The sequence below is a fragment of the Carcharhinus amblyrhynchos genome, chromosome 1, assembly GCF_965287045.1.
Source record: "Carcharhinus amblyrhynchos chromosome 1, sCarAmb.v2.hapA, whole genome shotgun sequence".
Lineage (NCBI taxonomy): Eukaryota > Metazoa > Chordata > Chondrichthyes > Carcharhiniformes > Carcharhinidae > Carcharhinus > Carcharhinus amblyrhynchos.
This window is the reverse complement of record NC_137324.1, coordinates 85919231-85991319: the sequence shown is the minus strand read 5'-3', so window position 1 is coordinate 85991319 and position 72089 is coordinate 85919231.

The following is a 72089-nucleotide window of genomic DNA, read 5'->3' as shown; positions in this document are numbered from 1 at the left end:
AACACTGGAGAGTAAGAGACGGAACTCCTTGGGTGAGGTAGCTGATGATCTAGTTACCTATAGTAGTGTGTTAAAATTAAGGATGCACAAGATGCCAGGATTGGAGATATCTCAGAAGATAGCTGACAGAGTTCAGAATCCCTTAACCAATGGATCTGATCAAAGCTCTGAATTTCTGCCATTTGCATAATAGTGGACACTTAGGTGCCACAAACACCCCCATGCTCAATGAGGGGGTAGCCCAGCACGTCAGTGTAAAAGTCAAGGCTGAAATGTTTGCAAATATCTCCAGTCAGAAGTGCCAAGAATGGAGAACTCCACTATCGCAGATTTTAATCTTAAACCAAATCAATTCACTCCACGTGAAATCAAGAAATGACTGAGTTTACTGAATACAATGAAGGCTATGGATGCTGACAGCATCCTAGCTGTGGAATTCAAGACTCCACTCAAGAACTAGCAGTGTCCCTAGCCAAGCTGGTCTTGTAAAGCTAATGGTTAAATAGAAAATTCCCCAGGTATGCCTTATCCACAGAAAACAGGACAATTCCAATCCAGCCAAATATTTTCGCATCAGTCAACTCTCAATCATCAGTAAAATGAAGGAAGAGGTTGTCAACAGTACCATCAAGCTGCAAAAATCTAACAACAAACTGTTCACTGATGTGTAATCTGGGTTCTGCCAGGACCACTTAACTTCAGACATAATTGCAATCTTCGTCTAAGCATGGCAAAGGTGTTGAATGTGGTTTACTCTTAACTTCCCTCTGAAATAACTTTGCAAGCCATTCTATTCAAGAGCAATTAGATGGCATTGAGAAAGACAGAAACATAGAAAAAAGTAAAACAAAATTATTTGAAAGTTTTAAATAATTTTTTATGGAAAAGATATTGACTATCTAGCTGATCTATGCCCCTCATTGTTTTGTAGACCTCAATACTATCATCCCTAAGCCTCCTATGCTGCAGAGATCCAGCCTCCCCTTATAAATCAAACTACCAAAGCCCAGTAGCATCCTAGTAAATCTCTTCTGCACTCTTTCTAGTAAAATAATTTTTCAATTTTTTTTTACACCCAACAATAATTATATTCTGAAGGAATGAGACTCCAAACTGGTTAAACGGTGATTAAAACTAATTATGCCTTTAAAAAATACTTTTATCTGAATACAACAGCCCTTATTTCATTTGCCATGTTTAACGGGAATTTAATTGAGCGTGTACAGTGACTTCATGTCCTTATAGATTTCAAGTTGAATTTCTCAGTGAGGAACCAATATAGTGAAGCTCATGCAGATGCATGGTCAATCAAACAACAACTTAGGCATTTGCACATTTACCTGCATATGGAGTCATAGAGTCATAGAGGTTTACAGCATGGAAACAGGTCCTTTGGCCCAACTTGTCCTTGCCACCCTTTTTTTAAACCCCTAAGCTAGTCCCAATTGCCCACATTTGGCCCATATCTCTCTATACCCATCACACCCATTTAACTGTCTAAACGTTTGTTAAAAGACAGAATTGTACCCGCCTCTACTATTACCTCTGGCAGCTTGTTCCAGACACTTACCAACTTCTGTGTGAAAAAATTGCCCCTCTCGGCCTTTTTGTATCTCTCCCCTCTCAGCTAAAAACTATGCCCTCTAGTTTTAGACTCCCCTACCTTTGGGAAAAGATATTGACTATCTAGCTGATCTATGCCCCTCATTGTTTTATAGATCTCAATACTATCATCCCTAAGCCTCCTATGCTCCAGAGATCCAGCCTCCACTTATAAATCAAACCATCAAGGCCCAGTAGCATCCTAGTAAATCTCTTCTGCACTCTTTCTAGTTTAATAATATCCTTTCTATAATAGGGTGACCAGAACTGTACACAGCATTCCAAGTGTGGCCTTACCAATGTCCTGTACAACTTCAACAAGATATCCCAACTCCTGTATTCAGTGTTCTGACTGATGAAACCAAACACGCTGAATGCTGTCTTCACCGCTCTGTCAACCTGAGACTCCACTTTCAAGGAAATATGAACATGTACCCCAAGATATCTTTGTTCTGTAACTCTCCCCAACACCCTACTATTAACTGAATAAGTCCTGTCCTGGTTCAATCTACCAAAATGCATCACCTCACACTTATCTAAATTAAACTCCATCTGCCATTTGTCAGCCCACTGGCTCAATTGATCAAGATCCCGTTGCAATCCGAGATAACCTTTTTTCACTGTCCACTATGCCACCAATCTTGGCGTCATCTACAAACTTACTAACCTTGTCTCCTATATCTCATCCAAATCATTAATATAAATGACAAATAACAGTGGACCCAGCACCGATCCCTGAGGCACACTGATGGTCACAGGTCTCCCATTTGAAAAACAACCTTCTACAACCATCCTCTGGCTTCTGTCATCAACAGGGTAAAGTCCAACCAGTTTATTTGATAGTAAACACACAAGTTTTCAGAAACGGTGTTCCTTCGTTAGGTGTGTGGAAGGTTCTGATCAGAGAAGGACACACAGTTTACAGAATACTGATTAGAGTGCAAGTCTTTAGAGCTAACCTTCTATTCAAGTCTTAAAGATGCAGACAATGTGAGTGGAGATAGCATTAGCATAGGTTAAAGAGATGTGTATTGCCTCCAGGCAGGACAGTAAGTGAGATTTTACGAGCCCAGGCAAGTCACGGGGGTTACAGATAGTGCGACATGAACCCAAGATCCCTGTTTGAGACCGTCCTCATGTGTGTGGAACTTGGCTATCAGTCTCTGCTCAGCGACTCTGCGCTGTCATGTGTCATGAAGGCCACCTTGGAGAATGCTTACCTGAAGATCAGAGACCAAATGCCCGTGACCGCTGAAGTGTTCGCCAACAGAAAGGGAACAGTCTTGCCTGGTGATTGTCGAGCGATGTTCATTCATCCGTTGTCGTAGCGTCTGCATGGTCCCCCCAATGTACCATGCTTTGGGACATCCTTTCTTGCAGCGTATTAGGTAGACAATGTTGGCCAAGGTGCAAGAGTATGTGCCGTGTACCTGGTGGATGGTGTTCTCACGTGAGACCCTTCCACACACCTGACGAAGTAACACCATTTCCGAAAGCTTGTGTGATTACTAACAAATAAACTGGTTGGACTTTAACCTGGTGTTGTGAGACTTCTTACTGTGTTTACCTCAGTCCAACCAGCATCTCTACATTCTGTCATCAAGACCATTTTGTATCCATTTAGCTGCCTCACCCTGGATCCCCTGAGATTTAACCTTATGTAACAACCTATCATGCAGCACCTTGTCAAAGGCCTTGCTAAAGTCCATGTAGACAACATCAACTGCACTGCCCACATCTACCTTCTTGGTTACCCCTTCAACAAACTTAATTAAATTTGTGAGACATGATTTTCCATTCACAAAGCCATGCTGACTATCTCTATTCAGTTCTTGCATTTCTAAATGCCTGTAGATCCTGTCTCTCAAAATACCTTCCAACAACTTATCCACCACAGATGTGAGGTTCACTGGCCTTTAATTCCCAGGCTTTTCCCTGCAGCCCTTTTTAAACAAAGGCACAACATTTGCCACCCTCCAATCTTCAGGCATCTCACCTGTGACTATCGATGATTCAAATATCTCTGCCAGGGACCCGCAATTTCTTCCCTAGCCTTCCACAATGTTCTGGGATACACTTCATGTGTGGACACTAGAGATTGCCACCTGATTTATTCCACAATAACGTTGAAGTTAACCTCACCATTGCTATTCATGTGATGCCATGCTATAGCTGCCAGACTGGGTGCATGAAGCTGATGAAAGAACCAAAGCAGAGAAGTTACTTATTTCCAAGTTACCTACAGCACAATGGCACAGTGGTTAGCACTGCCGCTTCACAGTGCCAGGGATACGCGTTCGATCCCCAACTTGGGTCTCTGTTTAGAGTCTGTGCGTTCTCCCTGTGCCTGCGAGGGTTTCTTCTGGTTACTCCAGTTTCCTCCCACACTCCAAGGATGTGCAGGTTAGGTGGATTGGCCATGCTAAATTACCCTTTCGTGTCAAGGGGAAAACCTAGGAAAAATACATGGGGTTACGGGGATAGGGCCTGGGCTGGATTGTGGTCAATGCAGACGATGGGCCGAATGGCTTCCTTCTGCATTGTAGGGATTCTATTCTATCTGTCTTTACAAATCTACCTGCAGCAGACACATCTGCCATGATGCTGCTTTCAAAGATTTTTCCAATCCTACTTCCAGTCTGACCAGTTCCTCCAGGCATGAAGTTCTGGCAGAAACTTTTATTGCTGTAGAAGAGAGAAATGTGATGTTGCGGAGGAATATCACCAGTGTATCAAGATAGGCTGATAAGAGCAATAAGGACCAGATAGAAAGAAAAATGTTATTTTCATTCTTAAAGTTCTTTTTAAATCTCCAACAATAATCATATTCTGAGGTCATAAAGCCCAATATTTGTAAAATTAAACTTTCAGAGACAGAGAGGTTTCTTGATGGAGGAACACTGAGAGTTTTGGACATTTTAAGTAGAAAGGCATGAGACATAATTATTGGGCTATTTCTTGTAGAATGGCCACTACTAGAGCCTCTCTGAGCATGCAGTGAACTGTGGGCTTCCACTACTAGCCTGTTAGCCTTCTCCTGGAGCTAGCAAGCAGTGAACATAAGAACATAAGAACATAAGAAATAGGAGCAGGAGTAGGCCATCTAGCCCCTCGAGCCTGCCCCGCCATTCAATAAGATCATGGTTGATCTGTCGTGGCTCAGTTCCACTTTCCCGCCCTCTGTCCATAACCCTTAATCCCCTTGCCTATCAAAAACCTATCAACCCACGTCTTAAAAATATTGAGCGAGGCAGCCTCCACCACTTCAACAGGCAGAGAATTCCAGAGATTCACCACCCTTTGAGTGAAGAAGTTCCTCCTCAACTCCGTTCTAAACTGTCCCCCCTTTATCCTGAGGCTGTGCCCTCTAGTCCTACTGTCCTTTCTGAGCGGGAAGAGCCTCTCCACCTATATCCTATCCATCCCATTCAACATCTTATACGTCTCAATGAGATCTCCCCTCATTCTTCTAAACTCTAACGAGTACAAACCAAGTTTATTCAGCCTCTCCTCATAGTTCAACCCCCTCAACTCCGGAATCAGCCTAGTAAACCTCCTCCGCACTCCCTCCAAGGCCAAAATATCCTTGCATAAGTGCGGCGACCAAAGCTTCACACAGTGCTCCAGCTGCAGCCTCACCAGTGCCCTATACAGTGGGCAATGAAGGAGCAAGAATCCGAGTGGTGGTAAGGAAAGGAAACTTCAGTTTTGGGCAAAGATGCAGCAATAAGTTTTCATATCTCACTTTACCTTATTCCCATCTCTATCCTGCCTAATTCAGGATAAGAACCAGAAAGAAAAATTCAGCTTATGACGTTCCCAGCAATATGAATTTGTTAAAAGATTTTTGAATGTTCTACAGTGACCATTTAAGATTGTGCCTTGGAAAGTTATAATTTCTAACTCTGCTTCATTTAATTTCCCCAAATTCAATTGAATTGAATTGGAAGGTGACAAAAACTGAATGATGATATGCAAAAAGCTTATTGATACAGGCAAATATTGTAATTTAGAATTTCTGATTAACTGCGAAGCCTTATTTTTACATAACAATTAATAATGAAATCTATAATTTAACAAATACAATTGCCTATGTGTGACATAGATTTGTTAATTATTCTTTTATAAACATATTAAAGTCATCAATGTTTTACAAAATTACTTCAAAATGGAAACAATTAAAATTGTATATTTATTTCACGGACAAAATCATAAAAAGATGAAAAAATTGTTAATATAAAACATAATTGTTAGCTATATGTTTGAGAATGGAAATAGTAAATATATAATTAAGCAACAAACCAATATAAAATTAGTGTTAGGGATATCTTTCAAAAACTAAATAGTAAATAGATAATTTACCAACAAGCCACAAAATTGAACCATAGAATCCCTACAGTGCAAAAAGAGGCCATTTGGCTATTGAGTCTGCACCAACACTCCAAATGAGCATTCCACTCAAGCCCTCCCTATCCCGGCACATTTGCCACACATCTTTGGACCCTCAGGAATAATTCAGCATGGCCAATCCAACTAACCTGCACATCGCTGGACTGTGGGAGGAGACTTGAGCACCTGGAGGAAACCCTTATAGACACAGGGCGAATGTGCAAACTCCATACAGAAGCCAGAATTGAACTCGAGTCTCTGGCACTGTGAGGCAGCAGCCCTAACTATTGTGCTGCTGCGCCACCCACATACACATCATAAAATCATTAAAACAACAAAAATAGCTCAGCATTATTTGATTCATAGAGCCAAAGTTTGGAAAAGGCTAGGACAATATGTATTTATAAAATTAATAGGGCATGTTACTCCATCTTGTCTCATGGTTACAAGAAGCTGCAGATGCAGTCTTGTTAAAACTCTGATGAAAGTTATTAATTTGAATTGCTTCGCCAATATAGCCCTTTAAATCTTTCTGGATCAATAGAAATTGAGAAGCGAGCTCTGCAGCACTCACTGCAGAACGAGTGCCATTGGATTCAAGATTTAAATTAATTTCTATTATATTGCGCCAATGTGACTTACAGCACAGATGTCAAATCTACTAAACGGTTCACACATTCTCAGTCAAAGAACCAACACAGAAGGCGAGTGATGTGAACACTACACTCATTTTTCTCATTTTAATGCCGCTTTTTGAAAGCAGTACATTATAGTCAGCAGAGAACATCCGTCACAAATACGTGTTTCAAGATCACTTCCATTTTATAGAGGAAATCTGGTGTCAGTTTAAGAGATTTTTGATTCAAGCAGTAAACGAAAGGTAAGCTTTATTTTTATTGTGGAGTGAAGTGAGAGAGCAAATAGAAAATGGAGAAAAAAATGAGAAACCTGATGAAGATTGGGATCACATTACATTAAAAATGGAAACAAATATTTGAAAGATGTTTGTTTTTGATTTCAACAATATTGCAATAACATAGCCATCTTGGATTTTTAAAATTTGTTCGCATGTTGTACTCTATTTTGACATGTTGTACGGAAATTGTTACATATGGAGATTATACAAGAGCCTAATGAAGATATATTATGACTTGCATAATTGCAGGCATAATTTTCCAAGGGCTGTTTTTACTGATTGCTGAATTTTTGCAGCTATTTTCCTTCCATTATACGTGTTGCCATGCAGCAGGCTGATGTGTTGTGTCTGAGCACACACCAGCATTGACCTTTGCTGTAAGATCCACTATAGGCAGCACAAAGTCTCACATCAATTTACCAGGATTGGATGTGGCATCTTGTGCTTAATTTGATTTAGAAAAAGATGCACCTGGCCCTCCATTTCCCCAAGGGTTGGGGAGGGGGTCTGGGCCTTACAGACGTCATCCATCTGAGTGGCCCATGTGCCTTTCAAGTTCTGAACAGTTTATCTTCATTTTCCAACTTTTAACCCTTATTATACGGACGACACTCCCAATTCATGTGGGCCTTTCTTTTTTGCTTGACATTTCCTTATGCAATGTGGATAGATAAACACACAGGTTCACTTGAAACTTCTGCACACGCAATGCAAATAGATAAATATCTTCCCACATATAGTGAACCCATGAACACATATATTACCTTATAAGGAATTGAAATAAACATAGGAATGGTTGAATAGGGATGTGCTTTCTCTTTTTTTTCCCACTATATATAGAGGACGTAATGGATAGCCATAAGTGAATTACATGGCAGTAATCCAATCCAGGGGTTCAGGTGATGTCATAATCCCCTGAGAGTGATATTTGAGTGGTTTATTGTCATCTGAACCCCAAGATTGGATTAGTGCCTTAGTGGATTAGAGAGAATTATTATTATTGATAATAAAGTAAAATATAGATTCCCTTTTTTGAAAGACCAGTCTTTGTTAAATTTTATACAAAAAATTCCTGTTGCTATTTGAAAATATGAACTGTGCTGTGCAACACAGAACAACATTATTCTCAATTGAATGATGCAAACCATGACGACATTGCCCAATTTAACTTGAGGCCCAAACAAATGCCTCCAATAGGGTCAATGTCAACTGAAGACAGGATTGGTACATTGAGGGTGAAAGCCAACAAGCGAGGCCAGAGAGAGGCACGACCAATTTAAACCACCAGATCTCATTTTAATAATGGGCAAAGCTCGTGGGAATGAGGCCAAGAATGGAAGTTGGAAGCAGCAATTACAATAGTAGCTGGACACCACTGGGGACCAAGGTGGGGTAGTTTCCAGTATGAAGGAAGTTTTGAGGTGGGGAGAGATTGCAGGTTTTGCATTTGTGGAATGAAGAGGAAAGATCAAGGTAAAGGAGGCATAAGGATTCACTGGAAGGTACAGCTGAGGATAGTTGCAACTTCTATTCCCCGAGAAAATCTTCCAAATTTTAAAACTTAGCTGACCTTAGCCTGTCCATGTCACTCAGCTGCATCCTGTCAGATTTCTCTGGCAGGTTTTCCACTAGGTGGACTTCCTGTCAAGTTGCAGTAAAAGTATCATTGTGGCCCCACTGATATCATCGTACTGAACAATTTATATTTAAGTTAAGCTCCCATTATGAACCTCACTTGAATTGACATGACTTAGTGATCAAGCTATCAAGGAAAATAGCAATGGGAGAGAATTGAGTGGCCTTGGGCCAACAGACTTACTGATTTTAACTTCTCACACATTGGGCAAAATTCGTCCATCTGGGACTAAAAGTCCCATGGTGGGGCTGGGGACAGGGGCAGAGAATGTTTTCTATTGTGGAAGCCAACAGGTCATATCTTCCAGCCCCAAAATCATTAACTTTGCATCCAGGGGTTTTGTGCCATCTTCTGTGATGGTGGGGCAGGGGGGTGGGGGGCGGGGGGGTGCTTGATGGCATGTGTCCAGTGCCCAGCCATCATATCCAAGTGCCATATTTAAATGGTGCCCAGACATTCACAATGTCAGATTAAAACCAGAGAGATGTCTGGAAGGTCATCAATTGGCCCTGCTCTAGTGTTCAAGGATGTTTCCCTAGGCATCATTTTGGACCACATCATGTGCAGGAATGTGCTATACCCTCATGATGGGAGGAGGAGGCAAAACAGGGAAACTAACTCTGCATGGGCACAGGTGGCTGATGCCATTTGTGCCCATGGGGTTCACAAGAGGTCAGCAATATATGCTATATTTGCTTTGCCAAGGTAGGTCTCATCAAAGGCCACAAAATCCATAAAGACTCCAATACATCAGGGATTAGGGGCAATGGCATGTTCCACCTCTTAACCACACTTCAGTGCTTCCCTGCAGTACAATGGCCTCTGTGCTTTCTTTACCTTTTAGCAGGCATGGGACACTACATGGAATGGGATGGATAAGTGTGGGGACCCGACACAGATGCAGAGGAAAGCAGCTTCAAAACACATGCATGTACAAGCCTCCACCTTGTATTGTGAATGTGCTGAGTGCTCTGGAGGGAGCTGGGTCCACAACATTTCTGCCCAATCTGATATCCCAATCTGATGCCCTGTCATACAGGAGAAATGTTGTGATCCAGCTCCCTCCAGAGCTGGGGTTGCAGAGACAAATTATGTATGAACTAAATTCCAATACTCCAATTGATGTAATATGCAACTCCACTCAAGCGTGTCTCTTCTTTGAGCAGGAGGAGCTCCGTCACAATTGTGCCAAACATGGGAAGACTGGTGGGGATGGGGGGGCGGGGTGGGGCAACAATTCCTGAAGTTCTGACTGAGTTTGAGGAAAGGACAGCTGAGCTCACAAGAGTGGACGTGACAGAGCCATTAGTGATAGTGAGTTTGGCCTTGAGCTTCCACTGAGTAAAGATTCATCCATTCAATACAAATCTGATGTCTAATGCGCCTCCAAGTTGGAGGCAGCTGACACTGTGAACTGCGCTCTCCTCTCACTTACAGGTGCCTCCAGGAAGAGACAAGACCCGAGGAGAAGGGCTCCTTATAAAATCCCAGCCCCAGCCCCAGCCAAAGCCCCGAGATGAGCCAGGAAGGCGTGGAAGAGGAGATCTTTGCACCTGTAGTGGTGTCACAGCCCTCATTTGCACCCACCACTGGCTTAGGGACACACAACTTGGTGGGTATTAGTGCTAGTTTAGAAGAGTCTCACAGACACGTGAACGTAATAGGAGGAGACAAGTTCAGCTGAGCTCGTGGCTCTCGAAGGACATCTGGAGAAAAGGTATCTGTGAGCTCTGAGTCTAATGATCAGCCTCTGGAATCAGCTTTCTGATTCATGGGAGGAAGTCAGCAAGAGGCAGAGGAATATCAGACTGAGATGTTAGAAACCCTCAACAGAGTGGCGTGTGAGTCAGGTGAGCCTGTCCATCTGCTCTCTGGTGAAGTGGTGCCCACATGTGCACACCACGAGATCTCCATGGGGAGGATGGCGGATGTTAAGGAAACCCTGGTCCAGCAGAACCCCTAGTTGACGCTGGAGATGTGTACGGACCTGTGCTCCATCGCCGTTGCCATGGATGAGTTCATGTTGTAGCAACCTGAGAGCCTGAGGGGGGCATGGAGTACCTCCATGTCCCTCTAGGTGTCTCTTCCCCTTAGGGAGTTAGGCCAGGGCCCTCAAGCACCTGAAGAGAGGGGCAGCAGCAGCTGGACTCTCAGACATTGTCTTTCCCCCGAATCCCCTCGGCCTGTGGTCCCTTCAGCCTCATTTTCTGTCATTGCTGAGGGAGTGGCTGACCCACCAGTGGAAAGTCAAAGTCAGCCGGGTCCTCCGGGCATCTGCTCCCATTTAATTTTGAAGACATGGCAGTCATCAGGTTTTCATGAGCTCCCACCTCAGTACCCCTCCCCAAGTCACCCACATTCTTTACCCCTACTGCTGGGTGGATCTTCATGTCTATTGCACCGCCATGAAGCAGCTCTCAGAAGGTGGGAAGCTCCGGCTTAGCTAGTTATTCAGTCCGGTTTTGGAACTTGAAAGTCTTCACCATGGATAGGTAAGGATGCAGCAAGGTTAGTGTGGAGAGGAAGGTTTACATATCCCCATCACTATGGATTCCCTGGCATCACCTTTCACCTCCCCACTGTTACTCCACAGCCCAAACCCTTCTCTTTCAGAATGTCTGGGTGAATGTGCACATTTCTACCCGCCTGAAAACCCCACTGCCATCCACATTGATCTCCCATCCTCCTCCTTCCCCCCCTGAGCTTACCCCATGTCCCACTAACCACCCTCTCCACCTTCCTACCGATACTGCCACATCTTCACCTTCCCATCCTACCAACTCGCTCTGCCCCTCTCACACTCAGGACCACATCCGACCATTCCCACCCTCAGTTTGTTTCCCAGGAGGCAGTTTCCATAAACCCCTCCCTTCCATTTTCACCTGGACAAACCAATCCTCCCTTTACTCCTTTCTCCACCTTACTGCTTACCCCCTCTGAACTACTAGTTTCACCCCCACTGACAACATCGTTCCCCCCCTTCCTAGCTTCACCTCCCTGGCACCTTCTTCTCCTCCACCCAGCTTCACCATCTAAAATATTCCTCTTCCTCTCACACGTAAACCTTCCTCCCCACACTAACATTGCCGCATCCTTATCAGTCCACTGTGAAGACCTTCAAGCTCCAAAACAGGACTGAATAGTCAGCTAAGCCAGAGCTGCTGCCTAGAGACTTCCCATCTTCCGACAGCTGCTTCATGAAGATCCACCCAGCAGTAGGAGGCTTTTAAGGACTACTAATTGATCACATAAGGGCTTCAATTGGTGGGTGGACCACCTGAGGTCACCTATATCATTGGTAATACCGTGATGGGAGCAGGTAGGCACCAGCAACAGCTCCCAATTTTACTGCTCACTGTTGGTGACCTTGAGCAGGGACCAGCCTGTCCCCAGGATAGCCATTAGATTCAGTCCAGGATTCATGTCAAAGCCATGGCAGCAACACTAAATAAAGTTGAACAACCTCATCACGGAACCTTTACATATATGTTTATAAACCATGTGGTAAATGGCTAGTGTGAAGTTCTTTCTCGATTTGGAGTACTTGTATGGTACTGGCTTCTAAGTATATTCTGGCCATCAGCCACACCGTATTTTCTTATCTAGACACATTTATCATCTTGCTGCTGAGCATGTTTTATCTCCTATAACTTTTATGCAGTAGCTGGTAGGTGTTGAGGAATGAGAGAGGTACACAAGTCAACCTTCTCGAGGCCATCGGTAGATGTCAAATACCACTGATTAGTTGAGTTAAAGTGATGAAGATCCTAATTGAGTCATTTGACTTTGAGATGGTGACCATTCCTGACCTTTTGTTGACATGGTTACTGGTGAGATAACCTCTTGCTGAAGCACGTTCTCAATTTCAACTTTGACTTTGTCCAAGAGTGGGTGGGACTTTGCTTGATGTAACGAAACAAATTGGTTTTGCATCATCTTTTAGGGTAATGTGATCCTTGGGCTTCAGTCTTTCCCAACCTGTAAATAATCTTGGAAAGTCATTCCTTAATGTATTGCTATAAGGCTCATCAGCAAGTAGTCACGGCACAAATCAATACCTGCCTCCCAGACTGCCTGGATCCACTACAGTTTGCTTATCACCACAACAGGCCCACAGCAGATGCCATCTCCCTGGTCCTACACTCAACCTTAGAACACTTAGATAATAAAGACACTGATGTCAAACTCCAATTCATAGACTACAGCTCAGCCTTTAAAACCATTATTCCTATGAGACTCATCCCCAACCTTCATGGCTTGGGGCTCAGCTCCTTTGCAACTGGATCCTAAACTTCCTATCTCACAGAATGCAGTTAGTAAGGATAGGCAACAACACCTCCTCCATTATTATCCTCAACACTGCAATGCTGTGTCCTCAACTCGTTACTATACTCCTTATACATCTCTGACTGTATAGGCAAATCCCCCTCCAACTTGATTTTCAGGTTTGCTGATGACACCACTGTATAAGGCCTTATTGTGCCTTAGGTTGTACAATCTTCATGTCATTTTAGTTGAGTGATTAAAAAAAGCTTGGTGTATGAGGGTGTTTATAACTTGGATAAAGACTTGGAGAGAAATGTAGAGTTAAGAGTTAACCTCAGAAGCATATAATGCTGATGGAGCAATGACGTAACATCACGTGGTACAGTAACAGAGAACTGGAAGGAGCAGAAATTACAACCTCATGCAGAGCTCCTAACATGTTTATAATAGCTGTAACTATTATGCGTAGCATGGTGGCAGAGTGGATAACACTACCGCCTTATATCGCCAGGGACCTGGATTTGATTCCTGGCTTGGGTCATTGTCTGTGCAGAATCTGCACGTTCTCCTCATGTCTACGTGGGTTTCCTCCGGGTGCTCTGGTTTCCTCCCACAGTCTGAAAGACATGCTGGTTAGGTGCACTGGCCATGCTAAATTCTCCCTCAGTGTACCCAAACAGATGCCAGAGTGTGGCGATTAGGGGATTTATACAGTAACTTCATTGCCACGTTAATGTAAGCCTACTTGTGCTGGCTGCTTTTCTGAGGCAGCAGAAATTGTAGCTGGTGTCACTGGATGGGAAGCTGGTTTGAGTGATGGATTGGGCTTCGCTCACGACCCTTTGTAGTTTCTTGCGGTCTTGTATAGAGCAGGAATCACATCAAGCTTAACTTACGAGTCACCTATTAGGGAAGACAGGCCGAAGCAACAGAATTGGGACCTGTTGATGTTCAGGAAGTCACCCCATTTAAAGTGTGTCAGGAGATGGTGAGGCAGGTGACATATTCCCAAAGAGGATTTGTTGCATTCTTTCCTTCCCTCTTTGCCCTTAGCTGCAACTGTCAATCTTCAGAAGTATTCCATGTAAAAAAGAAGCTTTTTACCACATCTTTACCCAGGCATTATTCTATCTTTCTGCTTATCCCCTTTTATCTCTTTGCCAAAACAGCAATTGGTGACCAGACCCTCCAGCTCATGTGCAGTCAATTATAATTCATGTGTTTGGTGAATTCCTCACCACTGAAGGAGGGGCTAGAAAAAGGGAGTGTGAAAGAAGTACTAAGGTGGAACCACTGAGCATAGAAAGAAGAGGGGGAGGAAGAAGAGTTTTCAGGTCAGAGTGGGAGAGACCCTCCTCCAACTGATGTACAAATAGTGGAACAAACTCCCATGAACCTCCCTTCAAAGGAGAAATGATTTCACAGCAATGGTAGACCATTGCGTTCACTCTGACCTCAGGAGAAGGCTGGGAGGGAGAAGATGTATTGTCTGTCACCTTCCAGATTCCCTGCAATTCACTTGGGGCAGGGAAGGCCGAGGATGGCATTTAGGCCCAGAGGCCAATTGAGACCCTTAAGGGGCAAATTAATGATAGCCTCAGGGCTTTGTTGTGCGGTCACTGGCATTCTGCTAGCAGTGTGGTTAGGGGTTCCCTGCACCACTTGCGGAGATTGCCTTGTAAATGTTGGTGGCTTCCTTTCAGCTTCCTGGGTGGGAGACCTTGTGGTCCATGGAGACCCTCCCCTTTCCTGAACAATGACACTGCTTAGCCAGCCTTGGGGAGCTTCACATACATTCCTCTGTTCCAGGGTCTCGCCTCTGGTTGCTGCTCCAATCCAGGCAATGGCCACTACTCCCCAGTGTTGCTGGGACTGAGGTACTGATCACACTCTGCGATCAAGGATCTGAGAAAAGGATCTTGGCTGAAAGTCCTGGTGCCATAATACATAGAATCACGCGGGGATTTCTGAGTACGACTATAATGGGGTTGCCCTAACCTTCTAAGCCGTCTTCAGGACCACCACCATGGCCATTAAATTCAACCCATTTAATGCCCTGCAGATTTTAAACCATGGAAATAATTGTGGAGGTGCACAATTTCACATGTATAAGGTATTGATGAAGCTTATTGAAATTGTGCAGACAGGTGCCAGTTCCAGGTGTACCTGCTGCATAATGCCTCACAGTTGAGGCCTTTGTGCCAATGTTTTTTATACCTTCATGGGATGTGGGCATCACTGGCAAAGCTAGCATTTATTGCCCATCTTTAATTGTTTTTGAGAAGAACATGGTGAGCCATCTTCTTGTAGTGCTGAATTCTGAGTGCTGAAGGTATTCCCACAGTTAGTGCTGTTAAGAAGGCTGTTCCTCAGGATGAACGGCCTCCTTCAGCTCCTAAATTATATTTTGACCCAGCAATGATGAAGGAATGGCAATAAAGGTGTTCCCATATGTCTGCTGGTGTTAAAACCCTGGAATTGGGAGCTGCTATCAAAGGAGTCTTGGTGAGTTCTAGCAATGCATCTTATAGATGGTACACACTGCTACCACTGTGTACCACTGGTATAGGGAGTAAAAGTTTAAGGTGGGAGTAAGGTGTTTCCGAAACAGGCTGCTTTGTCCTGGATGGTGTTGCGATTCTTGAGTGTTGTTGGAGCTGTACTCATCCTGAAAGTGTAAAGTATTCCATTACACTCCTGACATGTGCCTTTCAGATGGGAAACTAGGAGGTGAATTATTTGCCACGGAATACTGACTTGGTCTTGTAGCCACAGCATTTATATGGCTGGTCCAGTTAAGTTTCTGATCAATGGTGATCCTAACAATGTTGATGGGTTCAGTGATAATACCATTGATTGTTAAAAGGAGTTGGTTAGAGTCTATCTTGTTGGAAATGGTCATTGCCTGAACTTGTGTGGTAGGAATTTTACTTCTCCTTAATAATCCAAGCCTGGACCTTGTCCAGCTCTTGTTCAATGCAGGCTCAGGCTTTTTTTTAACATCTGAGGAGATATGAATGGAGATAAAAACTGCAAACATCAGGAAATAGCCCAGGTTCTAACTTTATATTGAGAGGGAAGGTCATTGCTGAAGCAGCTGAAGAAGTTGGGCCTCAAACACTATCCTGAGGAACTCACTGTCAGCTGTTAGCGCTCACATGATCTTTGAACTTTGACCTTTGACCCAAAGTGCAAGAGTCAAGAAATAACATTTGGTTTGAGCATGCTGTACCCGGGAAAGAAATTAGCATAGGGAACTGCAGCTTATAGATTGCTTTTCCTGATAAAGATTAATGATCTAGATCTTGGTGTGCAGAGGACAATTTCAAAGTTTGCAGATAACATAAAGAGTCAAAGTATTACAAACTGTGAGGAAGATAGTGTAGAACTTCAAAAGGACATAGACAATTGAATAGAGTGGGCAGATAGGTGGCAGATAAAGTTTAATGAGGAGAAATGTGAGATGATTCATTTTGTTAAGAAAAATGTGGACTGACAATGTAACATAAGAAGTAAGAGCAGAAGGATGTGGGTATATCTCTGCATTGATCATTGAATGTGGCCAGACTGATAAAGAGAGCAGTTAATAAATATAGTATTCTGGGCCTTCTTAATGTAGATAGCAGAATCTCTGCTTCTGAATGACAATGGTGTTCTTAATGGCCACTGTAATGGAATCATTATATTGCTGCTCCATATCATTAGGTAGAAATCATACTAGTGCTATAAACCACAATAGATAGCTTAGTTTCTCCAACAACCAACCCCTCCATCTGTGGCCTACTACAATCAAGGACTGAGTGCCAAATGAGTGAGAATGAAGGCATCATGCAAGCTTCCAGTTGCATCATTATATGGCTCAATAACAGTAATTCACATCAGATGCTTTCCTCACCAACTCTCCAAATTGAGTTCCATAATGAATCTCACTATCACTGTCAGTGGGTTGGAGGCTCAGAACTGTTGTTTCACCTTCCAGGTAATCTTTTTAAGCTATAGTCTTAGGAGATGTTGATTCACAGCAAGATCCAAGAACATCCATCAGAGTTCATAAACTAGATATCTAAAATTTGGTATTGCCAAAAGAGCTTCACTCTTACCTTGCACCTCTTCCTTTTCTTCCATCCCCTTCCTCCTCCTCCTCCAGATAGAGATCAAACAGACAAATTCCAAATAGGAGTTCATCCTAAACCTTTGGCAATTGTCTTCACTGCATCCAAAAAATTTCTGTAATGCTATCAAGTTGAAATTGCACAGTGCTTCTCCACCATTATTTACCAGATATTGAGTGAAAACCCCATGAAAATGGTATCATTGGGAGAATTACCATGAAAATTCAATCTCTATCACTTGAACATCTAGTACAGCAACAATGCAATGACATTTTCTCAATGATTAAAGATCCTGTACCTCAGAATTTTTGTTGTCTCAGACTTTACTTTGCTCAGAAAGCTCTTTGTTATTTTCCAGTGGCCTCTATTTATGAGAGCAGCCAGGATATGACCTGTGACTGAAGTTGGGACAGGAAATCAGGTCGCAGGTCATTCTTACGTCGTAAATATTACAATGCTAATTGATCTGAATCCCTGCGCCTCCTTCAGGCACAAGGCTGCAAAGGCTTTTTCGGAGAAGGACAGGATGTTTGGAGGCAGTTAACTGGGAATACTGATCTAGCATTGCAAGTCTCCAACCATCTGATCAAGTACTCCTGGGCATTATTCCCGGGAAAATCAGTCCTATTTTGCAATGTAGCAGGAATGAAATCTTCAAACAATAAAATAGCAGCTATTTCTCTTACTGTCATAAGGTATGGTGTATAAACTGCAACAATATTGTCCCGTATGAAATAAATTAACATTCAAGGATACAATAAATCAAGCATCAGAGAAAGACTTGGGGTTATAAAGTATGTGACCTTGAGAGTGAAATAATGCCTCCAGCTATGGATGTGGAACACGATAACACACTCTGAGTCACTTCTGAAATACTTGAATTGTTAACCATTGCAGTGCAAGTATCCTTAGATTAAATTTACTTTTAAAATGGTAATCATTCTTATTCATTTTATGCAGACTCTATTCTAGGCTCTCTGATATTAATGTTCCTAGCTTATTTCTTATTCAAGTCACTGACTGTAAACTATGTCTGTGGGGACTTGATGGCACAGTAGGTCAGTCCAAAAGGAGGGCGTGTTACTTAAAATACTTGTAGATAGATTAGGAAAAAGAGAGGTAGCATACTGTTCTGTATGATCACCAGTGGATACGTTCATACACCAAAAGTACCACGTAGAAGAATTAGTAATAGATTGTTTTTTCACATTGCTGGTTTACTGCACTGAACCAGTTTGCATCAAGTATTATTCAGCAGGTTCATGAATGCATGGAATTACGCAAACAAAATATTATTTGGTAGGTTTGCTAATTGATTAACATTTGCAGAGGAAATGTTATTCAGAGAATCACAAATGGATTGGAGATTGCACATCCCACTCAGTTACTCACTAATTTTGCCGCATTATAGACTTACATTTTTCCTTCCTGTAACATGATTCTCCTTATTCCCACGTCAGAAATGACTTCCCTTCCCTGTCAGAATCAGAGAAATGAAATGCTCCCTCCAACAGCCCCCTACACTGCACCTAATTCATTTTAAATGTTCCTGAAAAAATGCACAAGGAGGGTCAAAAGAATTTGAATTCTACACTTCTGCAGATTTTGTCGCCATTGTTATAAAGACTGAACTCTTGGATCTGACATTAACTTGCAGACTTGTTCGGAGTAGTGGGAAGTACATGGGGCATTGGTGGGGTGTTCCAATGTCACCTTTTCATACAGCCAACTCATTATAATTTTACTTTGGGGTTTAACGTTGATAACTCAGCAGCTGGCATTATGAGGACGCCCCAAGATGCGAGTTCAACTCCAATATTTATGATCCAAAGATGGCATTTGGAGGGATTTGCAGTTGGAAGCAAGAACAGAAATATGAAAGTTGGTTCCAGATAGTGAAAAACTGAGTCCTACTTCAGTGATGGTTCTCTTGATATGCTGCTGAGGGCTGGGAGGACAGAACTGAGATACATTTTCACAGCAACAGAAGGAAGAAGCCTGCCAAAAGAATGCATCCAGGTCATCCAGGAGTGAACAGCAGAAGTATTGTGCCATGTTCTTGGATTCAGTGCAGGAGGCACTTCAATGACTTACTTTGGTTAGAAAAGTTGAGTAAAATTGCAAATCCACTTCCATCAAGCTGCGTGCATCATCCCAACCTTTCATTCTGCCTCATCAAGAATATGGCATCACATCTCCCTCATACAATATTACCTTTCTTGTTCATCTTTCCAAAAACATCTTTCTCTTTCCAAAAACATCCTTACTTCCTCATCTACCTATCCACCAGTGCCACTCACTCTGATCCTTAAGAAATTTGATACATCTCCCGAATAGTCATTCATGCCAATCACAATGCATCCATTGGCTCAACATATGTCTTTACAGTTACTCATAGGTTTGATCTCACTCCCATTGTAGAAGAAGCACAGAACATTAGTTGAAAGGAGAGAAATCGAATTGGAGGATGATACCAAAATGGGTGGGAAGCAGACAGTGAAGAGGATATAAAGATTTTGCAGACAGATATAGATAGGCCAGGAAAATAGGCCAAAATTTGTCAGATGGAGTCTAATGTGGCTAAGTGTGAGGTTGTCCATTTTGGCAGGAAAAATAGAAAGACAAATTATTACCAAAATGGAAAGCAGATTCAAAATGCATCCAGGCAGAGGGATCTGGGGTCTATGTTCATGAATTGCAAAAAATCGATATGTAAGAGCAGCATGTAATAAAAAAGACAAATGGGATGTTGGCATTTATTGCAAAAGAACTGGAGCATAAAAGTAGAGAAGTGTTTTTGCAATTGTATAGGATGTTGGTGAGACCACATCTGGAATAGTGTGTCCAGTTTTGGTCTCCTCATTTGGGGAAGGTTGTGGTGGCACTGGCGGCTGTTCACCAGTTTGATTCCGGGCGTGAAAGGGTTGATGTAAGGGGAGAGATGAAACAGTTTGGACTTATATTCATTGGAGTTTAGAAAGATGAGTTGGGATCTGATCGAAGAATATCAAATTTAAAAGGGATTGATAAAGTAAATGTAGACCAACTGTTTCTTCTTATGGGGCAATCTTGAACAAGAGCTCACAGCTTTAGGTTGAGAGACAGTGAATTTAAAACTGAGATGAGGAGGAACTATTTCTTGCAGGGGGTAGTGAATTTGTGGAGCTCGCTGTCCCATAGCGCAGTGGGGTTTGAATTGTTGAATGGTTTCAAGGAGGATATAGATATACTTGTAATTTTAAAAAGGGATATGGGGATATGGGGAATAGGTGGGAAGGTGGATTTGATACCAGGGAGAAGTCAGCTCATGATCTGATTGACGGAGTAGGCCCAAAGGGTTAAATTTGCCCACTTCTGTTCCTAATTTGAATGCTCCTATGTTCCTTCGTAGATATCTCAGCGAACAACAGTGGAGGAGGAAGCATTGATGGTCATTCAGCATTCCTGACCACTGGTGATTTCATGCTCCTAGCTTTCTGATGATGCAATTATGAGTGGCTCACATGTAATAAAAACCCACAAGAGCTCAAGAAATAGAAACAGGTGTTAGCTACCAGGCCCTGAAAGCCTGCCCCACCGTTCAAAACGGTGGCTGATCTGTGCCAGTCTCAACCCCTTTTTTGTCCCCATAGCCCTCGATTCCTTGAATATCAAGTATTTATCCACCTCTGTGTCCCTTGAATATGATGACTGTAGGTAGCTTAGGAGTGATCCTTGAGCAAGATTTTCCTGCTTCGTTCATCAGTATTCTTGTTGTTGATATGCGTCTTCTGTCATCTTCCTTGAATGCTCCTCTGCAGGACTCTTTCAGGAGCTTCCATTCAGAATGCATGCACAATCCTTTTGTAGATACAAATTGTCTGGGCGCATCATCATCTGTTGTTGGTTAGTGGATTCCCAAGTTGTCTTCCAAGGCTTCGCTCTATAAGGATTTCTACCTGTCCTATTGTGATTACCTGTCTGACTTTAAATAGTCTCTGCTGATTTTAACAGTTTGTTGAATTAACAGTTCTAGTCACTTTTACAGTATCACTTCAATTAACAAGTATTGCCCTATTGCTGAAGAAATAGAAATCCTCTCAAAGTTTTTTTCCTTGTATTCTTCAGGACAAAGGGAACAACAATTTATACTGCACATGATAAGGGAGTTTGAATCATTGAATGGTTTCAAAAAGGAGATAGATATATTTCTAGTTAAAAAAACGGTATAAGGAGATATGGGAAACAGGTGGAGAGGTGGATCTGAGACCAGGAAGAGATCAAGTGGACTTTGATTGATTGAGACATTATCATGGAAAATGCAACTGGGAGTTATTGTTACTTAAGCTTTTGTTTAATAAAAAATGGTTCAATGCCTGGACATAATCAGTTGACTTGCAGAGAACAAATCCCAGCAAATGAATACACGTAGCTTCTACTATAAGTGAACTGCATTGTGAGCCGGGACTGATCATCTTAAATTTGTTGTTACTTTAATTTTTAGCACACTTAGGATTTTTCAGCAAGTCCTGGCCCATCACAGAACCACATCACAATGTTAGACATTATGTTTTGAATTTTGCCAGCAGAGGATCATTGAGTACGATCAATCCTCTGCTTATGGTGCCCAGCAGATGATGTGATTGGTCAATTGTTGGGATGTATGGCTTTTATATTTGGCATCATAATTGCACTGAAACTCATATACAACATTACTCATTTATATTATAGGCAAACATCTTTTTGGAATGGACTGTACAGCAGTCTCAGACAAGACAAGTGGAGGCTGGATCTGCCTTCTAATCAAATCTCAGATGTAGCAATACTGGTGAGTTTCTGACGCTGAAATACTTCCCCTACTACCTTCAGCAGGTATTCACCTCTGTTATTCTGACAGCAGTTTACATCCCACCCCAGTGAAGATCACACTGGATGAAAAATATGCCATCACAAATAACCTTGAGACGAAACATCCCGAGGCCTTGTTCATTGTAGCCGGGAACTTCAATCAGGCCAAGCTCAAGAGTGCCCTACCAAGATACTACCAATGTGTTTCCTGTCTCACCAGAGGCCCAAGCATTCTCAGCCACTGCTACACAAATGTCAAACATGCCTACCGCTCTATCACCCACCCACAATTTGGCAAATCAGATTACAAGACTGTGCACCTGCTCCTGGCTTACAAGCAAACACTGAAGCGTGAGAGTCCGATAAAAGAAGTCATACAATGTTGGTCTGAAGAATTAGATGATCTCCTACGGGATTGCTTCGAGTCAGTGGATTGGTCAATATTTAAGAACTGAGTGACAAACCTGATCAAGTAACAGACTTCATTAGCAAGTGCAGAAAAGACTGTGTGCCAAAGAAGCAAGCCCATGTGTTTCCCAACCAGAAACCATGGATGAACAGGGATATCCACTGCTTGCTGAAGTCCAGGTCTGAGGTGTTCAAGTCGGGTGACCCTGACCTATACAAGAAATCCAGAAATGATCTATGGAGAACCATCAAAGATGCCAAGAGATAGTACCGGACCAACCTAAAGTCCCAGGCTAGCCACACGGACTCCCACCAACTATGCAAGTTCAGCAAGACATAACAGGCTACAAGATGAAAGCACCGATGCACCCCTTCCTGATGAGCCCAACGGATTCTATGCATGTTTTGAGTAACAGGGCAGTGAGAGCACGCCCTCCACCCTGGAAGCCATGGCTGAACCTATATTCAAGGTCACCTTCACAGATGTCAGACCAGCCTTCCTGAAATTCAACCATGGGACTGGCCCGGATGGGGTACCCAGACGAGAACTCAGATCTTGCGTGGACTAACTGACAGGCATATTTGCAGACATCTTTAACCTCTCCTTACACCAATCTGAGGTCCTTGCCTGCTTCAAGAAGACAATCATCACCCCTGTACCAAAGAAAAGCCAGAGTGTGCCTCAATGACGATCACCCATTGGCTCTGACATCCATCATTAGTGCTTCGAAAAGTTATTCATGGCACAGATCCACCCTCCAGATTGCCTTAATCTGCTACAGTTCACCGCAAGAGGTCCACAGAAGATGCCATCTCTCTGGTCCGACACTCAACTCCTGAAGCACCTGAATAACAAGGACACTTATTCAGATTTCTATTTATTGATTACAGGTCAGCATTCAACACCATTATTCCAACAAAACTCATCTCAACTCTGTGCCTAAGGCTTGGTTCCTCCCTCTGCGGCTGGATCCTAGACTTCCTAACTCACAGATTGCAATCAGTAAGCATAGGTAACAACACCTTCTCCATGATTATCCTCAACACCAGTGCTCCACAAGGTTGTGTCCTCAGCCCCTTACTATATTCCTTATACACCTATGTCTGTGTGGCCAAATTCTTCTCAACACTGGTGCTTGAAGTATAGAATGGCAAAGTGAATAGCAACAATTTACATTACTATATTACTTCTTATTCAAGTTAACCATTTTAGAGTGTACCACAAAGCAGCAACAAGTGTATATGATGTGATACATTACACAGGAGGGAAAGGATGAAAAGAGTTCAGCGGGCAAAAGTCTCCCTTGTGATGAGCGTTTATTTCATTGTGCTGTACTGCTTTCAAATCTTCCTCTTTATTAAACTTACTGCTCCTGGTTGAAGCTGGAATGAAACGTTCGTTCTTTGATTTGAATTTTGCAACTGTGGAACATCACATGAATTCATCATTATAACTTTAATGAGGCCTCAAGGAGCAAAAATTGTTTTTAATTCATTTCTTGCTAATGTTAGTTGATATATTTAGGAAGGTAAGTAAAGATGGAAAGTTTGGGTGAGTATTTTACCAGCATTAGATCATGTTTTGTTTTCCCCCTTGCATCTAGTCTTCAGTAAATTAATGACAATTGGTCCCGTACAGTTCATGCGATACAATTGCAAATCTTGGAACCATTCTAAGCATAGTGTCTAATAATATTCAAAACTTCATTCAAAATTATTACCACTGCACTTTTGTCTTCTTGTTTTTACTGACTATCATGAGAAAATGGGCAGATGATGCAGAAGTTAATCTTCAAACTGGTCGCAGTTTTGATTTCATGGAAAATGTTGCAAAATCAATTTTATTCAACATTACAACTGTATTTTAAAGTGTAATCTTATATCAATTTGAATGATCAGTAGCATGGTGCTGAGAATAATGGACCTATGAGAGGTTTTTTTTAACATACAGTTGGTGTTTTCATTAAATTACACTTGTCAGTCGCAACTTCCAACAATGCATAGAAATCATGGGAATGCACTAATTGTTACATTTTCAAATGAGATGCTTTGTTTGTGGTGCCCCCCCCACCCCGCTCCAATTGTGTTCAAATGATGTATTACTGCACAATTTATCAATAGCATATACCTAAATGAAAACCTGCTGACCAGCTTGTGATCATAAAACATTTTAAACTATTCCCAAACTGCAGGGAATTGCTGTATACTAAGGCAAAGGTGTACATGGCTAGAATTTTTTTTAGTTCTAAGTTTCATATGTCTCAGTGAGAAATATTTTCGTGGTCTGCTTAGCTTGCATTTAAAGTCTCCCCTCTTCAGCAGTCATTTTTAAAAGTCCCAGGCTCTCACAAACTCCACACAATGCCTCCTAAAACAGATTTGAATGCATTGATCTTTATGAGGAGACAGGTTACATACATTAAAAAAAATCGTAAGTTTAATTGTGCAAATTTTAAGTTTATTCTGTTCTTGCTGTTAATTGGGATGTCTTTTTAAATGCCAGTACATGATCTTCAGATCGTTTTTGCTGTAATATCCTGCAGCATGTCACTCAAACTCTAAAAAGGTTACCTTCATTTCAAATTTCTTGCAGTGATACATGGTTATCACATTCTCTCTAAACCAGACATCAGCAACGGGAGAATAACTTGTGTCCAATGTGAGATGTCCTTGATCTCACTATAATGGATGACCCTTATGTGCCCAGGAATCATAACTGAAAACAAACTATCAGAGTAACATCGGTGCATTTAGATATCAAGTGTATAGTTTGCCCCTGCTGCATCCTTAATTATAAAGAAGCCAAATAGCTTTTAGGACAAGTACGTTTGAAAAACAGATGACACAACATATGCAGGTGGTTGTTATCTCTCACTAATGTGTTGAGAGAAACAATAAAAGCCTAAAAATATAAAACATCATTGAAGGTTTTCAGGAATTTGAAGGCAAGTTGAAGTCAGGTACATTCAAGGTATGGGAGAGAAAGATTTTTTTAAATATCCCTAGGAATAAATGTTGTGCAAACTGTAATGACTCAAGGGCGGCACAGTGACACAATGGTTAGCATTGCTGCCTCACAGTGCATTCAATTCCAGTCTTGGGTTACTGTCACACTGTCCACACTGTCAGTGTGGAATTTGCATGTTCTTCCTGTCCTGCATGGGTTTCCTGCAGGTTCTCTGTTTTCCTCCCACAGTTCAAAGATGTGCGTTCGGTTGATTGGCTATTTTAAATTGCCCCTTAGTGTCAGAGGGGTTAGCAGGGTAAATATGTAGGGTTACAGGGATAGAGTGGGATTGTTGTTGGTGCGGGGCAATGGGCCAAATGGCCTCCTTGTGCACTGTAGAAATTCTATGATGATTCTATGATTATACATGAAGTTAACTCGAAAGTGGTGATATAATTGCAGATTTTCTTTTAACGTAGAAGGTTTAAAAATCTAAAGTATCTATTTTCTGAGCCCTCAGATTCTGCAAAAGCAGATCACAAATCATGGGCACAGCACTTGGGTCAGGAGGTTATGTTACTACATAATAATGAGGCACTGATGTGATGTTGAAGATGCCGTCTTTCAAATGAAATATTAAAAGTAGGCTTTCTGTCTGCATAGGTAGGTGTAAAAGTTTCCAAGATACTACTTCACACTCCTCATTTCTGAAATAATTTTCTTCCTTCAGCAAACATGAATTATCTATTAATTCACTCACTTATTATTTATGGAACATTGTTGTGCACACATTAATTTCTACATTTATCTGCAACATAAGAGTGTGTACATTTCATGGAATCACTGAATTCTTGCAACGCAGAAGGAGGTCATTCAGCACACTGAGCCTGCACCAACTCTTGGACAAAACATCGCACCCAGGCCACCACCGCTTCCCCCCCACTCCCCTCCATGCCCTATTCCCATAACCCCATGCATTTATCCCATAATCCCCCTAACCTACACATTTTGGGACATTAACAGGCAATTTAGCATGGCCAATCCTCCTAACCTGCACATTTTTGGACTGTGGGAGGAAACCAGAGCACCTGAAGGAAACCCACGCAGACATGGGGAGAAGATGCAAACTTCACACAGCCACTCAAGGCTAAAATTGAACCTGGTTCCCAGGTGTTGTGAGGCAGCAGTGCTATGTTTTGATTGTAAAGCATTTTTTGGCATCATGAGGTGTTGAAAAGGAACTATTCCCTTCTATCTAAGGGACTGGTGGAACAGTCCTCTTTGCACTGCCATGCGTGGAATAACTCCTCCGATGCTGGTATTCCTTCACCAAATTTAGATTTATTTACATAGTAAGCACCACTTAAACAGGGACTTCCTCACCCAGAGTATAAATGCAGAGTGCCAGTAATTCTGACATTCCATATCATGTATGGAGGCAGAGTCCCCTGATTGGTTAAGCCATTACTTTCTTAATCTGGGAGTTTGTATTCTAAGAGGTTCACATCATGGGCCTCATGATAATCATTACAACTGGTGCAACTTAAGCTGTGCTCATCCAGATAAAATACCTTTTTTTCATCTGTAAAAATATATACTTTCAATAAGCAGCAGATAATGAAAAAGATAGTGCATGATTCATGTGACCTCCTGGATTGGTTTTCATTGGCTGAGGAGCTCTTGGAGGAATTTTTCAGAGTATTCTTTTATTTTCCCTGGATTTTTCTTTGTTCCTTTGTCTGCCCCAGCTAGAGATTGTGTGGCTGAGGGCTGGAGGATCTTGGGGGAGTGAAAATATCTGGTCACGATGCTTCAGTCACCCTGAATATGGCAGACACAATTGTCCAATTGGTCTTTTTCTGCCATTCAATTTTCATTTGTTCAGCAAAATTCCGTGTTACTTTAGTGCTTGTGACAGTCATAAAGTGGGAAAAAGGAAATGCTTGAGGTAGAATTTTGGATGGCTGCATGCAATAACATTCTCCTGAATGGCAATTGCATATGCTTTTGCAGCGGATGCCTCAGGATTGGGTCTGTTGATCCAGAAAACATATTCCCACTTCACACCAAAAGTAGGTGTATTGGGGCCTGTGGAGACGGTTGATGGCACCTTTGTGGTTGTGACCAAACAGCCAGTGCAGGCTCTTGACCATTCTAACATGGCTTTTTTCATGCATTACCGTGTAAATCTTGCATCTGATGTTGGATTTCCTCAACTGACGTCTAATCAGACATAATCAGATAATTTACAGGCCAGTGAGCCTTACGTCTGTGGTAGGGAAATTATTGGGGAGGATACTTCGAGGCAGGATTTACTTCCTCTAGGAGGTAAGTGGATGTATTAGCGAGAGGCAACATTGCTTTGTGAAGGGGAGGTCATTTCTCATTAACTTGCTCAAGTTTTTCGGGAAAGTGATGAAGATGATTGATGAGGGTGGGGTAGTGGATGTTGCTCAAATGGACTTCAGTAAGGCCTCTGACAAGGGCAAACTGGTACAGAAGGTGAAGTCGCATGGGATCAGAGGTGAGCTGGCAAGATGGTTAGAGAACTGGCTCGGTCATATAAGACAGAAGATAGCATTGGAAGGTGCATTTCTGAATGGAGGGCTGTGACAAGTGGTGTTCCTCAGGGATCAGTGCTAGAACCTTTGCTATTTGTAATATATATAAATGATTTGGAGAAAATGTAACTGGTTTGATTAGTAAGTTTGTGGAATTCCACAAAGCTTGGTGGAATTGCAGGTAGCGGTGAGGACTATCAGAGGATACAACAGGATATGGATTGGTTGGAGACTTGAGCGGGGAGATGGCAGATGGAATTTAATCAGGAAAAATGTGAGGTAATGCATTTTGGAAGGTCTAATACAGATGGGAAATATACTGTAAATGGTAGAACCATTAAAAATATTGATAGGCAGAGGTGTGTGGATGTACAGGTACACAGGTTACTGAAAATGGCAATGCAGGTGGAGAAGATAGTCAAGAAGACATACGGCATGCTTGCCTTCAACGGCTGGGGAATTGAGTTTAAAATTTTGCAAGTCATGTTGCAGCTTTATAGAACCTTAGTTAGGCCATGCTTGGAATATTGTTTTCAATTCTGGTTGCCACACTACCAGAAGGATGTGGAGAGGGTACAGAAAAGATTTACCAGAACGTTGCCTGGTATGGACAGCATTAGATATGAGGAGAGGTTGGAGAAACTTGGTTTGTTCTCACTCGAATGTCGGAGGTTGAGGGACATTCTGATAGAAGCCTACGAGATTGAGAGGGGCATGGAAGGATAGAATTTTTTTCCCAAGGTGGAAGAGTCAGTTACTAGGGAGCACAGGTTTAAGGTGTGAGGGGCAAGGTTTAAAGGAAAGGCAAGTGTTTTACATAGAGGGTGGTGGGTGCCTGGAACTCGCTACTGGGGGAGGTAGTGGAAGCAGATATGATAGTGAGTTTTAAGGGTGTCTGGACAAATACATGAATAGGATGGGAATAGAGGGATATGGTCCTCTGAAGGGTAGAGGGTTTTAGTTCAGTCAGGCAGCCTGGTTGGTGCAGGTTTAGTGGGCCAAAGAGCCTGCCCTTGTACTGTAATTTTCTTTGTTCTTCGTTCAGAAATTCACAGCTGAGTGGAACACCAGAGAGCATCTACTAGAGAAGAGTCCAGCAACATAACATCAGTTAAAAGGACATTCTGTCCCTGCATGTCTGTGCAACTGCAAGTAAACAATTACTGATGGGAGGGCATGGAAAACCAGCCAGGCAGCCTGTCCTAAGTGGCAATGAGGTGTCAATCTGGTGCAGTTTACAATTTAGGACAATGGTCATGCTAAACAGTGGAAGCAACATGCAATAGACAGGGACAATGGGCAGAATTTTCCCACCCTGCCCACCATGGGAATCGTAGCAGGGACTGTGCAAAAGTCTGTTGACCTCGGACGGGATTTTCCAGCTTTGGGGCGAGCACTGGATCCCAATGGATCAAACCTAAACACTGCAATCCAGTTATATCCAGTTGTTACTGTTTTTTAAAATTAATTTCACATCCCTAATTGCCCTTGAATTGAATAGTTTGCTCAGCCATTCTAGAGGGTATTTAAGAGTCAACCACTTTGCAGTGGATCTGGAGTCACATGTAGGCCAGATGGCAGGCTTTCTTCCCTAGAGGACAGGCAGGTTTTTACAACAATCCACAATGGTTTTGTGGTTATCAGTAGACTTTTTGTTACAGATTTTTGTTGAATTCAAATATAAATCTTGGTCTCGAGATCATTACCCACTAGGTCTCTGGATTACTAGTTGAGTAACAGTATCACTACGCCACTGTCTCCCCTGGTGGTAGCCAATTAAACAACTAAAAGGAGAAAGAAGCTTCACAAATATCCCCATCCTCAATGATGAAGAGCCCAGCACATCAATGCAAAAGAAAAGGCCGAATCTCTAGCCAGAAGTGAGTGATGAGTGGATAATCCATCTCAGTCTTTATTTGTCCCAGGATCACAGATCTAGCTCTCAGCCAATTTGATTCAGTCCATGTGAAGTGGATGAAGGCACTGCATACAGCAATCGTTATAGCTTTGACATTGGGCTATGGATTGAAGACTTGTGCTCCATGTCCCTAGCCAAGCTGCCTCACCACAACTACAACTCTGAACTGGCAATATGGAAAATTGTCTTGAAAACTGTTCAGGAAGGACAAGACAAATCAAATCCAGTCAATTACTAACCGATTAGTCTATTCTCAATCATAAAAAAACTGATAGAAGTTGTTGTCTACAGTGCTATCAAGCAGCATTTTCATAGCAGTAACCTGCTCATTGATGCTGAGATTGGATTTCACCAGGGGTACTTGGTTCCAGACCTCATTACAGTCTTGGTCCAAATACGGTTCAAAGAGCTGAATTCTCAAGAGAGTGACTGCCTGTGACATCAGGACAGCATTTGACCAAATGTGGCATTAAGGAGCCCTAGCAAAACTGGACTCAATGGGAGTAAGGGGAAAAACTCACCATTGGCTGGAATCATGCTTGGCACAAAGGAAGGTGGTTATGGTTGTTGGTGTCCAATTATCTCAGTCCCAGGACATCACTGCAGGATTTTCTTGGGGCAGTGTCCTAAACTCAGTCATCTTCAACAACTTCATCAATGTCCTTCCTGCACAATAAGGTCAAAAGTGGGGATATTCTCTGATGATTGCATAACATTCAGCACTACCCTCAACTCCTCAGCTACAGAAGGAGTCCTTGTCCATTTATGGAAGGGTCTGTGCTAATATACAGCAAGCAGGATTTGCCCCACACAAGTGCCAGCCAATGAAAGATGCTAAACATCCCACCTTGACTTTCAATAGCATTATCTTTGCTGAATTTCCCCACAATCAACATCCTGGGGGATTACCATTGACCAAAAATGTATATCAACCAGCCACATAAATATTGTGGCTACCAGATCAGGTCAGAGGCAAGGAATTGTGTGGCCAATAACTCACCTCCTGACCCACCAAAGTCTGTCCACCATCTACAAGTCACAAGTCAGGAATGTGATGGAATACCCTTCGTTTGCCTGGATTAATGTAGCTCCAATAACACTCAAGAAGCTTGACCCATTCAGAATAACACAGCCTGCTTGATCAGCATCCTAGTAACTACCTTAAATATTCACTCCTTCCACAAACAGCAGCAGTGTGTGTCATCTGCAAGGTGCACTGCGTTAACTTGTCAAGGATCCTTCGTCAGTACCTTCCAAATCTCTAACCTCTACTACTCAGGAGGACAAGGGCAACAGGAGCACAATCACCTGCAATTTTCCCTGCAAGCTACACATCATCCTGACTTGGAATTATATCACCATTTCTTCACTGTCACTGTGCAAAATCCTGGATTTTCCATCCTACCACAACTATAAGGTTGCCCACACTGTAAGGATTACAGTGGTTCAAGGAGGCAAATAACCATTACCTTTGCAAGGATAGTCAGGGAAGAACAATAAATGCTGACAATTGCATCACATGAAAAATATTCACAAACTTTTCTAATCACCAAAAGTTGCTTCTCTCTTGTGTTACCAGTCTAGGGCTGGAAATTCCTATTACTCAGTGATTTTTTTCAGGGTAATGCCTTTTATTTTCCTTTTCTCCAGGGTGTACCATCAACCTCCTGGGAACCATGATCCCTACCCCGCTCCGTCACTCCAGAGTCTGCTCTGTACTCAGCTCTTTAACCATACTTTTGGTCACCCCTCCTAATATCTCCACCTTTTTTTCCCCTTAGACTCAGTAAAAGACCTTAGTATTTTTGTAAAGTTAAAAACACTAATAAAATGAAATTTGCTGTTCCTGCCATTCTTGAAAGCAGTGGTTCAATCTTAAGTTCAATCCCATAGGAGTGTTTAATCCTCTGGAGTGGTACTCTTTTTTCCACCATTCAACCACCCTGCCAAGTGACTACTCTTTATCTGTAACAGTGTATGGTGCAAGTTCATGTGACCGAACCCCTCATTACAACTGGGACAAGTATTTTCTGTCCTGATCAAAAATAAGCATATCAAATTGCAGCACAGATCAGGAGTAGATACCTTTGCTGATTGTTATTTTTCCTGGTGGATGATCCTGAAGCCAATTGCAATGCTCGATAATTCATTTGGCTGACAAAAAAACAACTTAGCACAATGCTGGGATGTCGCCTTATTATAACACATAGCACATTTATCAACAACAATAACTTGAATTTATTTATATATTATCTTTAATGTAATAAAATTTCCACAAACGCTTCACAGAACTGAAATGAAATTTGGCACCAAGCCACATAAAGAGGTATTAGGACAGTTGCTTGTACTCGTTAGCGTTTAGAAGAATGAGGGGCGATCTCATTGAGACGTATAAGATGATGAATGGGATGGATAGGATAGAGGTGGAGAGACTCTTCCCGCTCAAAAAAGACAGTAGGACTAGGGGGCACAGCCTCAAGATAAAGGGGGGGCGGTTTAGAACAGAGTTGAGGAGGAACTTCTTCACTCAAAGGGTGGTGAATCTCTGGAATTCTCTGCCCGTTGAAGTGGTGGAGGCTGCCTCGCTAAATATTTTTAAGACGCGGGTTGATGGGTTTTTGATAAGAGAGGGGATTAAGGGTTGTGGGGAGAGGGCGGGAAAGTGGAACTGAGCCACGATAGGTCAGCCATGATCTTATTGAATGGCGGGGCAGGCTCGAAGGGCTAGATGGCCTACTCCTGCTCCTATTTCTTATGTTCTTAATTACGCAGACAATGTCATCAGCACAGTTGGGGAGAATGTGTCCATACTGGCAAACAGACAGCGTTCCACCAATGGAGGCCTGGAATGTTAGGGAGGCTCCAGAAACAACTAACCTTTCCCTCAACCAAGTACCAAGCCTTTCAGAGGCATGGGTTCTGTTGAACTTGGTGGATGGCATTTTTTGGTAAGTGCTCCACTAGGTGATGGCCGAGTGGTATTATTTATTTAAGGTATAATGAACGGGTCATATGACCTGTGCTGATGTCTGCTTGACAGCAAACCTATATGGCTTGATTGTTAAAGATTAAAGGGGACCCAAAATCTTTTACTGGGAAGAAGATGCAAAGTTTTTACAGTTGGATACAATGGCAGCAGCCTATCTGCTAACAGTGGGGAGTCTCCCAAAAAAGTGTTGAGAATGCTGGGTTGTAAACAATAGTTTTAAACTGTCTGTTTAGTTCCAAGATGAAAGAGTTGGGCTCTCAAGTTTAGCCAATCAGCATTTCTGCTTGGATACAAGACCCATGTGATTTGTGTTGCCATAAAAATTGGCCTTGGAGAGGAATGGTTTCTAAGATATCCCTGAAAATATTTAGGCACAGGCAGTCTGCCAGGGTCTGGGAGTGAGAGCAGTTACAGTTTGAAGGTTCACAGAGCAGGAATGCTGGTCAGAGCTTGTGCTTGGATTGGAAAGACCAAATTCATGAGTTAAAACGAAGATTCATCTAGCGTGTTTGAGGGAGGATCTCTAGTAATAATCTCATTAAAGACAGTTCTAGATTAGAAGTTACCGGCTGAGAAAAGGAAAGAACAGAAGGAAAATTGGAACGGCAAATTGTGCAGAGGGTGTGGAGATTCTGCAGAAGGATCTAGATAGGCTGGGCGAATGGGCCAGGAAATGGCAAATGGAATTTAATGTTGGCAAGTGCGAGGTGGTCCACTTTGGTAGGAAGAATGGTAGGAAGGACTATTACTCACGGGGCGAAAAACTGCAGCAGGCGACGGTGCAGAGGGACCTTGGGGTCCTTGTGCATGAGTCGCAAAAACCCAGCCTGCAGGTGCAGCAGGTGGTCAGGAAGGTGAATAGGATGCTGGCCTTCATAGCGAGGGGGATTGAATATAAAAGTAGGGAGGTCTCGCTGCAGCTGTATAGGGCAATGGTGAGGCCGCAGCTGGAGTACTGTGTGCAGTTTTGGTCGCCACACTTACGCAAGGATATTTTGGCCTTGGAGGGAGTGCAGAGGAGGTTTACTAGGCTGATAGCGGAGTTGAGGGGGTTGAGCTATGAGGAGAGGCTGAATAAACTAGGCTTGTACTCGTTAGAGTTTAGAAGAATGAGGGGAGATCTCATTGAGACGTATAAGATGATGAATGGGTTGGATAGGATAGAGGTGGAGAGGCTCTTCCCGCTCAGAAAGGACAGTAGGACTAGGGGGCACAGCCTCAAGATAAAGGGGGGGTGGTTTAGAACGGAGTTGAGGAGGAACTTCTTCACTCAAAGGGTGGTGAATCTCTGGAATTCTCTGCCTGTTGAGGTGGTGGAGGCTGCCTTGCTAAATATTTTTAAGACGCGGATTGATGGGTTTTTGATAAGCGTGGGGATTAAGGGTTATGGGGAGAGGGCGGGAATGTGGAGCTGAGACACGACAGATCAGCCATGATCTTATTGAATGGCGGGGCAGGCTCGAAGGTCTGGATGGCCTACTCCTGCTCCTATTTCTTATGTTCTTATGTTCTTTAGTCAAGAGTTAGTCTTTAAGGGATATCTGAAAGGAGGAGAGAACTGGGAAATGCAGAGAGGTTTAGAGAGGGAATTCCAGAATGCAAAGCCTGGGAATTGAAGACAAGACCACCAATGGTAGAATAGAAATGAGGATTTGGAAGAAGCCAGAATTGGAGGAGTGCAGATATCTTAGAGGAGTGTATGGTTGGTAGAGGTTACAGAGATAGGGAGGGCTGAGGCCAGGCACCTTTTAAAGTTTATTTATTAGTCACAAGCACATTACATTAAAACTGCAATGAAGTTACTGTGAAAATCCCTTTGTTGCCATACTCTGGCGCCTCTTTGAGTACACTGGGAGAGTTAAGCATGTCCTTTGTACCTACCCAGCACATCTTTCGGACTGTGGGAGGAAACCAGAGCACCTGGAGAAACCCACGCAGATATGGGGAGAAGATGCAGACTCCACACAGACAGTGACCAAAGCCACAAATGAACTCAGCTCCCTGGCAACGTGAGGCAGCAGTGCTAACTTTGTGCAGAATCTCTCTCAATGTGAACCTAAGAATCGGTACTGGAGCTTTGAGATCTGCTTTTCTAATCATTGAAATTAATCGCTATAAAATCCTAGTTCCACCAGGAAAAGAATCATGTAAAATTTAACTCCTGGATCTATGTGCCTGCAGGAGGTTTTTTTCTGTAACCACAGGACCATTAGTGAAAGATACAAAACATTTCTCACTATCTGATGTTACAAACCTTTTGAATATAACGTTAGTCATTGTTTAGTTTTTACGAGTCTACTTAATAGAACACGATCATACTGTATGTCTATGTAACCTCTAAAGATTTCATTGCCTTTACTTTCGTTAATCTTTTAATATAGCTACTCAGTACAAAATCATCCATTTTCATTAAAATCACTAAAAATTGCATTAGATAAGGTAAGAAATTTGTGCTATGTAAAGCAGAACATTGTGCATTGAAATTCAGAAAGCATTGCCTTTAATTTTGTCTGAAAGAGAACCATTTGTCAACAAATGAGACATTCTTGCAACAATTCATAAAGTAAATCTATCCTGAATGTATTCTGCTTCCGCAAATAATATCCCTGACATATCTGAAGGGAAACGCGAGGATACTTCACAATTACTCTCATTTTTATTACTAATGTATTGCAGGTATTAGTTTGACAGCCACGTGACATTTTAATTAAATTAACAAAACAGTATGCTTTCCAGAACCTGACAGCTACTGAGAAACACTCAAAACTCATGACCTTCATAGGTGGTACTTAATTGTGATCCAAAAAAATCATTGAATCATACAACACAGGAGAAGGCCATTTGGCCCATCATGTCTGTACTGGCTCTTTGTAATTTTGCTTCCCTGCTCTTTCCCACCTGCTCTTTCCTCATACATCCCACAATGTTTTCCTTTTCAAATACTCACTCAGAGATTAAAAAGATCCTTTAAGTGAAAGTGATTCCCATAAACACTGAAGCATTTGGTCCTTTGGAGTCCAAACCTGAAGCTGTGGAATTATATTTCATTGCAGATTCCACAGCACCAGTGACAATCAAACAAACAGTATACACAACAGTCCCAGCCTGGCATGCAACTAGCCCCAGCTCTGATCTGTGACTGAGAAAGTGACAACCATGCCACTGATGGGAACATCTTTAAATGCTGCAAGTAGCAATGCTGTGCCTTAGTGGTGCCAAGGAAATCCAACCAGCACCTTCAAAAGGGCAATTTGAGATGGGCAAGAAATGCTGCCCTTATCAACGACATCCACATCACAATAATATCTAAAAGGTCAGTAGTACCTGAAATACTTGACATCACTAACACCAAAGTTACAGCTGTTATCAGCAGCAGTTTTGAAATGTACAAAAGCTATTGGATACAATATGGCTCTGAAATCTCTTGTCCTTTTGGGGATTTTGGGGCTTAAAATTAGGGCCAACTCATTTGACTGGGTGGCAAATTGAGGTGGAAAATATTTACCCCAGTTTTCTGCTTCAAAATGAAGTATAGAAGATGCCATTCAGCCCATTGTTTCTGTGCTAGTTCTTTGAGAGAACTGCATAATTAATCCCACACCACTGTTCTTTCCCCATAGGCCTGCAAATACTTTCACTCACATTCATTGTTTGAAGAATTTACTTACGGTACTTTACAGGTGATTTCGAGAACTTGGCAGGCAACTTTCACAGGCTGGGAAGCTTGTGTGTCTAATCTTCACTTTGTATCTATGATCCATCAGATCAATATGAATGCTGTTTATGCTGTCTTAGCTTGGCACTCAGGTGAGGACCCAGGTGGCCAGCAGCACCAAGAGTTGGAGCATCAGTAGTTGGAGCATCAGTAATAGGCCTTCCTCACAGATCTGTCAATCTGCTGGAGAGCTGGGGATAAGCAGAAAAGTGCAGCTTACAGGAGGCCATATGCATAACTCAGTGTATACATGCAGAGTTTGCACTGGCAGTAATCTTCCAAGACCCCTTAAATTCTGGAAAAGTCCCAGAGGATTGAAAAGCTGCCAATGTAACACCATTATTCAAAAAGGGAGGGAGACAAAAAATCATAACTATAGGTCAGTTAGCTTAACATCTATTGTTGGGAAATATTAGAGTCCATTACAAAGCATATAATAGCAGAGAATTTCGAAATACATATAATCAAGCCGAATCAGCATGGCTTCATCAAGGGGATTTCATGCTTGACAAGTTTATTAGAATTCTTTGAGGTGGGAATGATCAGTTTAGATAAACGAGAACCAGTAGATGTAATATACTTGGATTTCCGAAAAGCATTTGATAAGATACTGCATAAAAGGCTACATAATAAGATAAGAGCCCATGTTGTTGGGATAATATATTAGCATGGATAGAGGATTGGCTAACTGATAGAAGACAGAAAGTTGGAACAAGAGAGGCATTTTAAGAATGGCAATCTGTAATTAGTGGAGGGCCATAGTTACTTACAATATATATTAATAACTTGGATGAAGGAAGTGAATATATTATTGCCAGGTTTGCAGATGACACAAAAATAGCTGGGAAAATGAATGGTGAGGATGACACAAAAAGTCAACAGCGGGATATAGACAGTTTAAGTGAGTGGGCATAAACTTGGCAGATGGCAAAAAAGGAAAATGTGAAGTTATGCACATTGATAGGAAGAATAAAGGAGCTGAATATTATTTAAATGGAGAAAGACCACAGAAGTGGTGGAGTAGGTTGGGCCTGCACTCATTGGAGATCAGAAGACTGAAAGGAAACCTTACTGAGACATATAGGATTGTCAGTATGCCTAACAGGATGGATGCTGAGAGGTTGTTTCCCATTTTGATTTGATTTGATTTATTGTTGTCTCATGTGTTGGTATACTGTGAAAAGTAATGTTTATTGTGCACTATACAGACAAAGCGTACTGTAGATGGAAAAGAGAGAGTGCAAAAAGTTGTGTCACAGTCATAGCTAAGGTATAGAGAAAGATCAAGTTAAAGTGAGGGAGGTCCATTCAAAAGTCTGATGGCAGCAGGGAGGAAACTGCTTTGAGTCAGTTGGTATGTGTCTTCAGACTTTTGTATCTTTTTCCTGATAGAAGAAGTTGGAAGAGAATGTGTCTGGGATGGGTGGGTTCCTTGATTATGCTGGCTGCTTTTCTGAGGCAACAGGAAGTATAGACAGAGTCAATGAATGGGAGGCTGGTTTGTGTGATGGACTGGGCTTCGTTCACAACCCTTTGTAGTTTTTTGCAGTCCTGGAGGCCTACCAAGCTGTGATACAATCAGAAAGAATGTTTTCTATGGTGCATCAGTAAAAGTTGGTGAGAATCGTAATGGACATGCCAAATTTTCTTAGCTTCCTGAGAAAGTAGAGGTTTTGGTGAGCTTACTTAGCTTGTGGGAGAATCTAGAACCGGGAGCATAATCTGAAAATAAGAGGTCATCCATTTAAGACATAGGTGAGGAGGAATTTCTTCTCTCAGAGGCTAGTTAAGCTGTGGAATTGTTAACCGCAAAGAGCTGTAGAGGTTGGGTTATTCAGTATGTTCAATGCTGAGACAGATTTTTGATCAGGAAGGAAATCAAGGGTTATGGCAATAAAGCAGGAAAATGGAGTTGAGGATTATCACATTGGATCAGCCATGATCTCATTGAATAATAGAACAGACTCGATGGACTGAATGAACTACTTCTGCTCCTACATGTTATGGTCTTATGGTTCCTGGGCTGGAAACTAGGATTGTATCCAATGGTTGTTTGCTATGCTTCTGTTTGAGTTGTTCTCTTGAATTGTACATTTCTGTTATTTATGGTGAAATTATAAAGGAACTGTATCTCACCACACTTGGAATGCAAGGTGCAAAACCATAAGATCTCTATGATAACCCCTATGAATTTCATGGTGAATCACTGATTGATTTCTTGTGCAGCTCATTGAGTATGAGTTCTCCTGGTAATAGTTAGTGGCCAGCCCAGCTGGAACTCATCACCTGAGCGTTCTATAAAGCAGGTCTAGGACTGGATGGTAGTCCCAGGCAAGTTCTAGTGTGTGTACACCATGGTAGTGGTTTTACTTTGTACTCTGTGATAAACTATGTTCCTTTTCAGTCAGGCTTCCTGAGTCATTCATTTCATTTTGACTTTGGGAGATATAGTGAGATATCCCAAATTAATTCAACCAACCACTCTGCACCTCTCTCAGTTTTCATAGAAGTCAATGGAATTAAAATTCAGCAATGATATAAAATAGATGGCTGGCTCGACATCATTAATTTTACACATCCACCAAAATCATAATGATCTCATCTGAGTGTCATATTTATCATATTTCATAGCCCAGTGTTTAGGATATGGTTTGAATTTAGTCCTGACAAAAACACTTTCAAAGTGAAGGTTCAACTCTGACTGAAAAAGCCCTGTTGTGCCTTGCATCTCCACAGTTTCGGTGTTTGGACCCGTAAACTCCATGTACAGCTAAGATATGAAAAGATATTTGTCACTATTGAAGTTTTTGGCTATGTATTTCCTGACAGAGGGAGAGGCCTGCAATGAAAGCGTAGTACCTTATCACTGCCTGACCTTAATTAAATGACACCAGCGATAGACATTTCACCTAGCACTGGCTGAAAAACACTGGTCAGGGTGTTACTCTACAGAGTGAGCAGCTGGGAATTTGGTGAGTGAAGAAGTTCTATTCTAGATTAACTTGCAGTTAGTTGAATAAAAATTACTGTTTATGTTAAGCTCTAATTCCAATCCAATCTTAAGCAGAGATAAACAAGATCTCTACTAGAGAGCCACTATGTTTATTTGATTTGATTTTGATTTGATTTGGTTTTTTTATTGTCACATGTATTAGTATTGTTTTTTGCACATTATACAGACAAAGCATACCGTACATAGAAAAGGAAAGGTGAGAGGGCAGAATATAGTGTTACACTAATAGTTAGGGTGTTGAGAAAGATCAACTGAATATGAGGTAAGTCCATTCAAAAGTCTGATGCAGCAGGGAAGAAGCTGTTCTTGAGTCGGTTGGTATGCGTCCTCAGACTTTTGTATCTTTTTCCAAACAGAAGAAGGTAGAAGGGTGAATGTCCGGGATGCATGGGGTCCTTGATGTAGGCTGCTTTGTCGAGGCAGTGGGACTGATATTCATTCATGACCGTTTGTAGTATCCTGCGAACTTGGACAGAGCAGCAGCCATACCAAGCTTGATACAACCAGAAAGAGTGCTTTCTATGGTGCATCTGTAAAAGTTGGCGAGAGTAGTGGACAGGCCAAATTTCCTTTGCCTCCTGAGAAAGTGGAGGCATTAGTGGGTTTTCTCAACTATTGTTGGCGTGGAGGGACCAGAACAAGGTGTTGGTGATCTGGACATATAAAGTTGAAACCCTCAACCCATTTCCACTTTATCCCCATTCATTTAGATGGGAGTATGTCCTCCACTATGCTTCCTGAAGTCAATGGATATCTCCTTTGTTTTGTTGACATTAAGGGAGAGATTATTGTTGTCATGCCAATTCACCAGATTCTCTAGGGACGATTCTCCCAAAAATGCTGAATTATTGGGAAAACTGTTCTAGATCATCAATATTTCCTGGGGGGGGCCGGGGGAGGAGGGGAGGGGGCTGCTCATGCTGAAATTTGACAATTCTGGAACTCTACGCACGCGCAGTGGCCTTGATCTGTCTGTCTCCCTGTTTGCTGGCCAGCTGAATCGCTAGCCAGTCCGGGACCCCCCACAGTGCTGCCCCTCTAAACACCCCTTCCACCACAAGTCCCCCCAAAACAATTTGCAGGCCAGCCCTGAAACCATCCCCAGCCCCAGAGCACTCTGATGTCCAGCCCCCCACACCCAGCAGTAGCAATACCCTCATCCCCCTCACCCTGACAGATCCCTCCTGCTGATCTTCCCCCTGGGGTCAGAACACCCCCAGGAAGCAAGCCCCCCCACCCCCAGCCTGCCCCAATTGCTGCTGTCCCTCCATCCCAGACCAATCACATGCAAAGTGGCAGCAGGAACTCCTTCCAAGCCCCACCAATCACCCCTAGGCCTACCCACAATAGACCCTTCCCTTGGCACTGTCCGGTGCCTAGTGGGCAGTGACAAGGTGCCCCCGGGACATGGGCACTTTGCCCTTTGGGCAGTTCCAGAGGTACAGGCTGGCACTCCCAGGGTGCCCATACTCAGGGGGCACCACTCCCCCACAGCCCAACCCCCTGCAGCTAGTTCCCCCAATGCCAGAAGTTATTCTAAACCCCGCCAGAATGCAGTACTCTCGGCAGGGTGGGAGATTCAATTGGGACCGGCAAGTTCCAGATAAAGACATTTAAAATACATTAAAAAAAGATTCAATGACTTACCTGTCTTCCAGTCGGTTTCCAGTGTGGTCTCGTCTCCAACTGTTCTCCGGCTCTGGGAGATGTGCATGCATTCCCAGCACATGCACAAATCCCAGAACAAGGCTGGCAATGCGCATCTCCCACCCCGGCCCACCAGAAAAGTTGCAAGTCGGGATGGGAGAATCACCCCGCTATCTCTTTCCTGTACTCTGTCTCATCATTGTTTAAGACCTGACCCCTCCCCACTACAGTGGTGTCAGCAGCAAACTTAAAAATCAAGTTCAAGGGGAATCTGGCCACACAGTCTTAGGTGTATAAGGACTATAGAAAGGGGCTGTGGACACAGCCTTATGGCAGATCGGTGTTGAGGATGATTGTGGAGGAGGTGTTGTTGCCTATCTTTACTGATTGCAGTCTGTGGGTTAGGAAGCCTAGGATCCATTTGCAGAGCTAATGGCTGAATCCCAGGCCATGGAGTTTGGAGATGAGTTTTGCAGGAATAATAGTGGTGAAGGCTGAACTGTAGTCAATAAATAGGAATCTGATATAGGTGTCTTTGTTATCCAGGTGTTCCAGGGTTGAGTGTAGGGCCAGGGTGACAGTGTCTGATGTGGATCTTTTGTGGTGATAGGAGAGCTGTAGTGGATCCAGTTAATTTAATTAATTAACTCACCCAATCTGGTTTCTAGCAGAGCTGATGCAGTGTGACTTGCATTGCGTGCAAGTCTGCCATGGAGGAAGTGCAGAATAGGTGCTTTGTACTAATCCTTGGGATATTAAAATTGTTTGATGTGGAGAAATTGAGGAAACTAGGCCTGTATTTTTGAGAGCTGTGGGGATAATCTTATGGAAACTCACAAAATTCTTACCTGATATGGCAGGGAAAATGTAAATTGGATGTGTCCCCTGAGTAGTGAGCCTAGAACTAGGGTCACAGTCTTGGATTAAGGAGGAGGGCCATTTAAGACTGGGATGAAGAGGAATTCCTTCACTCAGAGGGTGGTGTGTCTTTGGAATTCTCTTGCCCAGAAGGTTATAGAAGCTCAATCATTGAGCATGTCCCAGACTGAAATCGATGGATTTCTGGATATTAGTGACATCAAAGGATATAGCAATAATGCCTGAAAGTGATGTTCAGGTAGGCAATCAGCCATGATGTAATTGAATGGCAGAGCAGGCACAACAGGCCAAGTAGCCCATTCCTGCTCTTGCATTCCTATGGGCAGGGCAGGGCAATTTACTGCAAAGCTTTGATGAACCAAATGGCGACCTTCCGTGATGTATGATTCCATGATATCGAGGGTAAAAGTCTTTTTAAGAATTGCCAAATTGTTGCCATCCCAAAGAGCTAACAGTGATGTTTGGAACTCCACAGTGCCACCTCCCCAGATTCCCAGTCCACCTTACCTTCCGGGCCTCCTGAGCTTGGCAAGTAACTAATAAATTAATGTGACCTTAAAAAAAATCATCAACCCCCACTGGTGGTCAAGATTCTACCTAACCTGGTGCTGTGGCAGAGCTCCACTGGCTGATGTCTCCAAGTGTGATAAAATAGAGAGAGAGATATGTAGAAGTGACCTTTAGTGGGCCCTTACTTACATGATGAGATGAACTGCTCTACTCTGGTGGTTGTAACATGGTTTAAGACATTACAATGCTGAAACATTGGAATTAGTTCAGCTATCTTTGGCGATTTGTGGATTCTGTTTGACTTAATCAGATACGTGCTTCACACTCCATTCTGTATTTAGTGAGAAAATGTCACAAAATAAATAATTCTACAAGAAAATCGCATCAAAATTGAAAGAGCTTTCCTACCTCCAGAGTGGGAATCACAGTTACATAATTCCAGCAGCAAGCTTATATGAGTTTTAAAATAAAGAAGGTTATTTATTCTCACATACATGTCCCGAGTTAAATGTGACATCTCACATACACTCTTACACACACAAAAGATCAGGTCCAGATGGAGCCAGGTACTGTTACAAATTATGATTATCTTACACTCTGATTCAAAGTCTCCAGTCTACTTAATTGCAGGCTTACAGTTTCTTAAATGGTTTTGTTGCTTTAAAGTTGAAGTGAAGGGCCCAAAATATTCCAAGCACTAAATTGGCAAGAAAAATGGTGTAATTCACAATTATTTTTTTCCGTGAGAGTTCAGACTGGAATCTCCCACACTCTGTGCAATGCAGAGGTCACAATCATGAATCTCATCAGGGTTGGGGCCTATTCACGCCAGAGTCTGACAATTCCGGGCCTCTTGCACACATTAGACTGCAGTTTGCTGGTCAGCTCGATCACTGATCAGCCCGGGACCCCCACAGTGCTGACTGTCCAACTTCCCCCACCACCAACCCACCCCAAAGGCTGGATCAGAGTCCCCACAAGCATTTCCAGGCCAGCCCCAACCCCTCCCCCATCTGACCCAGAGAGCACCAATCACCAGCCAATGCTTTACGCCGGCAGACCCCCACCCTCACTGACACCCCCGGGAGGCAGACACTCCCAGCAGACCAACCCCCCTCCCCGCCCCCCCATCACCCAGCCCATTGGTCTCTCTCCAGCTCGACCAATCCCATCTGTAGAATGGCAGTGGAATGCCCTCCCATCCCCACCAATCACCCCTAATCCCAGCCCCCTAGACACTGCCCCCTTAGCCTTGCCCACAATAGCCCACCCCCTTTCCCAGGCCCCACTCCTAGGCCCCACCACCTTGGCACTGCCTGATGGCCAGTGGGCAGTGCTAAGGTGTCCCCTACGCATGGGCACTTTTCCCCTTGGCTGTGCCAGAGGGCACAGTCTGGCACTGCCAGGGTGCCCATGCCCAGGGGCACCACCCCCCCACCCACCTGACCCCCTGAGGGGCCCCGATTGCCCCGCCTTCACTCCGATTGGGTCTCCCGCTAGTTCTCCACAAGTGGGGAGCTACTCTAAACCCCATCAAAGTGAAATGCTCCTGATGGGGCGAGAGATGCTATTGGGCCTGGAGAATTCCATGCTGGGCCTGATAATGACATTTAAATGACGTGAAAAACAGAATTAAATAACTTGCCTCTCTTCCCACCAATTTCCAGTGTGGTTCCGACTGCACCTGCTCACTGGCAATGGGAGGTGCACGTTCATAGGGAACGCATGTGCGAATCCCGCAAAATGGCCAACATGCGATTTTCCCATCCTGACACACCGAACAATGTGCACATTGGATGGGAGAATTTGGCCCAAAAAGTCCCAAAATCCAGAAAGATCAGAAAATCCGATCCTTACCTGAAACCGCAATCCCCATCAGCCTTGTTCTGCATCATATCTGCATCATAACACACTGAATTTTTGCTCTTTGGGCCCAGGATTGTTGGCAGAAACCAACTGGCCCATCCCTCATCCCCTCCTTTTCCCAGCCCTGGCTGCATCCACCTCAGCAGAGAAATCAGTCCGTCTTTAAGTATCTTGTTTCCCCCACCCTCCTAAGCCAGGACCCTAAATCCAGAAAATCGTTGTGTCCAGTACATGTCTGGTGTTGATATAGAGTCTAGTATCTATGTATCACTGTTCCTTCACTGTGGCTGGGTCAGATCCGAACAGCACTGTGGGTGTATCTACACCACATGGACTGAAGTGATTCACGAGGGTGGATCGCCACCACCTTCTCAAGGCCAATTAGGGAAGGGCAATAAATGTTGGTCTTGACATTCATATGCTGGGAATGAACTTTTAATAAGACATTCTAATCACCTCCCCATGACATTTCATTCAATGGCATTATCGTCATTGAATCCCCTGCTATCAACATCCTGGAATCCACCATTCGCCAGAAACTTAACTAGACCAGCCAGATAAATGGTGTCGTCACAGCAGGTGAGAGGCTGGGTATGCAATGATGAATACCTTGACTCTCAAAATCTTTCCATCATCTACAAAATATGAGTCCAGAATGTGGTAGATACTCCCCACTTCCCTGGGTGAATGTATTTGCAACTCTATTCAAGAATTTTGAGACCATCTGGGAAGAAGTAATCCGTTCGATTGGCACCCCATCCGCCACCTTATACATTTAGCCCTTCCACCAATAATGCATCAGAATGACAAGCAGATATCTGAGGTTGAAGCTCTGCCTGAGTGAGAGGTGGAAGTCTCACCTCCAGCCAATTGACACTCTTCTGAGTATTAAATAACTGTGGTGCTCTTGTGATTGGCAGCTATGTGTCCTCCACCAGGAAACTCTGCCATCTGAAAAATCCGGTTGACTATGTGTGACTAAATGGTAATAATCCCCTACATTATTGGTGAAACGTATAAAGTCTCACCTTCCAAGAGATTATATTGGTCATTTGAGTGCCGCCCACATGATTTTCCATATGATTTGGTATGAATTCCTAGTACGATCATGGGTGAAGCTATTGTGAATTTGGGAACTTAGCCTGACAATATGTTTTTCTTCAAACTGTCAATGCTCCAGCAATTATTAAAGATGTGTAATGATCTGTGCATAACACAAAAACATATTTAAAGTCACGAAAACTTTTATATTAAGTGCCAATTTTCCTTTCAGATTTTGCGCTAGCATGATGTTGTTGGGATGTGTCTTCAGCTCACCCAGACATCTTGATTACAGCGGATACTCTGGATTCACAGTTTGCTGATGATACAAAGCTAGGTGGAAAGGTAAACTGTGGGGAGGACGCAGAAAGGCTGCAAAGAGATATAGATAGGCTAATTGAGTGGGCAATAAAAAGGAGTATAATGTGGGCAAGTGTGAAGCTATTCATTTTAGTCACAAGAATAAAAAAAGAATATTCTTAAAAGGTGTAAATGTTGATATTCAAAAAGACTTTATCTGTACAAAGGCGGAAATTTAGTATGTAAGTACAGCAAACAAGTAGGAAAACAAAGGGCACATTGTAAACTGCAAGGGGATTGGAGAATGTCTTGCAACAATCGTGGAGTATGTTGGTGAGACCACATTTGGGATACTGTGGGCAGTTTTGGCTCCAAATTTAAAGAGGAATATACTTAAATTGGAGGTGCAGCGAAGGGTCACTAAATTGATCTCTGGGATGAAGGGGATGTCTTATGATTAAAAGCTGAGTAATTTGGGCCTGTGCACTCTGGAGTGTAGAAGAATGACGGTTAATTTCATTGAAATATTTCTTTTCTGGAAAGGCCGGACAGGGTAGACACTGAAATTGTTTCCACTGGCCGGGGAACCTAAAACATTGGGGCACAATCTCAGCAGGAGTGGCCATCAGTTAATATTGAGATGAAGCAAAATTACTTCACCCAAAGGGTTTTCAATCTTTAAAATTCACTACCCAGGGTTGTAGCTGCTCCATCATTGAATACATTCAAGATTGGGATCGACAGATTTTTGATTGCACAGTGATCCAAGGGATATATGGAGTGGCAGGAAAATGAAGTTGAAGCCCATGATCATCCATGATCATATTGAACGACAGAGCAGACTCGAGAAGCCATATGGTGTCCTGCTGCTCCTATTTCCTGTTTTCTTATGGCAGCTTCTTGACAGACTATCTGCCTGAGTTGAGATCCTGTATCAGCTGAGGAAGGGAAATCACAGCTGGTTGCCTTTGGGGCACAGTCAATGACCTTTTTAAATTTAATAAACTGTGGGAGTTTAATCAATCATTATTTATTTTTATTCATTCAAAGGATGTGGATGTTGCTGGCTAGACCAGCATTTATTTTCTATCCCTAATTGCCCTTTGGATTTCTTGAACCTTTGCTGTCCAGGTAGTGTTGCTACATCCACAGTGCTGTTAGGGAAGGAGTTCCAGAATTTTGACCCAGCAACAGTGAAGAAACAGTGATATATTTCCGTGTCAGGATAATGGGTGACTTAGAGAGGAACTTCCAGCTGATGGTCTTCTCAGGTATCTGCTGCCCTTGTTCTTCTAGATAGTAGAGTAAGGGCTTGAAAGGTGCCATCTAAGTAACCTTGGTGAGTTCCAGCGGTTTATCATATAATTGGTATGCACTGCTGTCACTGTGTGTCCGTTTGGAGGCATTAGGTGTTTGGGATGAGGTGCCAATCAAATGGGTTGCTTTGTTCTGGGTGAGTTTCTTGAGTTTTGTTAGAGCCACACTCATCCAAAGAAGTGGAGTGTATTCCATCATACGCTTGTGCCTTGTAGATTGTGAATATGTTTTGGAAAATCAGGAGGTGAATTACTTGGTCAGGGAGGAACAGGATGAGTGAGATAATTTAAATCTCATTAATTCAGTGATAACAACTCAACATGATAGTAACGTGCAATCACTTTAGAATGGCTATCCGGCTGAATGGATAAATTAATGTTATGTAGGCTAGAAATCTGGAGGTGACAATGGGTGGTGAGAAATGAATAGAATAGATTCCAAACCAAGTTCTTGCCCTTCCTGCTGGAATTACACTGGGGAACCCAAGTAGCTTCAGAGAAAGACCTGCAGTGATATATTTTTGCACAAAAGCTATTATCTTGTGTAAGGTATGTGCGTTACACTTTTATCAAGTTACTGCCATATGCAGGTGTTCTGTGAGGATAAATGTCATGAGAAGTGTTTAGCTGCTTCTTTACTACAATATGATCTTAGGGCCAAAGTAACCCTCATCCCTGGGTCCTGCAGTGGATCTGCTATGAGCTGCATCCCTTGGACTGCACAGGCAGCCTGACTCTTCCCCTGGCTTTCTCTTTGAGAAGGCCTAATCCAGAGGCTCTTGTCCTGAGAAGCGATAGGATAATTTCAGTTGCCACCAGCTGGTAATGGCACTGGTCCTAGTTTGGGTGATCAATGAGCTGCAGGATGACAGATCCGTTGGTTTCCATCAAAAAGTGAAATCTCCTCGTAATCCATGACCTCCTGGGCTGCAATTTGTGCTGCTGATGAAGAGGAGGAGGCACCAAGATGTGCTGGAATCCTGCTGCATGGTTAGGAAGGAAGAAACAATCACGGACTGCAATGAAACTGAAATGTTTCTCTGAAGAGAAATGTTTTCCTGATGTCAATGCATATGAGGGCAGAGCCCAATGGTGGAATGGAGGTCATGTCACCAGCACCAATCTCTTCAGGTCCACAAATGGGTCATTGAAGAACCACTTTATTTTGCTCCCTGAAGCCTCTTTCACCTAAGTTCTGCCTTTACATTCATCCTGCAGGCTGTGTGGTTTCAGGCTCAGCCTTCAGATCGGCTAAGTTAGCATTCCCTAGATTGCCACTCAGGCCCCTTGCTTTAATGATCCCTAATAAGTCCTTAGTCCTTGCTTTCCAGGATGAGCCTGGAATAGTAAGCAGTTTTATGGGACAAAAGTAGGGCCTGATCAGTTCAGCAATGAATGGATAAAACCAATGTCTTCCTTATCTGCTCAAGTCTGCATCCCATGGACTTAATGAAAGGGAGATGAGAGCCACATCAAAGAAAATAGACAGGGTGAGAGACAGTTATAGTTTCAGTGGGGATTCAGGCATCAAAGTTGAGTAATCTGTAGCTATAGACATTCCATTGTGCAGACTAAAGGGATAAAGGAGCGGGAGAGAATTCATTCCAGGGGAAGGTGCAGTAAAAAGAAAGGTCGAGGTGAGTGGGTGAGGGGGAGAGGAGTGGTGGTAGTGGGGGGGGAGGGGGAGGTGCGGGGAGCAGGCAGAGGCATGATGTGGGTGGAGATTGGTAGAAGGTAGTAATCAGAAACTAAAGCAAACTATTAAAGATACTGAAAACCTAAAATAAAAATAGAAAATGCTGGAAAAACTCAAAAGGTCAAGCAGCATCTGTGGAGATAGAAACATGTTTTGAGTCCAATATGATTCTTCCTTGGAACTGGAGAGAGGTAGAACTTGTGATGACTGTTGTTCAGTTGAAAAAGGGAGGAACTGGAGCAAAATAGAAGGCTTATGGATAGCTTGGAGGGTAAGAGAGATTAAGTGGCAAAGATGTCACAGGAAGCAAGACAAAGATAGCATTAAAAACTAATGCTTTTGTCCAAAGTAGGTATTAATAGCAGAATAAAGGTCAGAAAGCAAATATCAGAAAGCTCTAACAGTAGAAAGGGGTCAGTGTTGTCTGGAAGCAAAACCATGGTAAAATTCAAAATGGAGGACTGAGTTCAGGATCTGAAGTTGTTGAAATCAATGTTGAGTCCAGAAGGCTGTAAAATGCCAAATCAGATTATGAGGTGCTATTCCTCCAGTTTTTGTTAAGCTTCTCTGGAACATTGTAGCAGGCAGAGGATAGAAATTTGAGCATGAGAGCAAGATGATGAATTGAACTGGCAAATGATTGGAAGATCGGGATCATACTTGCAGACTGAGTGACGGTGTCCCACAGAGTGATCAGCTACTTTGTGTTTAGTCTCCCTTGGATGGTCAGGAGGTAAATGGGCAGGTGTTACATCTCCTGCGATTGTATGTGACCACACTGGGGGGAGGGGATGAGGTGTTGGGGGTGATAAAAGAGTGGACCAGGGTATCTCAGAGGAAGCTGTCCCTGCAGAATGCTAACAGTGGAGTGAGGGGAAGGTGTGTTTGGTGGTGGCATTGTGTTGGAGTTGGTGAAAATGATGGAGGATAATCCTTGGAATACAGAGGCTGGTGAGGGGGAGCTCACCATAGATCTGGGAGGGAGGGGAATGGGTGAAGCTAGAAGTGCGAGAAATTGGTCAAACATGGTTGAGGGCTCTGTCAACTAAAGTGAAGCACAATTCTCAGTTGAGAAAAAGGAAAAACATATCAGAAGTCCCATTGTGAAATGTTACGTCACCAAAGCAGATGTGACAGAAATGGACAAACTGGGGAAGCGGAATGGAGTCCTTATAGGAAGCAGGATGTGAAGAGGTGTAGTCAAGGTAGCTTTGAGAATCAGTGGGTTTGTAAACAATATTAATAGACGAGTCTATTTCCAGAAATGGAGGCAAAGAATTCACAAAGGGAGGGGAAGTGTCAGAGATGGAATATGTGACAGAATGTGTGAAATTGGAAGAAAAATTGATGAATTTCTCCAGTTGCAGTCGTGAGTACAAAGTGGCACCAATATAGTCTTCAATGCACTGGAAAAAATGTTGTGAGAAGGGCCCTGAGTAGGACAGGAAAAAGGAATGTTCCACATACACTGCAACAAGTCAGGTATCATTGACATCCAGGCTGGTGCCCATTGTCACATCTTTATTTGGAGGAATTGAGACAAGAAGGAAAAATAGGTGAATGAGAGAACAAGTTCAGCCAGATGAAAGGAATTGGTGCTGGATGAGGATTGTTCAGGTCTCCATTCAAAGAAGAAGCAGAGATCCCTCAGACCATCCTGGTGGGTGACAGAGCTGTAGAGGGATTGGACATCCATCATGAAAAAGAAATTGGAAATTATTGATATGACATAGGGCATTAGAAGAATCTCAAATAGCTGGGAAGAAACTGGAGAAGGGGAGAGGGAATGGAGTTAAAATAGGAAGAAATGAGTTCAGTGGAGCAGGACGAGGCAGAAACAATGGATCTATCAGGTGAGCCCTATTTTAGATTTTGGAAGGACATAAAAGTGGGCTTGCAGAATCGGCGGTCTATCAGTTTGAAAGTTGTGGAGGTGAGAACTCTGGAGGATTTGATGTCAGTGATAGTTTTGAAAACAATGGCTTCATATTTGGTGGTGGGCCATGGTCCAGAAGGGGTATCAAGAAGTATCTGAGAGTTGCCACTTAGCTTGTGAGATGGAAGTCAGTACATTAGACAACAACAGAAACATTCTTGTCAACACATTTGATAACAAAGGCAGGATTGGAGAGGAGTGAGCAAGCTCATAAGGAAACAGATTAAAGTGGGTGAGAGGAGCAGAGAAATTAAAATTGCCAATATTGCATGAACATTTCTCAATGAAAAGATCAAGAGCAGATAAGAGACCAGAGTGAGAGGTCCATGTAGAAGGAGAATACTGGAAGGGGTCTGTGGAGGAGAGGAAAGAATCCTGCCCAAACAATTGAGTAGAGTAAGAAGTCTCACACCAGGTTAACACCAGGTTAAAGCCCAACAGGTTTATTTGGTAGCACAAGCTTTCGGAGTGCTCCTTAGGAGTGACGTTCCGAAAACTTGTGCTACCAAATAAACCTGTCAGACCTTAACCTGGTGTTGTGAGACTTCTTACTGTGCTTACCCTAGTCCAACACCAGCATCTCCACATCATGGCAAACAATTGAACACAGAGACGAAGGTGACAGAAGAAGTGTTCAGCATCGTGCCAAGCCCAAAATTCATTGAGATAAGCATGTAAGGGGATAAATTTAGCACCAGAAAGGAAAGGTCAAAGGGTATTTATTTATTAGTGTCACAAGTAGGCTCACATGACACTGCAATGAAGTAACTGAGAAAATTGCCACACTCCAGTGCCTGTTCAGGTAGACTGAGGGAGAATTTAAAGTGGCCAATGCACCTGACCAATGTGTCTTTCAGACTGTGAGGGGAAACCGGAGCATCCGGAGGAAACCCATGCAGACACGGAGAGAATGTGCAGACTCCTCACAGACAGTGACCCAAGCTGGGAACTGAACCCCGGTCCTGGCACTGTGAGGCAGCAGAGCTAACCACTGTGCCATCGTGCCGCCTATGTGGAAAGAGCTGGGAAGGGATGGGGTTAAATGGAAGAGAAAGGGTGAAAGGATCCAGTCGGGCATTGATACTAATAAATTGTTGGAGCTTGCGTTCCTTAACACCTGAAAGGAAGAGAAAAAATCTCTTGTTAAGACACAAGATGAGACTAAGAATGAAATGTTACTGGGGATGAGGACAGCTTTGAAACAGAGTGAGTTGGTGCAGCTGGAGAGAGTGTTTGAGTTTGTACATACAGTGGCAAATGGCACATGAGTGTGGATCTCAGGATTCAATGAGAACAACAGTATGAGGAATGTTGTATGTCTTAGAGATACCTGTAATCCTGGGTGGATTCAAAACAGGAAGGGTGGAACTTTGCTTGGATTTCATGAGGAGTAAGCCGGAGCCGGAGACAATCACTGAGGAAGGAAGTGTGGCTGTGAATCAAGTTTTGGTAAACACCTTATCAAACACCAGGAGGGAAATTAAATGCAATGAAGCAATGATGCCCTTAGCTCTGATTGACACAATGGGAGTACATGGCCATGCAAGGTCAAGGAGCTATTCATGAATATCGTTTGGAAGTTTATGTAGATGCAATGAACACAGCATAAATCCTTTAAGCAATGGGATCCTTTCAAGTCTGCTTTATAACATTTGCCAGATTAAGAACATAAAAACATAAGAACATAAGAAATAGGAGCAGGAGTAGGCCATCCAGCCCTTCGAGCCTGCCCCGCCATTCAATAAGATCATGGCTGATCTGTCGCTGCTCAGTTCCACTTTCCCGCCCTCTCCCCATAACCCTTAATCCCCTCTCCTATCAAAAACCCATCAACCCGCGTCTTAAAAATATTTAGCGAGGCAGCCTCCACCACTTCAACGGGCAGAGAATTCCAGAGATTCACCACCCTTTGAGTGAAGAAGTTCCTCCTCAACTCCGTTCTAAACCGCCCCCCTTTTATCTTGAGGCTGTGCCCCCTAGTCCTACTGTCTTTTTTGAGGGGGAAGAGTCTTTCCACCTCTATCCTATCCATCCCATTCATCATCTTATACGTCTCAATGAGATCTCCTCTCATTCTTCTAAACTCTAACGAGTACAAGCCCAGTTTATTCAGCCTCTCCTCATAGCTCAACCCCCTCAACTCCGGTATCAGCCTAGTAAACCTCCTCTGCACTCCCTCCAAGGCCAAAATATCTTTGCGCAGGTGCGGCGCCCAAAAATGCACACAGTACTCCAGTTGCGGCCTCACCAATGCCCTATACAGCTGCAGCAAGACCTCCCTACTTTTATATTCAATCCCCTTCGCTATGAAGGCCAGCATCCCATTCGCCTTCCTGACCACCTGCTGCACCTGCAAGCTGGGTTTTTGCAACTCATGCCCAAGGACCCCGAGGTCCCTCTGCACCGTCGCCTGCTGCAGTTTTTCGCCCCGTAAGTAATAGTCCTTCCTACTATTCTTCCTACCAAAGTGGACCACCTCACACTTGCCAACATTAAATTCCATTTGCCATTTCCTGGCCCATTCGCCCAGCCTATCTAGATCCTTCTGTAGACTCTCCACACCCTCTTAATTAATTAATTAATCAGACTTGGATCACAGACAAGTTAAGCAAGTCACAAAAGACTTGTTTGGAAGGTCAGCAATTATTTTTCCACAGGAAAGGAAGCAGAATCTCAAGAGTGAGTAGCACTTTCATGGATGGCTGGATTTCCTGAAGAACAGGACCTCATGGACAACACAAACATTTGATCATTTGGCATTCTTTGGACTATGGAAAGATTGGTGGCATAGATAAATAGTTTGAAATTGGTATTGGTGCACAGCAGCCAAGATTATCTGACAGTGCAAAAATAGGGGGTTTTATTCCAAGAGAATAGCGATGATTGGGGGTAAAAATAGAATGGAGAGATGCTGAAGTGAATGGATGAGCTGAGGCACCTGTGACTTAAATATATATTTCGCAAAGTGTGTGTGCAAGTAGATAAAATCATAAAAGAAGCCAGTATGTTGGATTTTATAAATAGGAACAAGGAATAAAGCCATGTTTAAGGTATTGTGTGCAATTTCAGGTGCCTCAATATGGAAAGGACATTAAAACAATTGTGCATACTCTGCATAAATTCATCAGGATGATGCCAGGGATAGAAAACTGTAGTTAAGAAGAAAGACTTGTGATGCTAGGACAGAATTGGTTAAAGCATGTTTAACAAACAAAGAGTTTCAACAGGGTGAACAGGGAAAGATTATAGCCTCGAGTTGGGGATCGATTGATGAGAGACTGTCAATTTAAAAATGAAGAGAGTGGGGAGAACTTTCTTTATGCAGAAGGTTGTTGGAGAATGGAATACTTTGCCACAGCATTGGGACTGAGGCTAATGTTTATTTGAAGAGAAATGGAATTAATCCTTGAAGCAGAGGAAGGTATAGAGGAAGAATTGTAGGGAGAGATGAGGCAGTGGGTTTAATATTGGATTCCGCCAAAAACACAGCAGCCTCCTTCAGTGCTTTAAAGTTTTCATTAATGGTTCATTGGCAGATGTGAATAGGAATGACTTTCATTGCATCAACATACAGATGGAATCAGGTAATGCAGATGAATGGATAAGGTGCCAACAGCAGCCATGCTGCCTTCATTTTGCAGCAGTCCCCTGTTTCAAACTATTAAGAAGGAACAGACACAAGTCTCTCCAGGGAAACTGACACTCCCACAGAACCTTGAGCCAGTTAGGAACCCAAACAATAGCTGAAAAAATGTACAATGAGACACATGACTTTCGCCAAATATAAATGAAATGTACAATTGCATATTGGTCTCAATTTTAACTCACTCTGCTTGGTAACACCAGGCAGTGGCAGTAAAGTGGAGTAGGGCTTTTATTTAACCCTTTACTGTCTCAATCAGACACAGCCTCAATTGGCTACAGTAAACATACCCATCTAAATATGCAGAGGAGGCTATGATAATGTCATTGGAAATGATCTGTCTCTGTTGTATCCTACATAATGCAGTTTACAAATAGGAACTCATTCATCTAGTGGACCAGGAATGCTTTGCAGCCTTGGCAGAGCAGTGCAGGAAAAATGAGCTAGGTTGATGTTGCAGCCAGAAGTAATTATGTGCTAAATCAAAGGAACATATGAACCCAGAACTTAGAAGTAGGAGTAAACTATTCAGCTCTTCTAGCCTGCACTGCCATTCAATAAGACCCTGGCTGATCTGAGTGTGATTGCAGCTCCACTTTCCTTTCTGCCCCTCCCCATAACTCTTGACTTTTTTTACAAAAATCTCAATCTTAAATAAATTCCAATGACCCAGTCCCAGCTCTGACAAAGGGTCACCCTGATTCAAAATGTTGGCTCTATTCTCTCTCTACAGATGCTGTCAGACCTGCTGAGATTTTCCGGCATTCTCTGTTTTTGTTTCCAATTCTGTTATCTGCTGTGTTTTTGTCTTTATATTCGGGAAAAGGGCTTGCCTGAAGTATGACTAGTGGAAACCTTCTTTCTGACATTAAATAGGGACAAAGGGAGTTCCCAAACCAATGGGCAGATAGGCAGCGCAATGCCTCACCCTGTCAAAAACATGAGGGCACATAGCTGGAACTGCACCTCCACCTGGGGGCAGGGGGTTCCAAGGGACATGAAACATGTTGGGATAGTATCCGCTCCCAGGCCAAAGGCCCCAGCTTTGAATGGCCTGGTGGGTAGATTTATGGCAGCTTTAAATGTGGGCAGAAAAGCCCCAAATTGGCCCAAGAGTGTGAGGGTGATGCCTCACTGAGGTGAAAAGCCACCCAAAGGTACAGCAAGAGCTGACCATCCACCAGAGGGCAGTGCTGTCCCAAAAGGCATGGACTATACCACGCAACTGACTAGCAGAGGGACTTCAACCAGGTTAGACCTCATGATCACCCATCATTATGCAGAATCAAAAGGTGACTGGACAGGGTTGACCAGCCTATTTAAAATGATCCATAAACCTCCTCCAGGCCAAGCATGGTAGCCCTCTCCAGGCTGGATGCAGGAGAGGCCCCTGCCAGAAGGCCATCTTCCTTTCATCCAGGCCTATAAATGCTGGCCCAAGTTCAGGTGCCAACCACTCACCTGTTGTCATGCCAACTGAATGCATCTAGCCACAAATCAAAGAAATAGCGAGGCACTTAGAAAAGAATGGTTTGATCGAGCCAGACGCAGCACGGATTCGTTAAGGGGAAGTCGTGTTTGACGAATTTATTGGATTTCTATGAGGATGTGACTAGTGCGGTAGACAGACGGGAACTAGTGGATGTGGTGTTTTTAGATTTCCAAAAGGCATTTGATAAGGTGCCTCACAAAAGGTTGCTACAGAAGGCTAGGGTACACGGAGTTGGGGGCAAGGTGTTAGCGTGGATAGAGGATTGGCTGTCTAATAGGAAGCAGAGAGTTGGTATCAATAGGCGCTATTCTGGTTGGCAGTTGGTGACTAGTGGAGTGCCGCAGGGATCGGTGCTGGGGCCTCAACTATTTACCATTTATATAGATGATCTGGAGGAGGGGGCTGAGTGTAGGGTGATGAAATTTGCTGATGACACAAAGATGAGTGGAAAAGCAAATTGCATGGAGGGTGTGGAAAGTCTGCAGAGAGATCTAGATAGGCTGAGTGAGTGGGCGAGGACCTGGCAGATGGAGTATAATGCTAACAAGTGTGAGGTTATCCACTTTGGCAGAAATAATAGTAGGAGGGATTATTATTTAAAAGGCGAAAAGCATGCTACGGTGCAGAGGGACCTGGGGGTCCTTGTGTATGAGTCGCAAAAACCCAGTCTACAGGTGCAGCAGGTGATCAAGAAGGCAAATGGAATGTTGGCCTTTATAGCGAGGGGGATTGAATATAAAAGTAGGGAGGTCTTGCTGCAACTGTACAGGGTACTGGTGAGGCCGCAGCTGGAGTAGTGTGTGCAGTTTTGGCCGCCGCACTTGCACAAGGATATTTTGGCCTTGGAGGGAGTGCAGATGAGGTTCACTAGGCTGATACCGGAGATGAGGGGGTTGGACTATGAAGAGAGGCTAAATAGACTAGGTCTGTAGTCGTTGGAGTTTAGAAGGATGAGGGGGGATCTTATAGAGACGTATAAGATAATGAAGGGGATGGATAGGGTAGGGGTAGAGAGATTCTTCCCGCTTAGAAAGGATAGAAGGACTAGAGGGCACAGCCTCAAGATAAGGTGGGGGGGACAGTTTAGATCGGAGTTGAGGAGGAACTTCTTCACTCAAAGGGTGGTGAATCTCTGGAGTTCTCTGCCCGTTGAAGTGGTGGAGGCTACCTCGCTAAATATATTTAAGTCGCGGGTAGATACGTTTTTGATAGACAGGGGAATTAAGGGTTATGGGGAGAAAGCAGGAAAGTGGAACTGTTCCACTTCAGATCAGCCATGATCTTATTGAATGGCAGGGCAGGCTCGAAGGGCTTGATGGCCTACTCCTGCTCCTATTTCTTATGTTCTTATGTTCTAACAGAAGCTAGAATGCTCCAGTAGTGCTAGTGCCAGAATCCCCTAAAGAGACCAAAGTCCCTTTAAGATACCACAAGTGTCCTGACCCTCAGCTTACTCACAGTCCCTGGGTCTGAACAGCTGAAACCCCGAATTACTAAAGAGGGCAGGCAGGAACAAGGGTGGAGAAGAGCAAATTAGCCTTATGATCCCAGGGTCTGGCACTCAAGCATGAGATGTCAAGCATTCTGCTGTAATTGTCCAGAACAGTTTGCCCCATCACTCACCACCACCCCCCTCCGCCCCCCACTTCGTGTCAACCACCCTGAGAAATTACCAAATCCTTTTGAGGAGGTTGGAATGCCTGACCAATCCCCTCCCAACAGAGGGAGGTCAGATCTCTAACACCGAATAAATTTACCCATGCAGATATATTCAAGTCCTCCCAAATCACTAAAACTTTCCCAAACACAAGAACAGACAATATCGCTGTGGAGGTATTTGTCCAGAGTTTAAACCTCAAAAAAAGAAATTGCAGCAGAGAACTGTCATTTTTCCTGCTAGTTGTGTGACTGCTGTGCTAGTATGAATGAGAGAATGTGTGTATATTTCTTCACATTCTGTACTTCTTAAGAACACGTACATAAAAAATAAAGTAGAACATTTTTTTCCTCCAACAGAACAGCTTCTTCCCTGCTGCCATCAGACCTTTGAATGGATTTACCTTATATTAAGTTGACCTTTCTCTACACCCCAGCTATGACTGTAACACTGCATTCTGCGCCCTCTCCTTTCCTTCTCTATGAATGTTATGCTTTGTCTGTATAGTGCAAGGATAAAAAACTTTTCACTGTATATCAATACATGTGGCAATAAAAAATCAAATCAAATCAAATCACCACAACTTCACTGGAAGTATAGTAGAAACTCGGTTTATTTGTGTAAACAGAATACACCCAAGGTACTTTCCTACTGGTAAATTTTTCAATAGAATCTCTGACTATGGATGCAGAGATGTTTACTAAGAACTATTCTCTCCCACTACCTGCAATGATACTTTTTTGAAAATTGGAACTATCACAAACCTTACTTCCTGATGAACTAGATGCTTCCTGGATGATGGACATTGATGTACAGGTTGATACTTCTGTTCCGGATGGTGTGTGAACATCGAATAAAAAGCTTTCTTTACGTGTAGGCCCCTTGGGTTGATATTAGGAATTTTAATACATAGTGTCGAGGACAATGTGATAGCTTTACATCCTGTCTGTTTGGCAAGAAGAGTTTCTGTCACTTGCTTGACACAGGTGTACACAGCAGATCATCTGTTGTAGAGAGTAAATTGGAAGAATGTGGTGAAATGTAAGTTTCATGCTGCGGTATCTTTCACTGCGACAGTAATCCAGCTATTGTCTGCATGACATCCTGCAGCAGATGGTACCACTCTGTCTTGTGAAGCAGAGGCAGTGAAAACAGATTCTTCTGACATATGCAGGTGCACATGGGTGAGGCTATATATATATGGGCCTGAGTTGGTGACATGTTCAGACAGAATGCTCCAGATGTCATTGTACTTACATTTGGAGGTCCCTCGTGTATTTATCAAAAATATTGAGCCTATTTTGAACCAGAGAATGAAGTCCCATGCTCATTATCTAAATTCCCACCAAAAACAAGAATACTTGTTAATTTCACAGAATAGTTAAAACCATTCATCCTATTGATCCTGTGCCAACTCTCTATAAGAACATTCCAGCTAGTTCCACTTCTGGAATGCAATTATTTCCCCCTTCATGAAGTATCCAATTCCCTCTTGAAAGCCCCCATTGAATCCACCTCCATCATCTTTTCAGGCAGTGCAGTCTGGATCGTAATAACTGGCCGTATAAAAATTTTCTCCTCATGTTCCCTTTAGTTCTTTTCCAAATTACCTTAAATGGAAACAATTTCTCCATAAGGGGGCAATTTTGAGACTACACTCTCTGCAGGAATGGCGGTGCACCCTCGAAATCTAGAAAGCACAATTCGTGCTGGCAAGTTCCAGAGTCCCAATCTGACTGCTGCCAGCAGAGTGACATGAAACATGCTCATTTTAATACATTAGCATGATATCAGTGAGCACTCCCTCCGGGACTTCCCCCCTCACCAGATATGCAGTGGGCGCTGATGTAAAATCATGACAGTGCCATTTACAACAGTGTGACCCTGGCACCTTCACCTTCGAGGGGATTTTGGAGGTAAACGCGCAGGCAGCCAGCACCCTCTGTGGTATTTACTGCTCAAGCGGCACTGGAGAAGACATGGGGACAAACTGATAAGTACAACTCGGGGGTCCCACAACCAGGAGAAGGCGTCGGGAGGGGTCACTTGCAGGCCTTACGTTTCCTTCATTTCGGGATGCCCCTTGCTCTAAAGGGGTTGTGAAGGTTGCTATGCAGGCATGCTTCCCGTGTTCTCCTTCCTGGCTTCCTGTCCATATTGCAGCTGAGAGAGCTGGCCAGAAGGTAAGAGAGCTTGAAAACAAGAGGCTCAACACTGAGGGCGTCTGTGAGTTACCCGGACCCATGAGAAGCCAAGCTGTCAGGACACATTAGAGGAATAAGGAATGGGCTACATCTCCCTCTTGTGGCCTGAAAGGCCTCGTACTTGGGGAGGATGACTGTAGTGTGCTTGGAACCCACACTCAGGCAGTGGAGTGAGGATAAAGGGGAGAAGCTGCCTGGTTGTCCGGGGCGCTTGCACGTAAAGTTTGATCTCAATAGGTCATGGAAGGCTGCCCAACTCGGCACCTCATGAGACCTGGGAGAAACAGGGTGCCCTCTGGGAATGATCTGGACATGCTCAGTGCTTGGTCTGACATGACTCAGCCATGCCTTGTCTGCTACAAGATACAGACAGTTGGCTGAACAGCTATCCCAGTGTCCCCTCACTAGTGGTTATGCCATTAAATGCTGTGCAGCCAGACAGCACTGCCTTTTAGTGGAAGTTAATTGTTAACCCTTCGCAAGCCAGAGCCCCAGGCATTGAGTTGACATTCCCAGTAAGGCTGCAATATCACACTGATAACACTGCTCTGTCCCCCTATGCAGAATTTGATGGTGATGTCTATCATCACGCGCCCCAATCAAGGCCATGACAGGGTGCATCGGTGAGATTCCCCCATCACGATACGAACACTGGTCACATGCAACCACTTGTTTGCCCTCTGACATGACAAGATTGTCTACAAGATTATGAGATGCACGGGTAGCGTGGATAGTGAGAAGCTTTTTCCCAGGGTGGAAGAGTCAATTATATTAGGGGCCATAGGTTTAAGGTGTGAGGGACAAGGTTTAAACGAGATGTACGAGGCACACTTTTTACATGGAGAGTAGTGGGTGCCTGGAACTCATTGCCAGGGTTGGTAATGGAAGCAAATATAGTAGTGACTTTTAAGGAGCGTCTTGACAAATACATGAATAGGATGGGAATAGAGGGATATGATCCCCAGAAGAGTAGAGGGTTTTAATTCAGTCAGGCAGCATGGCCGGTGCAGGCTTGGAGAGCTGAAGGACATATTCCTGTGCTGTCATTTTCTTTGTTCTTTGTGATGCCAAGTTACTTGGAGGTGGGGATTTGGGGCTGGGGAATGTGGCTTTTGGTACCACTGACATCCTGGTGGGTCCACATGCTGCAATGTGCTGGAGTTGACAGGGACCAATGTGGAGATGTGGCTACAGTGTCTGAGTGGAGGATGCATGGGATGGCATAGAGTGTGCTGCAATTGGGTGGTAGTCCCAGAGGTTTTGAGGAAGGAGGGCGGGACTATCTCATGAACCTTTATAGCTCACTGTGGTCTTCTCTTCGTTACAGTGCATGGTCTGGAGGGTCATGGAGCTGTCGAGTTGGCTACCCTACCTATTGGCATACAGCAGCGGCAGAGACATCGACCAGTGCCCTGTGGAGGAGGGAGAGGTTGGGCTTGTTGCTGTTCCGGGAGCAGCGCCCAGATAAGTAGATACTGGCCAAAGGTTTTCCAACATCGGTTATCATACCTGCAGATATTAGAGATGCAGTACCGTAAAAGGCTGCGTCTGTCCAGGGGGATGGTGGACCACCTCTGCCTGATCCTGCAAGAGCTGGCACCACATGGAATGGGAGGACACCCACTGCCTGTGACCCTTAAACTCACAGCCAGTGACTCGTTCCAGAGCTGCATTAGCGACCTACGTGACATCCCCCATACACAAATGCATCCAGAAGGTTGCAGATGGCCTTTATGCTTAGGCTCACATGTATATCTTGGACGTGGACCAGGCAATCCAAAGTGCCAGTGCCATGGACTCCACCACCTTTGCAGGCAGTATCACATTCCACTGAAATGAAAACAGGAAGCGCTGGAAAAATATCAGCATTTCTGATAGTGTCTGTAAAGAGGGAAACAGAGGGGTGATCTTGAGCTCACTCTCGCCATCCACTAGATTGCTGGTGTGGGCTTAAAATGCAGCAAAACCTGGAAGTCGAGGATCTCGCCAGCAATGTCGCAACTTCTGATTTTTGCCATCCCTCACCTGCGACATGATCAGTTTTATGCCAACAATGCGTGTGATCCTGATTTACATACGTTTAAATTAATTTTAATATGATTAATCCACTTCCCCTGGCCAGATAGTGATCTCCTGCTGTATATCCACACAATGCTAACGCGACGTCAGCACAGTTTGCAAAGGTTCATCCAGATGTGAAACTGCTGTAGAGATTGTCCTGGGGCATAACAATGACCCTTCAAGGGTAATCTAGATTTGAAACGTTAGTTCTGTTCTCGTTCTCTCCCCACCAATGCTGTCGGACTTGCTGAGATTTTCCAGCATTTTCTGCAGATTGGCCAACAGCTCTTGAACCTACCAGACATAGCACTGCAGTGGCCAGAAGCAATACTGCAGTGCTCTACCTGGGACTAACTCGAGGACCTTCAAAAAGGTAGGTCTCGGTGGACCCAGGAGGATAGAGGATGCCGTGAGGGGTCAGGAGAGAGAAATCATGGCGTTGGAGTATAGGCCAGTGGGGAGATGATCGCAGAGCCCTATGTCCTGGATTAGAGAGCACCCCAACTCTGAGGAGGTCTTCAGAGTGAGGGCCTCTCTCCCTGCCTGAGGTGGGGGAAAAGTGCAAATGCCATTTTCCCACCTTACCTGTATCCATATGCCTAAAATTTGAAGTTGGGCAGGAGAAGGCTCTTAAGTGGAGAATGGGTGTATTTCTCACCAAAACACCTGCCTGAAAAAGTGCAAAACTGGATTTGGGCAAACAGGCTCCAGGGTATCTCATCCATTCAATTTTATGCTTCCCCTTGCCTCAGAACCTGCTTTGGGAGGAGCTTAAAATTCTGCCCATTAATCTATAAGAGTGGTAAACTTTTGCAGTTTTATTAATACAATTAAAACTGGTATTAATCGCAATAAAATAAGTATTCTTGTTGAGTCTCTAAACCTCCCCTTATGAGTAACCCTATTTTAAATTATGAAGAATGACTTACGAAAACTATACTGGCACATTTACTAGTTGCATTGTTATACCTAAGTCAGCTTCTTAGTAAATCAAATATTTTTAGGGTGCAAAAACTTCTTCAATGTGCCAACTTGTTGTGCCTATGCATCCAAAAAGGATTCAATTTGAAGACCCTCCTTGAGCAATCGTAAACAAGCATTATTAGTGGAAACTTTCATTGTCAATATTTCAACATGGGGAAAGATTTGTTTTATGGGTGGAGTCAATTTCCCTTACATTTTTTATAAAGCCAATGTTAAGAGTCATGGAAATTCAATTTATAGTCAACATAATTTACATTTAAATTCTGTGATCTTGTGTACTGGTTTGGTCGTTTTCATCCAAATTGCATTTGTAAAACCATTGCAAAATATTGGTAACTCTAGGCCAATATATACGAATCATGGTAGACAATGGAACAACATTGGACAGAACACCAGATGAAATTGTTACAATTCTTTGGATATTTTACGTCCACCACAGCAGGCAGATAAGACTAAAGTTTAACAGCTCAATTTGAAAACATGCAGCACAAATTATTTAAATATCAGTCTAGATTACATGCTGTTCCCCGCATTTCTCTTTTGGTTTTCATGGGGTGAAGATCATTCCTGTTGTTTTCCTTAGTGGGTGGACTCTGGGAAGAGTTCTTCAGCCACAGGGTGATCACAGCTATGAAGAAGTCTTGCAATGACCTTCCCTGTTGATGACAATAGGAAAATTCCTCTGTCGTTACTGCAGTCAGACTTCTCAACTTTCCTGTAGGTGGCCACAAATGCAGCAACTCTGAGATCCCTTGACATGTCGTCCTCCTTCCAGAAAAGTGAAATGAGTTCATGTATTTGTGCCAAGAGTTCTTCTCCGCTATGTTTAGTACTTTGGTGGAGCTTTCATCTGTTCTGATGCCTTGTTGTTCTTTAGCTAATTAATGACTTGCTAATTATTGTAATTGGCATTAAAATGTTAATATAGGTAACAAAATAGCTGTTCAGTAAGCCAACTTTTTGGATGAAGACTTCCTCACTGCTGTATTTAGTATGAATGCTAAATTCTCCCTCGTATATTCGAACAGGCGCTGGGGCGTGGTGACTAGGGGATTTTCATAGTAACTTCCACTGCAATGTTAATGTAAGCCAACTTGTGACACTAATGCATAAACTAAAAGAAAGAAGATCAAACAGATGTCTTTGATACATCTAGACCATTGCATATTTATCCAAAAATCTATTGTAAAAACAGATGGTGTTTTTTAAGAAATAAAAAAAACTTTTTTTATTTCATCAGTGAATGATGTTTATATTAAATAATTCTAATTTTTGTTCGTAAATTGATGCTTCAAATGTCAATAGGTTAAGTTCCAATTTTGTGCACGAGTTTCACCATGTAACTGAATAGCAAGGAAGTTACAAATGAGTTTTGATCACTTTCATGGGTGAAAAATATTTACCACGCCTTGCTTCTCTCCTTCATGTATATCACTTCTTTATGAATTTACACTGCTGTAAGATTGCAGCTGTAGTTATTTAAAAGTACATGCATTGTTTCACTGTGAGGTAATTGCGCACGTACAACTGCATTAGGCAGAAGGAAACATGTATGAATCAAAATTTTGGAAGACTGATCTGTCTTTACAATAAGCTGAATATTTTAAACATATTTACAAAGACTACTTTCTAGAGGCTTTATAAAATGAAGTAAAATAAATATTTTCTGCCTTTGAAAATATATCAAGCCCATTGCTGATCACCGTCTATTATCAGTCAGTTAACAGTGATTTTTTTTAAACTGTCCAAGTATCTATCTATACATAAGCCAAATGAATTCATACATCTTATGAAAATAAGACCTTTACCTGACATAAAGATTTCTATTTTGAATTCACACTTGCTGATTTATCTGTTGATTTACTGTAATCCTGTTAGGTAAGGCCATAAAACCAATAGACAAAAGAACAGAATTATGCCACTTGGCCCATCGAGTCTGCTCCTCCATTAAATCATGGCTGATATTTTTCTCACCTCCATTCTCCTGCCTTTTCCCTATAACCTTTGATCACCTTTTTAATCAAGAACCTATCTACAGCCTCTACAGACCTGGCCTCTAAAGCCTCCTGTAGCAAAAAAGTTCCACAGATTCACCACTCTCTGGCTGAAGAAATTCCTCCTCATCTCTGTTTTAAAGGATCGTCCCTTTAGTCTGAGGTTATGCCCTCTTATATGGTCTTATAAAGATAAACTTTACCAGGACGTTATTGAATAGGACCTTTCTGTAAGCTTTCATATTTGGCTCCTTTCAATAATTTCTCATATACTACTGCTTATCTTTTATCCAGTGTTGCTTTTCTGATGTTTGATTCTTCACCAATGTTTTCAGCCATATTCTGTTAAGATAAATCAGGTCCTCTTGGCTGAAAAGATTTCTGTCAAAGAAAAGTACACTTTAACCAAGAGAAAATTAATTCATTCAGATGCAGGTTGTGGGCAGGTTTTCTTCTTTGGATCCCCATACTAACATCCTGGAGCTATCCTTCCAGATCCAGTTGAGAGCTGAAGGAACATAGTGGAACTGAGTGCTGCTGTTCTCGTGATCATTATCGAGGCCTTTCTGTGAATGACCACATGAAAAGTGTACTTCAATAGGACGAAGAGACAGTGCTCCATCAGAATCCGGTCTGCTGATCATCTAGGGAAATGTAGTCACTGAGGGACATTGATTCAAGGAGTGCAACATCCTGTTGCCACAATTATCTCCTTGATTGTAAGCAAATATTTAACATTTTAAGAGAACTGAATATTTCATGCTTCACTGACAATTCAATGACTTATCAAATTGTTATTTCAACTATTCTCAGTTGCAGACAACTAATGGTCTTTTAGACTTAGTTTGATAGAGCTATTATAAGATTACTGGATTGTTTGTGGCAGATTTTGTAAAATTGTCAAGAAAGTCCCTTTGCAAAGTGATATTGCAGCTTTAACCTTATTTGTGCAATTGGGCAGGGGATGATTTCACTCATTACTTTAGTTCAGTACTTGACTCTGTTTATAACCTGAAAGTAAAACACAAAGTAGCCATCCCATTTCTGCTACCGTAAATACCAATGTACTACTTAGTATTGTCTCTAACATTGCTTGACATCTAAATTCACTTTGAATTATTGGTAAATTGATTTTGTTTTTGTTAGAAACTTGCCAAAGAAAAGCATGGCTTCTTTGCATTTATCTAAAAGACAACCAGGATCATTTGCACTGTCTTAATATCCCTGACATGTTTTCAGAGGATACTGTCTGCAAATATTTCCTTTGCAAAGCTCCTGTTGATATTTGTATCTTATTACTTTTCTTATATAAGATTGACTGATAGATTCTAACAAAAAAAATCAGATTTCAGTATATTTTATTGAACAAAATTGAATATTGCAGACACTAGTTCAATCGTTTTCATCACAATGGAAACAATAAAGATCCAACAGACTTCAATTCAGGCACGTATCAAAGAGCAGCATGCATTGTGAAGTGAGGAAACAGGTAATTAAAGGAAAATTGTAAGATATTACCTTCAAGACTGCATGGGTTGATAAATTTACTTTCTTTTCGCTTCATATGTTTTTAGCTAAGAGATCTTTAACAGAAAAAAATTACTGTAAGTGTAGTGGATTTCTGTACCCAAAAGCAATACTGTAGCAATCTGTTTGTTTTATTTTGTCAGTATGACAATAAAAAGCCTGTAGTGTTGCCACAAAATATAGGAATGAATTGATTTATTATACATGTGCGGCAACACTGCCCATGCAGCTTTAAGGACAAAAAGAAATGTGTTATTTGTTTTGTGTTTGCATTGATTAAAATAAGGAATTATTAAATATGCTTTTGCATTTTTTTCTATGAACAATAAATGTACTGTTACTTCAGCGTCACTGTTTATGGGTTTTATTAAGCATAAGTCTTAATGTTGACAGCATAAGTTTAGGAGACAGTCCATCATTTGAAGGATGGGTGCCAAATCATAATTTACTTAGACTTTGCAATCTTTTATGTACTTATGGACTTTTTACTTATAATCACCTGCACTATGTAGACAAAGGTAACCCCTGCTTTGCCAGTCAACATTACCAAGAGAGTTAATAACGATACTTGACATTCCACCTAAATTACAAGACTCCTTTTCCCTTTATCTCAAGAAAATGGGAAACAATATTACAAACCAAAAAAAGCAAAATAATCAAATCTCTGGAAAGATTTTACAGCTTTGGAGGCTTCCAGTGAACGATGTGTGCTTTTATGGAGATGGACGATGAAAAGCAAAATAATATCTCGCAATTCTGATTGTTCAAATATATTCTACAACACAGAAAGCTCCAAGCAGGCTGGAGCAGGCATGGGGCAGGAAGGTTAAGTAGAGAAGAAGGCACAATACTTCAGATTGGCAGCAGACTGCAGCAAGAATAATCTAATCAAAACTAAATTCAATTATCTATTCCCAGGGCAGGCTCCCGAGGCTGCTGCACTGAATACTAGGATAGCTCCTCCTAGACATCTTTTCCAGTCAAAGTTGCTTGATGAATGCAGATGAAATTTGAAATATGAAAATCTGAAATAATTTATGGAAGTTGTCAGAAATTTGGACTGCTGGTAGTGTAATTTCCTCAGAGACAATGCAGACTGGCTCATTGCTTCCAGTTTTAAAGCAGGCCCTGGTCTTCCAATAGATGGATCAAACCTTCTAAAATGCTGTTTCAGACAAATTACAGCTCATTACAAACAGCCTTGCACCATGCCATTATGTCACAGGAAATCTTTTTTCATTTGCACAAATTTGCCTGGAATTCTTTTATTTATTTGAGTATCCATTATCGGATCTGAAATTGAATTACTCACAATTATTTTCTGGGAGGCGGATGTTTGTGTACATGCAATAAGTGGACACCGTGCAAGTGTAACGTACTACACTGTTCTTTTTAAATAACCGTACTGGGATTAAACATACACTACTTAAAATTTTCGAAAAGTCACAGCATGGATAATATTAATCTATTGAGATAACCTTCAAAATTATTTTATTAAAAGGCACGTTTAAAAGCTGTGAGAGGTTAAAGTAGAAATAATAGGCTTTTATTGCATTGCATGCATAATAAATAAATTATAAGCCAAATATAAGTAATGTCTTTGTGTGGTATGTTTATATATATCATATTAATGTTTAGCAACAAGCCATCAATGTGTGTATGTATCCACAAGAAAATATCATTAGATTATTGTTTGCGTTCTGGATTTAACATAATGCCAGACACAATGAACAAAGGATATAGCTTATATTTAATGCTAATGAGAAGAAAGCTGCTCCCAACTACATGGCCTCTCTAAGTGGGGGTTCAAATATACAAATAGGATGGTTTTGTATCTTCTCAGCAACCCACTACTGCAGGAAACTGTGTAATAGCACTTAAATAAATAGAGGCGCTGGGTAAGAGATTATTGCTTGTATTATGCTATTGTAGACATAGTTGCCCCATGGTCTGACATAACTGCATGAATGTGGGACAAGACAAATGCAATGTATGGCTGTGGGTTAGTATTGAAGCATGACCCCATATCTGGAGGGTTGAAAGTTATGGATCTATTGATTGCTCCTGGAGTTTTGAAGTGTGGCTGCCAAGGTCTGCCTGCTGGTAGCTGGCTGGTCTGTCTGTCTGCCTGTTGGGTAACAAAGTATTTGAATGGAACCACAGGCAGCTTTTCTTGAAACATCCATGAAGTTGCGCTTTCTTTTATATTAACTGACCACTGAAAAAAGTGGCCCCATCAGGAAAGAAGAAAAGCGTCAGAGAAAGAATCTGGCTGCAAAAGATACAAGAGCCTCTCCATTTATATTAGAAATTGTGCTTTGTGTAGATGTGATGTTATATAAATTTTGTAACAATTAATACATTCTAAGCATTTATTATATAGTCTATCCAAATATATTTTTTACTTTCCTTTATCCCAAAAAGTATAAATAAGTCTCACAAACAAATAGCTGACATGTCTAAAGTCCTTTTTTCAGTTTTTGTGTCAGCTTTCTCAAGTGAAGTCACAGCACAAAAGAGAAGTAGCAGTATCATAAGTCAAAGCATCATTTCATTCCTTGTGTACAATGAAAAAGAACATAGAACCATTTTGAATTAACCATTAAAAAACTTCACATTATTTGTCTCAAAAGATGGCTACACAATGTCAGCTCGTAAATGCAAACATAAGTGTCATGGATAAAAGGTTCTTGAAGAACCATTTGCATATCTGACATACATATAGTAGTTTTATGCTCATGTCTATTTACACATGGAGGATTTTGGTTTACATGAGGTTGAAACAAAAATATTACGCCAAAGAATGTTTAAATGTGGAACTCTCCACCACAAACTAGGTTGAAGCAGACCCAATGAATTACTTAAAGGGGAAATAATAATTGTTTGTGAAATAAAAATATTAAAGGATTGGAGGAACAAACTGAAGGATGGAGTTTGGTTGAGTGGTTCATGTGAAGGAAAACAGCAGCAACACCAACATGTAGGATTGATTGTTTCAGAGCTGCAAATTCTGTGAATTAAAAATAAATTCAGATCAAAGAATAAGTTACATACTTATTATACTTCTATAAATTTCTCTAATTCTACTGCATGATATTTGGAATTAGACTTCTGAGGATTATATTATAATATATGATATAAGATGAGAAGTATGCATTGTGAGAGTGGAAAAATATTAGGTCGTCTTTTTATCCGTTTTAAAACATTTTTCAGTGATCAGCTTGTTAGTAACTTGTAACTTATTTAAAATACTAAATTGAGATTCTTAAAGCATCTTCATACAAAGAGTGAAATTCTGTAAAACTCTCCAGCAGCTGATTAGTATGCTTATATAGTGAAACCCATAATGCAGTAGATTGTATATGGTCTTTGGAAGGAACCGTGTTAATGGACTATCCTGCCCTTTCTCAGTCCAGTCTTTCTATTGTTCTGACAAAACCAAAATACTGAAGCTACTGGACATCTGAGATTTAAAAGAAACATTGGAGATGTGCAGCATGTCTTGTAGCATCTGTGGAGAGAGGAATTGAAGTATTTTTCAAAATGCTTTCCAAATAGCTGTTTGATAAAATTCTAGTGAAAATGGCAAATTGTTGATTATGTCATTTCTTAACTGCTAAGCAATATATGTACTACTAATAACACCATTTGGTGTAATCTCTGTTGCAGGGTTGGTACCGGTAAGAGAGCAGTTAGTTTCTTTATTGTAGCTGTGTAGATTGGATTCAAACTGTAGCAAGCAATATGGTCATGTTAGTGTGTTTTGATGAATGCAACAAAAAGAACACAAAAAAGACATGACTGCTTTGTGAGCTTGTGTAAATCTTAGTCATTTGTATGTTTCTTTTAATTTTCTGTAACAGCTCTAATTGACTTCTAAATTAATTGAAGTTCGTAAATCTGAGGATAAATTGGGCATCTGCTTCATCAATCAAAAATCTCGAAATCTGGAAAATACAGTTCACCAGCAATAAAATTCTGGCAAAATGAGTGATAAAGAAGAATCTCGGTGAAGCACTTTCATGCTTGAGGAGCGCTGAAGTTTACAATCATGTTCTCTGCATTGACTACTCAGATTTATACCACAGGTCCGAAAGTTTAAATCCATATTCCCATTAGTTTGATTATTTCTCAGTGGAGATACCAATAGATTTTGATGTTCTGATTTAAAACCTATCTGTCAATGAGGTAACAGTGTCAAATACAAGTCAATATTTGGAAAATTCTCATGAAATAAAACATCGAATTTTTCAATTGAATTCTAATTGCTGAAAAATTATTTGTCTCATTTATTGTTGGCATCTTTAAAAAAAACTGATAGACTTCCTTCATTTAGAAATATACTATGGGCTCAGCTGTTTCTATATTTTTGGATAGACTTGACCCTAATATAATCCCTTCTATAAATCTTTTAACTACACAGTATTTGTTATCATAAGATAACCGATTTTGACAGAAATAAGAAGAAAAGTCAATATGCATTCTGTTCAAGAAAGCTGCAATCTGATTTTGTTTAGTTTTGTGAATAATGTGTTTCAAGGTTCCTGATATACTCTATTAAACTAATATATAGCTACTAATTGAGTATTATAGCTGGTAGCTACTGATGAAGCTTTTTATGCCTCCACGTACTTGGGTTAACAACATCAATATGTAATATGCTAGATAAAGCTTGTTGAAATGTAATTCAGTTTCCACATAACACTTTATCAAGATTGTTTTATATTCTAAACATTCTGCTGAAAACGGCACTGCAGGACATTTTGTAACTGGTTGGCCACAAATCCTTTCATTTTTCTCAAAGACCTTCAGTGTGTTTTCCCTGTGTCTTCAAAAATAAAGCAACCATACATTGCATTTAAAATATTCTGTCGAGATGCAATGCCTTTTGGGCAGCATTCTCCACAGATTTTGGCACCTTAGCATCAGGACAAAATGGGGTGTCCAAGCCCACACTTGCTGGCACCAAGACTGGCAGGGCAATCTCCCTGGAGGCAGCTCCTATTCACCACCTCTATAATTGCTGAGTGGTTCTCAATGTTGTCCAATCAGAAGGCCAGCAGCTCCCAATCCTTAGCAACCTCACCAGAAAAAGACACCGCTGATGTAGGTCAGGGGTGTAAAATAATTCTGAAATGCCAAGCTCAGAGTTGAGGGTAAGCCTCTCCAGATAGATTATTTGTGCTGCAATTGTAGCCCCTATGACATACAGACCATTTTATGTGGCATGGACCCTGTGGCAATGATATCTCTCCATATCAGTGGAGGCTACCTCCACTGAGCTGGTGGTCGCCACACACAGTAGAAGAGCATTCTAATGCCAACAAAATACTGGCATTGCTACAGAATTGGCCGTATTTGGTGCCTTAACTATGTTAATTGTCCTCCTGCTGTCATGGAACGGGCAACAAATCTGCTTTCCAAGCTGGCCTTGGGGAAACTTTCCCATCAGTAGAAATGTATTGGGGGGGCTATTCCAATGTGGTTCACCCATTTTCCCAATTCAACCCTAGCCCCAACCTTGCCACAACAGGGTCAGAAAGATTCAGTCCCTTATGATAGTGTTAACTAAAAGTGAAGCATATCGGCCTGGACTTCAGTCTATATTGAAGCAATGGCTCTCGCTGCTGACTCAAAGAAAGTTGCCCACAAGGAATGAGCAATCTTTGTGGCATGGAGGATAAGTAGCCAGAGTAAACAGCTCATTAAATTGAGTTTTTTTTCATAGAAAGCAAGCCAGGGAGGAAAATATTATGATTATCTTTCATAGAATCATAGAATTCCCTACATAGAAATTTGGCCCATGGAGTCTGCATTGAGCCTCTGACAGAGCATCTTGCACAGGAACAGCCCCCCAACCCCATAAGCTCAAACATTTACCTCTAAGTGGCAGTTTAGCATGACCAATCCACCTAACCTGCACATCTCTGAACTGTGAGAGGAAACCAGAGCACCCAAAGGAAACCCACACAAACATGAGGAAGAATGTGCAGAGACTCCACACAGTCACGCAAGGCTGGAATTGAACCCAGGTCCC